The 72,089-nt window shown below is 36.7% G+C and overlaps 1 protein-coding gene across 1 annotated transcript; it reads left to right on the top strand.

Annotated features, from left to right (window-relative positions):
* The first annotated feature begins 33,345 nt into the window (after positions 1-33,345).
* LOC137925230 (uncharacterized) lies at positions 33,346-66,021 on the top strand. Its single transcript, XM_068768645.1, has 13 exons — positions 33,346-33,699; positions 45,607-47,022; positions 47,183-49,154; positions 50,657-50,855; positions 51,395-51,516; positions 52,806-52,927; positions 54,980-55,068; positions 55,961-56,016; positions 57,013-57,353; positions 59,238-59,309; positions 60,335-60,414; positions 60,955-61,064; positions 61,454-66,021. The coding sequence occupies exons 1-13, from the start codon at positions 33,409-33,411 to the stop codon at positions 65,680-65,682; spliced, it is 9,099 nt and encodes a 3,032-aa protein (XP_068624746.1). The 5' UTR covers positions 33,346-33,408; the 3' UTR covers positions 65,683-66,021.
* The last annotated feature ends 6,068 nt before the right edge of the window (positions 66,022-72,089 follow it).

Here is a 72,089-nt window from a genome sequence, read left to right as displayed (position 1 = left end):
AGCCGCATCGCCCTTCAAATGTCAGCGAGCGTTAGCTATATGTTATATAAGTAATCGAATACACACGTGCAGTTAATGTATGAAACGTATCTTTAAATATTCACATATTAAATATTCGTCTTATGTTTGTGGATATTAAACAGAAGAACCAAGATCACTGGCGTAGCTAGAAGAATTGCACGTCTTAAGTGGCAGTGGGCGGGATTCAACGCTCGTGAAACAGATGACAGTTGGAGCAGAGAAGTTCTCGAGTGGCGATCGCGTGCCGGTATACGTGGCGTGTGTAACATGACGGAAAGTGGCTGTATGCTGGCAGGGCAGGAACAGTTGTCGTAGTGTTCTTTGAAGGTTGCCCTATGCCCTACAGTGGGCGACGTCCATTGGCTGATAAGAAAGAAAGGTGTTTAAAAAAAAACTTTTTAATTAAAATAAGTTGTATCTCCTATGTATGACGACAGACGATACGATTAGATTAGATAAGAAATCTGGTATCAACCAATTCTATTAAATCGACGTAGTTGGTAATTACGTCTAATTCTGCATCCCAGTAATAATACTCTGACGTTAAATATTGTCTACTATGTTATTATCAATATATTTATATAATACTAGCTGATCCTGCAAACGTTGTTTCGCCATGTATGTTTTTTTCTAGGAAACATTAAAAAACAAATAAAAATAATGGTTGCTCGTAGAGGGATGAAAATTTAGTGTTGCGTGTATCTTTGTATGCTGTATGATAAAAAAATAAAATCAAAATATGTTGTCAAAAAAAATTTAGGGTTGGACCACCCTTAACATTTAGGGGGATGAAAAATAGATGTTGTCCTATTCTCCAGCGTGACCGATATGCGCGCTAAGATTCCCGAAAATCGGTCGATCCGTTTCGGAGCAGTTCAATCACGCACACCGTGACACGAGAATTTTATATATTAGGTATATTCTATTTAGGAAGGTTAAAATTTGTTTTGTAAAACCTGCAATTAATTTTATAAAATTGTGTCCGAAAAGTGCCTATTTATACTGACATCCTTAAACTTAAAATGAAGCTGATACCTTTCCAAAAGCATCCTAGTCTATCAAGTGTCCACAACAAAGTCAGATATTACGTATTCATTCATTTTATCTATATTGAATTATTAAATTTGATTGCTTGCGCTTCATGAGACAGGTATAGTTGGATAGAAAGTGTTAAATTTATTCCACACGAGGGTACCCAACCCGCGTGTTGAAAAAATGTTTTCAGTGTAAATAGAGCCAATTACAAACTTATTCATGTTCTAGTATCTTTATTATTTACTGACAAAAACAAAAGTTGGTACCACACAGCATTATGAACTAGCACGACATTAATTGAATAAGTAAGAAAAGGACCAATATTTAGCCACTTCCACACATGCAGTGGTAGTCGTGCAACAAAGTGCACCGCCCGCCAGCCCGCTGATAAATGCGTATGCAGCAAACAATGCGAATTACACAACTGCCACCACCAAATCACTCAACACGTGTTTCACCCCTCCACGGGGCATCTTCAGGAGTTATGTTACACCGATTAGTGCAAAACACGGAGTGAGCTCAATTAAATATTAAATGAATACATAATTGACTTTGATTTTTAACATAGTGTAACGAAGTTAAATCAGAAACGAAAACGCCCGTAGAAGAACAAAGATTACCGACGTAACAAAAATTGCTCGCCTGAAGTGGCAATGGGCGGGACAATGGCAGTTGGGTCCGAAAGGTTCTATTTTAATTAGTCCTGTTTTCCTATTTATCTAGATTTTTATCTATATATCCAGATATGTCTATTCTCTTATATGTGATTTTTATGTCGTATTTGCTTAGTAACGTGTTTAAAAATGAACGCATGAGTTTTTAAATAAAATCAAACAGAAATGTTTAATGGAATCAGGCGTTACCTCGCGAAAGTCCATCCTAAGTAAGAAAAGGTCTAATATTTAGCCACTTCCGCACATGCAGTGGCAGTCGTGCAATACAATGCACCGCCCGCCAGCCCAGTCTCTGTGTTTGGCACTAATCGGTGTAACATGACTCCTGAAGATGCCTCCGTGGAGGGGTGAAACAGTGAGAGTAATTTGGCGGTGGCGGTTGTGTGCTTCGCATTGTTTGCCGCATACGCATTTATTAGCGGGCTGGCGGGCGGTGCACTTTATTCCACGATTACCACTGTATGTGCGGAAGTGGCTAAAATATTGGTCCTTTTCTTACCAAATAGAAATGATAAAGACAATTGACAACAATATACCTATTATTTATATTACATAAGCCAAAGGTTGTAAGGAACTGTCATACTGTGTTTAATTTTCTTCTACATAACATTCGCGAGTACAATAGCTTTCTTTTTTATACAGACAGAAAGCCATAACGAAAGTAAGTATTGTGTCTCGTTTTACAGGCACCTTAGCTGTAATTGGTTCACGTTAATAAAATAATGACTCATATCGGTCACGACTGTTATCAATTAGATTCCAGTAATTAGAAAGCTGTGTTCACATAGTCACAAGATGGACATACCACCTTGTTAAGGTCGTCGGAAAACACTGATGCAGACCAGCTTCCAACCAGTCCAGTATTGGAAACTCATATTATTTTTATGTGTTGTTGTGGTGTTTCTTTAGGCTTTTTCTATACAGCTATAACACCTTGCGAAGCAGGATAGAATAGTTCCAGTATTGAATAAACTTATTTTATCTATTTTATGGGGAAGAACCATGTCTAGTTAAAGTAAATCTCCTTGGTGTTTAACTTGGTCATATTATATACCAGTGTAAGAAATTCCACACATTGCAGTTTATGCTTTATATAGTGTATAAGAGATAAGAGGGGTGAACTAATGTCCTGTGAATATCACTACTATTACCCCTGCGGTACAGGCCTTGCCTACTGTGTGGAGCAACAGTACTCATGTTGGCACTGATAGATTATTATGACTGTAATTTTATTTTATAATGTGATTTATCTAATATATAAAATTCTCGTGTCACGGTGTTCGAACTTGAACTCCTCCGAAACGGCTTGACCGATTTTTACCAAATTTTACATGCGTATTCAGTATGTCTGAGAATCGGCTACTATCTATTTTCCATACCCCTAAGTGATAAGGGTGGTCCACCCCTAAATTTTATTTTTAATTTTTTAGACAATTTTTTTGGTTTTTATTTTATTATGATATAGCATACAAAAATACACACAAACCTAAATTTTCACCCCTCTACGATCAACCCTTATCTTACATTTGTTAATTAAAAACTTTAATTTTTTTTGCAAAACGTTTGCGGGATCAGCTAGTAAATAAATAAAAAAGTTGTAAGCAAAACTCTTAAGTTATTGGATGAACTCACAAGTTTTGTGTACATATTTGAAGCTGCCTCATTGTCGAACTACCCGTTCTTAGGGCCGCCCGCTTCTTAACCGCGAACGGCGTGGGCGAACCAAGGTTGGATCCGGATCCATCTTTGGCTCGCCTGTGGTCCACGATGCCGTTCCAAGCCGCAAACACAACATCAACACCACACAGCTCTACTTGGGTAGAGCGGTTTACTACGTGCGAACGTCATCGTACAACTGGAATGCGTCTGTCCAACTTCTGCTTTATTTTTAAGTTCACGGACCCTTCTTCTCCGTAAACTGAGTTCCAATGAAGCTGTAAAAGCCTCCGAGCTAACAGCATCAACTTCAACCGAAGCCAAGTAGCGGTAGTCATTGTCAGAACTAGAACTCGGAGCTGAACATGTTGAATCGGTTTTAAAATGTTCAATAACGAACTCCTTTTCCGCTATCGGTTTCTATTCTGCAAAAATAATAATGTTGAATATAGAAATTGACTTAAAAACTAAGGAAACTTGATTTTTTGGCCCATGAAACCAATTGTAAGTATAAGGTTTATACTTAATTTTTTTTCTTTAAAACATACATATTGTCTTGTACATGTTTATTTACTTTATTGGAGATAGACAGTAACCAAAGGCAGTAAGAAAGTACAAACTTAGAAGCTCAGAAATATAAAATTAGTTACAGTTGTTACTTTATAACTATCTCACTGAGAACATATAATGATTTATAGTCAAACAATGAAAAAAACATAAAGGAAGACCTTCGTAAGCGTATAGAAGCTTTCGAAATGTGGACATATAGACGCATGCTGTCCATAAGCTGGACTCAGAAGGTGACCAACGTCGAAGTTCTGAAACGAATCGGCCAGATACGCGCACTAATACTCACAGTAAAACGAAGGAAAATCGCTTACTTGGGACACGTTCTTCGACACCAACGATACAATCTCCTTCAACTTATCATGATGGGAAAGGTCGCTGGTAAAAGGAAGGTTGGTAGGAGAAAGAAGTCGTGGCTTCGTAACATTAGAGAGTGGACCGGAATCGCCAGCGCTGCTGAGCTATTACGCAAAACCAAAAATAAGGAAGAGAGCAGGAATCTGATAGCCAACTTCCACTAGTTGGAGAAGCACTTTAAGAAGAAGAATGAAAAAACAAAACTTATGTACAAGCTTATCTATAACTTAACTTCGCTCTACAAAAGAAATTGTGTGAGTTATACTCTGAGGTTGCGTAAGACGGCGCTATGAGTCAGCCGGCGCTCGGACCGGTCCATCCCGCTGCATTTGGCGAACGCAGCCTCCGCTTCGTATCTACCACGACACCGATCCCCGGCTGCATTTAATTGTGCAACATGCATCATTTAATTCCATTTGCAATGTTGTTAATAGAATTTAGTTGCGAAATTAAACTATTGATCTATCGTTTGGTGATGAAACAATCAAAGAAAGTTATTGTAAAACGGTCTAGGATAAGCATCTCGACATTTCTCTACGAGATCGCGTGAGGTATAGACGAATGTACAGACGGTAGTCGAATGAATGTACGGACGGTAGTCGAATGAATGTACGGACGGTAGTCGAATGAATGTACGGACGGTAGTCGAATGAATGTACGGACGGTAGTCGAATAAATGTACGGACGGTAGTCGAATGAATGTACGGACGGTAGTTGAATGAATGTACGGACGGTAGATGAATGTACGGACAGTAGACGTATACGTAAGTAACATAGGCCAAGGGATTCGTAAGATGAAATGGCAGTGGCAGTTCAGTAACATGCAAACGAGATCAGCAGAGCCATGTGCATTTTAACGACCATAGATCATAAAAATAAATACTTTTGTGTGGAAATAAAACTTTAATGTTGTTAATGTACTTTCCATTACATTATGTGTAGAGAGTGGATGGTACAAAATATCTATTGAATAATTTGGACATAAAATTCACGTATGAACGTGATGGGTAGTTCTGTGATGACAACATTACGGGTGATATTTAATAAACAGTCCAACTGATGTCACGAATTTTCAAGTTAATTACTGCATTAATTTTACGATTTGAATCGCAGATGTATTTTTTGTTTAATCTTTTGAGTATCGTTTTTTTATCTAATTATTTATTTAAAGAGAAGTCGACTATCTCTTTTTGAAATGATAGAAATAATTCATTAAAACTATATCACTTTCACAAATCGAGTAGTTCGTTGCTTTAACAGTAAAAGTAAATGTAATAATCGATATCCATCGGAATCAGTTCGAAATGTTTGCTTTCGAAGCAATGTTTGGAGCAAGAACGTTCACTTCTATGAATTTTGAAATATACAATACTATATCACAGCTTTGGATTTACAAGTTGTAATGTCATTAGGCAGACAGATTACATAGCGCGCAGAAAATGGCTGGTTGAGTGCAACGAAGACTTCAGCCCACACTGTGGCCATATGATCTTGTTCAAGTCCTTGGAGGACCATGGATACAGGCCGCTTTCAATTGTTCTTTTTATATGAAGAAGGAGTATGTATGTCCAGCTGTGAACAACTGACTTGAAATAAAAGTCCTGTTTTATTAAATAAAAATATTGTTAAAATGGTTTTGTGAATATACAGATGGCTCCAGAAAGTAGCTATTAGCTGCTAGGTAGACTGTTTTTTACCTAGGCACAGTTCTGACGAATGTTCTAAGGCTTTTTGAAATATACCAAATCAGTTCATTGACTTGCACTGTCACTTTTTAAAATATTTTATTGCATACTAGTAGAAGCTGAAGCATCTACCACACAATTATTTAACAGACACCAATCACTAAGGCAAACCACTACTCAGAAAAACCTCATAAACAACAACCTGTATAAGTGTTACTGAAATATAACGTCGTATTGTCACCAGTTGAGTTGTTTTATTTTTAAGTGAATATGAACAATAGTATAAACAAGCAAGTTTATAAAAAAGGATAAATATTTTTTCCATGAAATAAATTATTTATTTATTAGATTTGTTTATAGTAAATAGATACATTAAAAAGTGCAAAAGAGTTTTTATATAGACAAATGAATAAATTTATTACTGTATGTATAAATGTGTCTGTGTGTGTATGGGTGGGTGTGTATGTATGCCTGGTTGTGCGCTGGCTAATGTGTTTTCTGTTTACTGAGATAATATTATTTAAAAATTTCAACTTTTTGCAAAATTGTGACCACTTCAATCTTCTCGTACAGTGTTATATTGTATTTTATGGCAATTGCTTTACTTCATTTTTACATGGTAGGTTCCTGAAATAGTATATATTTGAAGTTTTATTGTATATATCTTACTAAGGTTAATAAGGATTTTATATATTAAAGAGATAATGGGTCAAAAAACTTTACCTTGCGTTATACCGAATGATAGAATTATATGATGCAATACCTACAAAAAACTATTGTTTTGTGGTCAATAAAAGAAAGACGCACGAGCGTCTCAAAATTAAAGCTCTATTAGTAAGAAAACATTACAATTTGTTTCGAAGTACCTAACTGCAAATAGACCGAAATGAATTAGAATCTTAAAACTAAATCAAACCATGTGTCAAATCCGAACATTCACTTTTATCCAAAAGTGTTTTAGAAAATTTTCTGATTACATATTTTTTCCTATTACTAAACGTAATAAAGTTGCGAATTTCTATTATTCCTTTCACTGTCTCAATGCTCCGTGATTGTGTTTATCATTCTCTAATATCTCCTCTATTCATCATAATTAATTTTTTTTAACAAAAAAGGTTTTATGTTATTAAATTTTTAATAGCAAACGTTGCTTTCGCGCGTTACGCAACCAGATTTAATCTACGCAAACAAAACCTATCGGCGAAATTAATGAATAAGCCTGAATAATCAGAAATGAGAAATTATCTTTGATTGCTTTCACAAAAATGATTAAATGGTTGATGTATCCTTCTATGAACATTTGGGTTTTGAACAGTTTCATTGTTATTAGAATTATTTATACCTACATTGCCTTATTTACACATTCCCTAGGCTTGATGGGAAGACGACACTTGAATGCGCTAAGCCTGAATCTTACAGAAATTACCTCGGTATTTCCTTCGGCAATTCGGCTTCAGCTTTTTCTATGGTCATGTTTTTTGGGACCTCACGTTCAACACCTATCATGGATGAATAGGGTCTTTATTTAAGTTATAATTTTTCATCTAATTTATTCACTTTATGTACTCATCTTTCATCCTTCATAGCCTCACTTCATTCGCCTTCCGTCCAAAGTTCTACAGTTTTTACGTTTATTATTTTTATAATTCTATTATGGCTCATGCTGTTATACATCATGCAATATTAGGGAATTAATTTCTAGAAAGATCGTAGACAGTAATTTTGATTTCTGTAGAAGTGCCATCTAGAGACAACTATCAAAACTAATTTTGGCAGTTTTGATAAGAGAACCTCGTGGAACACTTAATTTTGATTGAATTTACTCCACAGTGTCTAATGTCTTAGAGCTACAAGTATATATACATGACCAGGGTGACAAAAATACTCTTCACTTAGAAGCAGTCATATATTTTATGGTTGCTTCGGCTTAATTAGCAAACATTTAAAGATAAAACAAAAATTAAAAAGACCCCTGTTGATAGGGAACGTTTTGTAACTCTATTTTTGACTGTTTCGCAAGGTTTTATAGTTGTGGAAAAAAAGCAAGAAGAAACTAATCAACAACACGTCTTTTAAAATAAAGTACAAGAATATATATTTATATGTTAACATTTTCTTTCAGATATGACATCATTGCCAAGGATTCTATTAATTTAAATATACGTATATCAATAGTATGCTTTTCTTGTCAATTTATTTTTGTCGTGTGTAGTGGCGCCATAGTTACAGGACGTAACCTCGCAAATTTAGTCATAAGAATACATTTTAAATAACTTATTTACGAAGTCAATTATTAAATAAACCTGCATGTGAGGTGCGATGTTGCATAACTTTTTGCCAGTTCACCCTGGCCAATAATCGCAATGCCAAAACAAAGTATACTTGTACTGTTTGGGAAAGTTTTAAATATCAGATTATACTTTGAAATATTGTCAATGATGGAATACATTTCTTATAGAATCCTACTGGTTTATACTAGTTGATTATAACTGGTGTAAAAACTGAAAGGGGTGAATGTATTGAATGAGTTCTAATTTGTATGGTAAACTATATGCAAAAATTAATGTTTTCAAAAATAATAAATAATGTGGTAATAATTGAGTAGGATAAAGCGTTTCCGAAAATTATTATTTTTTGAAATTAATTATTGTTTTATATCTATCCCAACAGACTGTCTTTTGGTAGAAGTAACATTACAAGAATGCTGGATATAATAAAAAAAGATAGCATATTTGTTTACGTATCACAGTTCACTGTATAAAGGATGATAGGTAACAGATGTAAAACCTTAAATTATTGAATATATTCAGTCTGCACATTTGCTGTGAAATATGGTACATAGGATCTAAAAATCAATGGGCACCAAAAATTTTTTCAAAATAGATTGTGAATATGATGGGCAGTTCTGTGGTGCCAACAATGGGGGTGACATAAAAAGTCAAACTGATATGACGACGGCTAGAGACGAAAGGTGCCCCCCCCCCTTCTTCGTCGAATAACAGACTCCTCCCTCAAGCTGTATAACAGTATCCATCATGCTATGGTAGCAATATCACGTCACACACGTGCGTGTATTGCACGGACGAGACTCAAGATGCGATAGCAAGGTTCATCGATGTGGCGAATACGGCAACCGTTGCACAGATACTGACGCACAACTAAAGCATTGTTTGTTAGAACGTCGTTAAAAACAAACAATAGACCAATGATTATAAAATTCTTTATAATTACTTCACTTCTACTTAGTTTTAACCCTTAATAACCTAGAGTTTCAATTTTGATACCAATCTTTTAAACCGAATGTTCATATTACTATTAGTTTTTTTTATAGGTTGGCTGTACGAATTTTACCGTTGTATAATATTGTTTCCAAAGAAATAAAAAATAATCTATTTTTCTCTTCATCTAGACCCTCAAGCAAACACAGTAATATTTTAAAAAAATCACTTTCGTAAATCAGGCTACTAAGGGTTAAATACTTTTAGGTTACAAAATAGTTTAAGAGACTCAATAACTGTTGTAACATGCAAAACGTTAGGAAAAATAAATAATTTTGTATATATAAAACTTAATTGTGAAAACAAACGTACAGATGCTAATGTTTGTAAAATACATATCTTAATAAAAAAAGGTTTCCCTCTAGGTGGACTGATATAGTCAAGGTGAAGGGAAATAGTTGTATGCAGTGTAAGACTGACCATTGTGGCTTTGTTTGGTCAATGCCTTCCAGTAGGTGTCTATCCGTTGACATGGTGATGATGATATTGAATTGAAATAAACTTAGAAACTGAACTTGATGCTCATTGTACATAATAATCTAAAAGGTTTTATTTAAGCTGAACGGACTTCTATGTGACCTTTATCATTATACCGATTAATGCAGCAGACGACGCCGCATCGCCCACGTCGTCTCTCACAGCTGTTTGTTAGTGCAACACCTACTTGAACACCATCTAACATGTCCTCTAAACCGAACACTAAACCCACGCGTAGTGATGTTAGAGAGACGCTAGATTAATTCGTTATCGATAGATAAGATTGTGTCTAATAACGATTAAATCCAACCCAGAATTTGAAACTATGTTTTTTATTAACACTTTCCTTACCACTGCGCCATACATGTGCTCACTGTGCACATTGCATAGCGGTAAGCTGATGTTCGAATTTTCTTATTTATTTTACATATTTAAAGATTTTACTGGTATATTAATTAACAATACGAAGATAGGATAATTCTTAGTAATTTGACTGTGATAAATCTTAAAACAGGGATTTACACATAAGTCTACATTACAAAGTGGATGCCGGCTAACTTAGGCACTAGTAAGCACGGGGCTTTCAGATATAGCTGTACAGTATCATAAAATCGATCTTTTATGTTGGTAAAATGGTCGATTTTATAGTGCAACCACCCGCAATTGACTACCACCATCTATGACGTGACAAAAGTTTCATCAACGCATCGCAAAAGTGTTGTTGTATTTTGTCGCGCTTTTGCGCTGTGAGTTTTAGTGTCCTTGTTGAGCTAGATATGCTCCTCTCTTGATGCTACACCCATAGCATATTATATTTCATTTTGTACCAATTGCTTTAAACCATCGTAAAGGAGAATCTTACGAAAAGAATTATAAAAGATATATTTGTCTAATTGAGAGTGATTTATTCGACAACATCAACTCAAAATAAGTCCCGCATTTTTCTTGCAACAATTGATTAGCAGTCCAACAGTTAATATATGTTCAATATCGAAAAATAAATAGCATTACATCACTAGTGATTAGTATGCACCGTCCAAACCTTCTCCGGCCGTATTTGGCGACGATGACTTATCACTAATTATTATTGCAAATGCGTTGGATTAAAGAGAATCGCGGTTATTGTTAAAGAGAAGCGCGCTTACTGCAAAGGAATAACACGCACGATTGTTTTCATTCCGCGAAACGCTCCTGACGCGGAGCTCGGCAGGTAAACGTAACGTGACTATGGATTTTGTAAAGATAGATAAGAACGTGATAAAAATCACGGGGATATTTAGAAGAATTACTCGTACCAAGTGGCAGTGGACTTTTTGTGAAGAAAAATAGAGAAATCCATGACTGTGATTGTTACGGATAAAAGGACGGTAAAAAAATAAATAGAGAAGTGAAAAAAAAAATTGTAATAAATCCTGTCCTTATCCAGATAGGGATGAACGAGAGGTACCATATAGGGGACAGTAAATAAAAAAAAATTACAATAGCCCGTGGTTTTCCATAGACCTCAATTTTTGTATTCTCTTCATTAGTTAAAACTAAGTTGAAACAAAGTGCTCTCAAGGCGCTATTTCCAAATGAAAGGTATAGTTTAAAAGACATTTTAAAGGAAGGAAGAAGAGAGAATGCAAGATTGTGAAACATGGAACAAGAAAATTTAAGAACAGAATGCATAGAAAAATATTTCGAAAGCCAATTTCTTGTTGTAGATAAAGAAGGAACGAGAGGCTACCAAAAAAGCGGGCCATTTAAAAAAAAATCGCTGCTCCCGTTTCAATTGTGCCATAAAAAGAAGTAATAATATCAATCTAATGTCCTAGATGACGTCTTAGCGAAAACATTACTTTAACCTTTATCTATGGAAGTAATCGATCATTAACGAAGCTTGTGTCTTCGGCGGACTGTTAACTAGGTTGCCACTTCCACCTTCACGCTTCACACCGTAATTCCGCAGGTTCATTGTGTGTGCCTTCTCACTTGACCCCGTCCGGTCCGGATGTCGCCCGCATTTCCGGTGACACGAGCAATGGTAGCCTACCATGTTTACGTTGTAAATGTTTATTCTATTAGTACAGTCATCCAAATGTAAGCATTCTTATAGGTGACAAATAGCTAACAAATCATGGCGAATCTCGTTAGTTTGGATTTGCGCTGTTGCCTTATTGGCATTGATAGATTCCTTAGGCTTAGGCAGAGCGCGGAAGAAGCTAAAACCTCGTTTACGAAAGCCTCATTTTGACATAGTGAGGCACCATAAAAGACGATGTTAGTCACTGCAAATATGTAGAATACAAATATATTTCAGATTTTATTTACGTATTTGTTAGTAGCGTCTTTCCAAAAACGACATTTCATAACATTATAAACTTTTTTGTTTTGTGGGGGGGGGGGGGTCTTCGAATGTTAAATACCCAGCGTCTTGGAAGAGGGTAAAAGGTGGAATTACTACCCATTAACCCCAATGCGCGATGTGAGGTACCGCTGATGATGTGAGGTACCGCCGGCTACGGATCACCATCAATCATGAATAAAAATAAGAAGATAAGTACCTTCTAGGGATTTCTTATTTCTTCGAAAAATAATAAAATATGTACGTTCAACTGTGATCATAACGAAAAAGATCGCTATTACCAAACAAGGTACCAGATTATTAAAAAAAAAAAACCACGTTACTTCCACAGTAAGAATTAACGCAACTTGCCCGCAGCGAACTTCCGTCGACCCGAACAAAGGAAGCCGTGAGAAGAACAGCTCTCACTTTTACCCGTCATTCGTTCGTTGTTATGGGTTTAATGCGTTCCGAGTTGTACTCAACCTGCGTACGATTGTGATAATATCGTCTTAGATTCAGTTTCACTTTCGATGGGATCGTATTAAAATCTGCCTGATGTACCTAATGGTGTCAAATCAATTCAGTTAATATGGACATGACATGTCAATTTTCTTTATACATTATTTTCCATGTTGGCATTCCTTATAATGACACCCCTCGACTTAAAATAAAAAGAATTGTATGTGATGTGATTATGTGAGACCACAGACCAGGAAGCAAGGACGTTCACCCGCAAGGTGGAAAGATGACGTCTTATTGGAAATATATGGGACGAGGATGTCCAACAGTGGACATCATATGGCTGAAGTAGAAATAAGAGAGAAGAGTAGAATAATAGAAAGCGTTATCAAATTGCGTGATTGTTAAAAATATTTTTGAAGGTAGACGGATATTTGTAAGTATGAGGTCATGAATGTAAAGGAAGTGGTCGCTTGAGCTGCCGTAGGATTCTGATCTCTGAAGATTTTGTTACGTTGTGAACTAAAAATGAAAGATTTTCCTAAATTACGCTGTATTTAAAATCTGTTGAAATCAACATAATTTTATTGTTGTCAACAAAACAGACATCCCTCTTTCAAAACATCACTACTGGTGTTATATCTACATTATCTTTTTAAATATACAATAATCTATGTCATACTAATATGACATAGATTATTGTATTTGTAATGTAATAGTATGTTTGTATAATAATGTACGTATTTATATGTACATCCTAACCTGAAGGGGAGGTTTAACTTAACTCCTTAACCTTCCCTTCATGTCTCATCTCAATCTAGAACAGAGAAAAGCTGTCTGGTAGAGATTTCCTCGAGCGATAAAACCGCCTTTTATACCCGTATATGAATTATTTCTTTTTTTAGTTATTATCTATGGTATGCAAAAATGTGTAAATAAATAAAATAAAGCTAAAAATGAATAAAATAAAGTTGAAAAAAGCCAAATGCATCCTGATCTAAAAAGAATTTACAAGCATTTGTTTAATCCGTGCGGACTTTGACATTTATTGCGATCACATCTAGTTAAACATAAATAAATAACAAAGATCTGTTCTAGGAAACATTTATGGAAAATCTTTCCTATGTATGTTAATCAAGATTTCAATTTCTTCGCATTACACATCACAGTTCTTTGAGATCATCAGAGAATCTGAAATTAAAAATGCCGGCGCATTCTTCTTCGTCTATGACCCAATCTTTTAGGTTCGGCCGTTCGATTGTGGAATGATTTACCGCTGAATATAATACGTGCTAACTCACTACCTATTTTTAAGAATAGAGTTTAGAAATATTTACTATACCGATGATTATTATATATAACTTTCTTTCTCTATTTCTTTATTCTTTCTGAGACAAATGCGACCAAGTCAGTTTGATGTTTTGGTTTATTATTGTATTTATAAAGTGTATTATACCGTATTTATTGTAAGTATATATGTATGTTTGTATATGTATGTTTTGTACACGTTATTTATACTTCCACTGTTTCCACACTGTGGTTGTCTGGAAGAAATTGCCTCGTGTGATAAGACCGCCCATTGTAGTTTTGTCATGAACCTATGTATATATTTTCTGGCGTTTGCAATAAAGAATAGAATCTAAAGTTCAATAACAAGATCTTTACCGTATTGATTTAAAAAGACAAATGTTTTTGATTCTGAAAGTTAATACAGTTATTATTAATTAATGTACCGTAAAAAAGTCAGATATTGACTGTAAGTGGCAAAAATGGCAACGTAACTGCTTCATGTAGTACCAATTGTAAAAACATCAAAGCCTCCAACTTATTACATGAAGCCATTGTTTCTGTTTTTCGATACTGTTACATTCGCCGTTGTGTGACATGCTATAAAACATCTGATTGTTATGCAACATCGTTTCTTGCTTCTTCGTTGTTATTCGGTTCCTCGTGTAACATGATCTGCACGTCCGTCTATAGTTTCTAGAGCGTAATTTATTTCAATTAATGTTTATATCTGTGAACTATATGTGACTCGACGTCTTCATCTTCGTTCTACTTTACTATATTTGACAATTACATCACTGTACCCTACTGACATTATGACAATATCAAATGAAATAGATTGACCCATATTGGTACAGTAGATGGCAGGTTCTCTTGAACAGATCTTAGATAGACGATGTCAGAATAAGTGAATGTAAGCATTCAAATTTATGCTATATGTAAGCCATACAATTTTCTTAAAGTTCTTCACTTTCTTCCCACATATCTTCCGTGTTCCATTATAACAATGTCGCTTAAGATGAAAGCAACGTATTTATAATAACATTATAATGTACACTGACACTTTCATCGGCGAACAACTTGAATTCCAACTTGGACTGGATTACCTCGAAGGAAAAATTGATCTGGGTTATGAATCTCAATCTGGAACCGAACATTTAGCGTCACAGATTTATATTATGCAGAATTTGTACGGATCTTATCAAACAAAATGATTCTAATTTTTGACCTGAGGCCTTGTTATTCTACTTTGCTAGTAAACCAGTAATGAGCGCAGTTAGTGGAAAGCGCAAGTCATCGTCATCATAATTTCAGCTTTAAGATATCCGCTGCTGGTCAAATCCTTCCCCCCCGATTTCCTATAGGATCGGATCTTGAACAAGATCGTCTGCGCACCTTGTGAACGGACGTCCTGTGTTGCGCTTGCCAATCCTTGGTCTCTCCAGAACCTTAAAGCCCCGGCAGCCATCAGTTCTGCGCGCTGTGGCCTTCCATTTGCCACTTCATCTTCTCAATCCGCTAGGAGGTACCTCGGTTACTTTCAATCGCCTACGAAACCTTCATCCCTGATACGTAACGATTCCTCCGATTAACCTTTACTCCTATCAATCGCTTCCGCAACGCAGATATCCGAACTGTTACTCGGTGTCAACCATTGGGTCGTTTTTAGCGTGGCCTGCTCACGTGCAGTTCAATTTGCCTTTCAACTGAACTGTATAGATCACTTTTGTTCGTGTACAGATTTTTTATTCCTGATTATCCTGGAAATCCTGAGCATAATTCCTTCGTGGATTGCTGAACAACTTTGAGCTTGTAAATGAGTTATAGAGAGCGAATATGTATAAATAATACTCTGGATTTTGAAATTAAAATGATTTCGACTTGATTTATTGTCCAAATCGATAATATTTTCTTATTTATTTTAAACATATTGCGTCAATTGGATATCGCATCCTGTATGCGCCAATGCGTATTTATCGTAAAGACGATTAATGCCGGCAGATTTAACATCCGCTGTCGCTGGTTACATCCCGCTCGAGAAGACCTTGGGCGCTGGCTAATTCTGTCTCAGTTTTACTGTCTTACAGTGCTATCCGTTTTTCATTAATCCAATTAATTGTTCATTGTATTGAATTAATCCGATAGTGTCTTGAGTAAAAAGCGATCTTTGGTCTCTTTCACTTGTGACACAATAAATAGTAGAATAACGATTACTGTACAGCAGAGTTCCCCAAACTTTTTTGTATCGTAGACCCCTTGCCATGTTTTTCCGTGTTGGGTAGACCCCCTACTTACCTGATATTGATTTCCTGTAAATTTCTAACTGTAGTGAAGTTTAGTGTTAAAAACTTAAATTAAAAATACATGTTAATTTATACATTTATTAATTAAAAACTACTCAAAATAAAATTTTGTATCTGTTATGTAAAATATACGTAACATATTAATAATTTTTTCCTTCATAGGTACTATTAGAAATAATGTAAATGTTTTGATATTATAAGATAGTATGATGTAAGTAAATTGGTACTATCAGTGTATGTGTTGAGATCCTCTATCGTGGACCCCCATTTTCATTTCATGGATCCCCAAATTTTTTTTCGCTGACGTAGACCCCTTGCAGGTTGTCATAGACCCCTAGGGGTCGATACCGCGGGTCCACTTTGGGAATCACTGCTCTGCAGCAATATTTATTATATGATTATTTAACAATAAATATCTGCCTAACTTATATATTTAGATAATTGGTTTATCTCAATCAGTTATTCATCTGTGAATATGAGACCGCTAGGTTTTTGTGTGGTGACTATATACCGGGAAGCGCAGAGCAGTATATCCATCTAGAACATGGTTGCACAGACTTATTAAGACTAGGTGCCACTCGGGCAAATCATAAACTAATGGCGGGCCGGCCGCCAGAAGTATAGGCAATTAAATTTTTTTGGTTTTATTCTGGAATAGAATTCAATATTTTTCGAATGTACGAGAGTATTATTTTTGCTGTCGGCGGGCCACCAGTATTAGACCGGCGGGCCGCGGTCTGTACATCCATGATCTAGAAGATGAACAGATGATATTGTTGGGGTCATCGGAAAACGTTAGATGCAGACCCCTTCTAACCGATGTTATGGAAAACATTAAAATAAAACTGCTTCGGAGAAAAAGGTTTTGTATGTATATAGGTGTGTCAAAAGCGTTTCTGTTAGCTTGGATGACTTGTTTGCATAGGCACAATTCTGCCTTATCTCCCAAGGTTTTTTTTCAAAAGGGTCATCGTAAATCTTATTAAAAATTTAATTAATAAACAGTTCTAGGAAAATTTCCAAAAAAAATTGCAGAGTAAACCAGCCGAGTGTTTATTAGAAACCTTAGTATGTAATCAAACGCGTGCTGCATGTGAAAATGCATCAGCATTTGAAAAGCATCAATTTGTTTGTATAGTTTAATTTCTCTAAATAAATCATTTTTTAAAACAAAGGTTTCTTTAAATAGATCCACTGACTTGAGGTGATTTGCGATGATTACTATATAAATAGATAAAATCAAAACAACTGTGTCTATACTGCCAAACTTAGACATCAACAAAAACTAAAAAAGGCGTGTATGTGATGTTACATAAAATCTTGTAATGTAATAATAGACTGACATTTTTTCTAGGGCCAAAAGTTCTTAGAGGCAATGACAATACGAAGTCCAAAGTGCTAGTGTGTATATTAATTGTCTATTTGTTGTAATTGATGTGCTGCTAGCCGGTCTAGGCTTTGGACAGCTTCATCGAAATTGAGCCCGTGGAAACAGAGGTCCACGGACTAAATATTTTACGTTGGGGATCGTACCCCAATTACGACGAAGACGTCTACACGCGAAAGACTACAACCGTATAGGTATATAGTGTAATGAGTGGGGTGTTGAGTATATAGCACGAAGAGAGGACAACTCAGTGATTGGGAGAGACACGGGCCTCTCCGGTGTATATTGATCAAACTTAGCCCATATTTGTACCGATTCTTAAAACTATGAAAACTATATTCAACCAATAACAACCGTCGGCCAATAAAGCGAGAAGAATAGAGCGCTCTCTTTCGCTCGACGTAAATGTAAAAAACGCTCTGGCGAGGGATTCCCCTGCTTACGATGTCGTATTGGCTCCTACATATTTAAACATTAAGTTAAATCATCTCTTAGACTGCGACAGGCAGATTTGAAATTACGTAGTTAGTCTGTGATAGCTAGTTATAAAAAAGTAACTTTTTGTACACAAAATGTTAGAAGAGTAGTAAGTTAGTCAGCATTGAGTTCAGAAATGATCATAGTAAATCATTAATCATGATTAAAATAAAACTTAGATTAAGCTAACGTGTTGTTATTAAGAAAGTGACGCATGCCGCAATGCAGCTGCGGTTTATTGACCCGTTGCGTTTTCTAGAATTTTATTCAGGTTAGCCAGCGACCGACATGTCCATCGCGCCACATATGACCGATAATCGCGCTTCATAAATTTAGAATGCAGAGGTATTAGTTTCAGGTTTATAAGCTTTAGTGTTTGGCCTAGCTATCAATGGTTTCATAACAAATAACGTAATAGTAAATGAAAAAGCAATATCAAAATTTATTGTTTACCTGCAGACATACGTAGTGCCTTAAGTGATCGCTCTGTAGCATTCCCGTAAAAAAAATAAACTGATGTAACATATCAAAGAGTGATCGCTTTATGAAGGATGATTATAAATAGATGTAAAATCATTTAAGTCTTTGGGTGACAAATCAGCTATACCAATATTAATAGCTTTTACACCTATGTAAGAAAAGGACCAATATTTAGCCACTTCCGCACATGCAGAGGTAGTCGTGCAACAAAGTGCACCGCCCGCCAGCCCAGTCTCTGTGTTTGGCACTAATCGGTGTAACATAACTCCTGAAGATGCCCCGTGGAGGAGTGAAACTAGTGTTAAGTGATTTGACTGTGGCAGTTGTGTAATTCGCATTGTTTGCCGCATACGCATTTATCAGCGGGCTGGCGGGCGGTGCACTTTATTGCACGACTACAACTGCATGTGCGGAAGTGGCTAAATATTGGTCCTTTTCTTACTTAGGATGGACTTCCATAAGGTAACGCCTGATTCCATTAAATATTTTACATCTATAACCAATGAACATGTATTAATTATTAATGTTGCTTTGATGTCTATATCACAAACAGTCGAAGTAATATTTATTTACTTTATATAAGATTCCAAAGAAGTTATTGGTTTTAATATTTTTTGTCGTTATACATCGAGTTTTTCTGTTATCCAAAATTGTATGAAAAATCTTTAGTGGCTACCACTAGCCTGGAGAAACAACGTGATTAGGTCCGCCACTAGGTGAACTGACGACATAGTCTTTGAAGTAGACCTATACCTTGCAGAAAGCATTTTTCAATTATATTATATTAATTTAATCAGCCAATACTTTTATCTGGTCAACCGTAAAAAGATAGGTCATAACACTTCCTTATTTTAGTATCATTATATTATCTGTATTCATTTCGGTATAAATTTGTAATCCTTGTAGATTTAAATTTAAGTCACGCCCCATTACTGAAGATTACATTTATGTATATATTTTATGTTAGAAATATAACCGATCATATATTTGTACAAGTTGCTTATCAATTATGTATTAAACCACCGGGTTGAACGGTCGCACGAGTAGATCTATTAGATTTCTAGGAAGTTATCACTGCAGATAATTGCGCGGAGGCCGACGTAGTGGTCACTTGTTTTCATCAACAGTGCATTATCATTTTTACGGACCGCTCGAAATATCTCTTTTGGCAAAAGAGATCACACGTTGTTTCCCAATACTATCTAATTTGTAAACATTTTTGGACTCTATTTTTTTTACCGTTGTCTTCTGTATTGTTATGAAACCACGACAAGACAGTAGAAGTTTTTTTTTATGGCCCCCGCTATTGGGGGCCTCTCGTACCCCTATCTTTGGTGGGACAGGGATTTTATTGGCAATTAAATTTTTTCACATAATTTTTTATTTTCTCTCTCTTCTTTCATACTTTACTTTCTCTTTCGGTCTATTATCTATCTTTCATGCTACATTTCTGCTTTCTTTCCCTTTTGCTCTGTTCATGTATCATTCTTTCCTTTTTTCTTTTTACATTTTCAATTTACATTTTTATTTAACATTTTTATTACTTATATCCTATAATTATTTTCTCTCACAATTTTATGTATCATTTTGGTTCTATTTTGTCTTTTTTTATCTATTTATTTACTGTGCTTTTTGTTTATTTCTATCGCACTTTTTGCGATTTTTTTGCAGAGGGATACGAATGACTGTTTATCTTTTCCGCCTATCAGGGAGGCTATTGACTCCTCCCTGATTTTAACCCTAGGACAGTAGATGATGACTTGTGTAATGCTATAGCATATAAGTTACATAGATCCACAAGAAAATTTAACGGATCCATGTTTCCAAGGCGAGTCGAATGTCTTTAAGAAAAGCACGTGTAAGAGTAGCGTCAGGGACTCTACGATCGTCGCGTTTAGTGCAGCGTTCGGAAACGTTCAATATTAAGAGAGCGAGAAAGTCGCCACAAACTACCTAAGTGGCATTTGCAGATTCCGCGGTTTGTATTGAAACAGCGCACTCTGCACTTAGCTTAAAAAGTCTTTCAAAGTAGAGTTTCAACGGCTCCCTGAAGTCTTTACAATTGCGCCCATAAATGCTACAATTTATGGATTTTAGGGGTCGAACTCTACGACCAACTTTTACAAGCCAGCACGGCGCCGGCATTGCGAAGTAACATGCTAACATGACTGCACTGCGTATTTTTTTATTTCAATTGTCTTATGTATACAAATGGTACTTAACAAAAAAAAATTACAATAAAAAAGAAAGTTGGCTTCTGACTTACTCTCCCTTCTTGAAGACTCAGGCGGTGCAGTTGTTAAGCGGATGATGTTTGCTAATTCTAATTCGCCGACTGCTATATATGTCTTATAAAGGCTCTTCCAGTATTGCCCGGATTTTTTTTGTTAAAAAAATTAAAATCATAAGGAAAGTATTTTGGTAAGCCAAGAGTCTGTAAATTTGTCACATTAACATGTCCAAATATGCGGAAAATAAAAAAAATCATTCAAATTTTCGAGTAAATATTTGTGGTTTTTCTAAATACGTTTTATTACTTCCAGTTTAGTGCCAAACACAGATTCTGTGTTTATACAGAGAAGGCACTGTTCGACTTGCTGAAATATTTACATGTGACGCAATATGGTTGTCGTACAACATAATTTTGTGCTTTCTTCCGACCCCTTACTTCATAATTGGCGATTACGTTACAATTTATACTTACCCATCTCATTCGCGTCACGTTATTCAAAATGTCAGACACTTTCACTGTATATGCTTTCTTAGACGAGATCTATGTTGCGCGCCGCTGGCTGCGGCAGTTACGTTTATCGCATGTTACATATGTTTATTACTATGATTATTACACCAACTATATTTCACTGAGATCCGGCCTCGGTTGAAAGGGAACCTTCGTCTACATTTTCATCTTATGTAAGTAAAACAATCGTCGAAATAAAACATAACGAAATCAACGTTCTAAATTCAAAAAGTTTTCACTAATATTTTTTTTAATAAAAATATAGTTGGCGCTACACCGAAGAGGTTAACAATTTCATCAAGGAGGTCGCTACTGTATTTCAACTAAAAATTCGGCAAAGTTTCAGTTTTCCAGATGACGTATTGATATAACATTCTTATATAATATTCTTAATTACATGCAAAAGGCGTAGACGCGTCGTAAACAATATTATATATAACTTGACTCTGACAATAAATTGCTATCTGGGGTTTATTATTCAAAACAATATTAACACATTCCATGCCTTGTGGGGCGTATACGACCCCTGCTGCACTTTCCGTTCAGGATATTTGCAGTTCTCATTGAAAAATGAAGGATACAAATGAATTGTAGGGTCCAATATAGATAACTTCACATCACGCATGCGCGTACGTAATGCTCAATAAAATTTAATAATTTTTCCAGGTAATTATAGTTTCGCAGTATTGAAAAAGTGTAAAGCGTACATCTTAAACGACTTTTTTATTTTTAAACTGCGAGTCGTATATGCCCCACGTGGCCTGAATGGAAAATCTTTAAAAATTAACTTGACACGGAACGTTTTATTAACTCCCTTCACGTTGAACACCTTGAAGATGTTATTTCAAACAGTTACAGTATAGTTCCTGACCAGCGCTTCTCAACCTTTTGAACATATTTTCTATATACTTCTATCACTAGCATATGTATTCGATTAGTTTAATTTTTACAAGGTTGACTGGCATGTGCATTCACAGTGATATCTCCGACAGGTAAACTCTACGAATCTACGTTTAAATATGTGCGGAAATCTATTGTAAGTAGTCGCCTAGTGGATCAAAGAACTCTTGTTGTCACCTGAATGCGGGTGACGAGGAATTATGGGAACCTTTACTGTCACCCCAACATAAGTGACATGGCAGTCAATTTGTGAATTTCTGACTTAAGATAATTAAGGATAGAACCTAAATATATAAGTAACGGATGATTGCACAGAGTACAATAGAGTACATGCGGTAATAAGAGACAATGAATAAAACGATACTAGTACTTGCGTTTGTGATACTTCCGTCGTTCTGTTACCTTCCGTTGTGCGATACTGAACGACCACCAATTGTACTCGACCGTAACACTGATCATAATGCAGTAGACATATATTTTATATCTACTAGCTGTCTTCCGCCCGTTTCGCGTGGCCTGAACTGCCTTTTGTGGTTTTAATTATTTGTCATAAATAATGCTGTTTTTCCGTATTACAATGCTCCATTTGTAAAACATACTGTGATATATTATTGATAATTATTGTGTCTATATATATATACTTATCATTTAATAGTTATGGCTTACGTCGTGTGTTTTAGATCCAGTTTTGGATAAAGACCATATTGTACGCAATAAATAGCTGTTCCGTATAAGGAACGATTAGAAAGTAGCACCATCACTTCCCTTCTTCTTTTATGACGGTGGATGTCGACTGCAAGGTCTAGACCTTCCCCAATCGCCACGATGACAGGTGGGAAGTCCTGGATGCGCTGCCCGTAACCAGCGATTACCCACGACCTTAATTATGTCGTCGGTCCAACTAGTCCATTTCAGACGAGCAATTCTTCGAGTTACGTCGGTGATCTTTTTTGATTCGATCACCCACCAAAACTTCGAGCACACTCCACTCCATTATTTTTTTTTTTGATGACATTAGTCTTCTTAATGACTGATAAAAAACGCCGCCGCAAATTCCTAGATTATTGCTGGAAAGTTGTTAAGTATAGGTTATAAACTAAAATAAAGATTAGATCAAAAAAAAACGACAGGTAACGTAAAATAAATTAGAAATTAGGAATTTGAAAGTTAGGTCTAATAGATCAATTCAAAATCACTTACGAATTGCCAATCAGCATAAAATATTGGCATTGTTATCCCTATATGAATTTATCACAGGCTCGGAAGGCAGTTCTGCTGAGTAGAGCCAGCGAGAAACTCAACACTTGCTCTTTATAAATATAGTTTTATAAACAGTGCTTGCATAACGTGGTTTATTCGCATAGTGGTCGCTAATATAACCACTGTACATGGTTTATAAATTTAAGCTAATTCGCTTATCTATTTTTATTTCACGGCATGACGTGTAGTTAGACTTTGAAGCCAAAAATGATGTTAGATAAAGTTCTGAAAGACGAGAGCTCGCGCCGAAGCGGTCTCACTCCAGTTGCAGCTAAATTCCGAGCACTTTCACTGGCGACTAATGCATACTTTCTTGTTTAATGACCGGCGCTCGGTGCGATACCGGCGTTCGACTCGTTATTTTTTTAATAGTTATTAATATTCATTACATACAAAAAAAAAGCATAGTATAAATAAATATAACTCACTAACTGCCTCGATATACTACGTACTGTCAAAAGTTACTTATTGCTGTTCGATTGGAAATATAAAACATGTATTGGATTAGTAAACAAAGATAACATACAAAATGAGTGTGTTACTCGGTGCACTTGACCTTGTTAACGTCGTCGGAACGCTGCTGTCAATTCAATACCGAACTTTATATCCTTTCACTGTGGAATTATTTTACAAATTTGTTATGTGTATAACTATACATATGCAAGGGCTTACTAGATGCTTATAAACTTGCATCGTCTTCATGTTATTAGATGTCAACTGCCCTCTCTCGTATATTTAAAAAAGAACCAGTTGGAAATGATCTGTATCCATCGTATCAAAACGACTTTAAAAAGGTCGTATATCCTCCTTGCTTGACGACAGCCTCCGTGGTCTTCACTCCAGAACCTTAAGACCTCGACAGTCATCAGTTCTGCACGCTGCGGCCTGTTCACTGCCACTTGCCAATCCCCTGGATTATGCTGATCACCTTCGTTCATCTACGGATCTCTTCACTTTTGATTTATAACCTTCACTCCGACCAAACTTCTGAAACTCCCTAACTCTAACATTTAACTGTACGTTTATAAAAACGAACGTTCTATTTTTAACCGCTTCCTGCGCCTCGTGTTATGTCAAAGCTCTCCCGAACTGTCACCCGATGTCACGCATAGGGTCGTCTCATGCGAGCCAATCCATCACCTCTAGCGTTAGCATAGAGACCATTATTGGATGTATAACAATATTATTTTTGTTAAGAGGGGTTCCTACTGGAATAGATATATTTATTTTGGTATATTAATACCGTCTTCATGGCAGTTGCTTATTAAGAACACTTACTATCCAACGTATATTAAATTATTAAAGTTATATTTACATTGATGATAACAATTGCGAAAATAAGTTTCATAAGTGTATTTCAAATACAACGAATATACTAATTATTACAGGTAATTGTCATAATATCTGATGAGCGCAGCGTTAAATTATTTCATATCTTCCGTCAAATGAAATTGATGAAACAAAAGAGATTAAATAATAAAAATAAAAAACGTAAACAAATCAATTAGAATTATCATTCACACGTGGTTTTTGATTGATATATGAATTCGATTATTCTCTCCTAGGCTGTTATGTAGCATCGATAAAATTTAATTGAATTATAGTATCTTGCGATTCTAGAATATGTTTCATTCATTCGTGATTCAAACATTTTAGTAACAAAAATCTTTCCCGTTTAAAAATTTTCCGCAAAAAGAAGTATTACACCATGTCGAGTATCACTCGACAGTGGAGCTTGTGGAACAAAATCAGTGTCGAGTGACACTCGACATTGGAGTGGAAAGGGTTAAAATAATTATATTCATTACTTGAATTGTAAATCGTACGGAGGTGCATATCGTCTCCTCCCCCTCCGCTCATTATTTTACAATAGGAGCCGATTAATCTATTCGTAATAGCAAAGTTGCCATAAACGAAAGCTTTGATTGTGATTCGTGATGAAAAGTAATTAGTCACTATTTTCAAATAGCGGGCGCTTCACTTAACGCACGTTGAAGTTGGGCTCGCGTTTGGCAGCGCATCGACCTCGGCGTGCGCTTTGGTTTATGTAATGCGGTTCATTGACTGCCCACTATATGGATATTTGGCTATTGTCTATAGGCACGTTTTGTGAGCTTGCGTGTGAGCTTTTGTCCTTATTCTTTACGATGTTTTGTAGCATAACTGTGTTATATATTTTGTATTAGTTACATAGCTATGGTCTTTTGCTTATTAATGGGAAAACAATTATTTTTTTTTCTTAATATTGACCATATAGAACTAACACTGATCTATAGTGGATTATAATATGTCTGGAGATGCACATAAAATAACTAGTCAATTAATAATAGGAAAAATAGAATAAGAAAAGTGTTGTAATTTATTAAGAAAGCACAACCCAAAGAAAACTGTGATAAAAAAATAGAATATGTATATAAGAGTAATAAGATGATGGAAGGAAGGCGATGAAAGCAAGAAGGAATGAAAGATATTGTGATGGAAATAAGGTAAGAATAAAAGAAATTGAGAAGTATGACAGTGAGTGAAAACTAAAGATGAAAAATCTGAAAAACTTATTTGTAAACAAAAGACCCTGATCCCAACAAATTAGGGGTACGAGAGGCCTCCAATAGCGGGGGCCAAAAAAAATATATGTCTGGAGAAGAATGCTAGAAGATTCCATTAGAATCTAGAATAAAAGAAGCTTCTATAAGAGCATCCTTCAGTTTAAAGCTGCAGGGGTTTTGGTACGCTGATTTGAAAAGAGCCTACTTTTTTCTGATTTTTTTTTTGTGTACGTCGTAGAGAAATTTATTCTGTAATTAGTCTAGTTTAAACTTTGATAGAATTTATATAGTATTTGTTTTAATAAACTGTTTAAAATTAACCACTTCGGTATTAGCGTCGACTATATTCAACGACCACAGGCGAATGCGCGCAGCTGACTCTCACACAGTGATTTGTGATGTGAATGTTTTACATTACAAGCGGATATTACTTGCAATACCAGAAGACAGTGTTTGTTTAAATTTCAGTGTTTCAGTATGTTAAGTTTTATTATTATAAATGAAAAATTTATTGAACGGCTGCAGTATCTTTTCACCTAGCGTAGACGTGATATAGTAGCAATAAACAGTTTCAGGCTCCTGGCCAGTTGCAATTTCCAGAAATTTGTACTTGTAATAGTACCTGCCCGGCATGCTCGAGTGTATCTATAGCTGCAAGTAATTTGTGCATGCTTTGGTAATTTTATTATAAAAACTGCCGAAGAATAATCGTGGAGCGTACTTGGAAATCTGACCAAATAAGTTTTTTTTTTTCCTTTAGATAAAGAGAGTGCCGTTCGCGCCGAGACTATAGCACTATTGCTGTATAAATCTAATATATAAAATTCTCGTGTCACGGTGTTCGAACTTGAACTCCTCCGAAACGGCTTGACCGATTTTTACCAAATTTTATATGCGTATTGAGTATGTCTGAGAATCGGCTACTATCTATTTTCTATACCTCTAAGTGATAAGGGTGGTCCACCCCTAAATTTTATTTTTAATTTTTTAGACAATTTTTTTGGTTTTTATTTTATTATGATACAGCATACAAAAATACATACAAACCTAAATTTTCACCCCTCTACGATCAACCCTTATCTTACATTTGCGGGATCAGCTAGTATATTATATATACAATAACATACTGATACAACGCATTACGTTGTACTGTTGTAATTATACGAGTAACAAAGTGTAATTAAGTTAATAGTTAAAATTTTTTGGTTGACGACTAAAGTCCACGCTAGGCTGGTACGGCTTGGTGCTTGGTTTTAGTTGAAGTTGGTGATGTTAGCCCGGGGACTTTTACAGCTTCATCGGAACTGACATGCTTTAAGATGAGTGTAGTATTCTTGTATAGAATAATATATACTTTTCCAATTATATGTTTTTAATATTGGTTTTAAATTTCTTCAATGGTACATCTGAAATTGTAAAAATTTATTGTACGTACGTATATAATTTTGTGGTGCACCATAAATGATTTATTTAATCTTTGAAGACGAAAACTAGGTGTGAAACCTTTTTAAATGAGTATGAATGTTTTGGCGGACGAACGAAACATATTTAGATATATTTTAATAAGTATAATAAAATTTATCAGACAATAACTAGGCAAGAAACTCCAACAAGACTTACAAATATTTGTCTAACCCCAATAAATATATTTTTTTACAATTATGCGAATTTACAATTAAAAAAAATGTATTAAAGGTATTTTGTTATATAAATAATCAAATGGAGTGTCATAAAGAAATCTCCGGCGAAATGAGAGGAGAGGTACTCGGAAATCTTAGAGGGCTGTACGGAAGGCCACTGAGTCGGCGAAACTCGGTCAATGGCTCTCAAAGCCGAGCACATTGCGACCGGGATTGCTGTCTATACTATGGCACGTGGATACGACAATCCTTGCAAGGATATTCTTTATCTTTTTTTTTTGCCAGTATTTTCCTTTCTATCATGACACATATTGCAGATTCTAAGGGATGCAGGAGCGTCGAAACTATTTTTTATTCAGTTTTAAGGTTTTGTTTTAAAGCTTTTCGGGGCAGTTTTGTGCTAGATTATTTCTGACCGAAATAGATGTCGACATAAGCTAGGAACAATTATTTATTTTTATTGTTATCTCTTGTATGATATATCTCTTTGTCTATCTATAAGACTGTGATTGTCTGTGAGGGTAATAGAGTGTTTTTTCTCGTTAAAAGGATGGACAGAGACTTTATTATTCATAGAGTTAATAATATCTTAGTTTTAGTATTTATTCCGTCTTTCATACTACACATTTCCTTTCACACTTTTCTTTATTCCTCCTTCACAATTTCTTGTACACGTTTGTACACGCAAACTACCCATTATTAGTATTTTTTCCTTTTCCATACTATGGTTGTCTGTAAGAGATTGCCTTGTGTGATAAGACCGCCCATTGTACTTTTTTTGAATATTATTGTAAAACTTATTAAATGTATCTTAACGTGTACAATAAAGAATAATAAATAAAAAATATATCATTCTTTATCTTTTTCCGCACACCTTTTAAATGTCGCCTCTCATTCACAATACCCGTAATATTACAAATACAGTACAATTTACTCATTTTAGTTTTCTTTGGTTAACTTATGTGTCACATTTTGACAGTCATTTTTATGATTTTACGCTCTAATTTTATACATATGTTTTACTTTTCTTAGACTATAAGGTAATAGTATGTTACAAAGTGTTAAATTTAATGAAATAGTGACTCATTCTGACCAATCCGAAAAGTTACTATTTACAGTATTTTCTGAAAAGCTTATTTGAATTTATATGGGGTCGAAAGTTAGTGGAAATATTTAGAATAAAATTAAAACGAAATCTCCTCTGTACTCGACTGTACCGTCGTTACAAATTATCATTTCACAGTTCATTTCGTAAACAACGTAATCTCGGCACTGTGTAGCCTGCATCACTTCATTGAGTACAATCGTCAAGAAAAAATCCTTTAAAGAATCCGCGTCACGCTCCGGGCACTCTGCCAGCTTTCAAGGAATAGGAATAGAAATCTCAGAGCCATATTAATACCACATCCATAAATACAGCCGTAACTTTGCCTTGGAAAAAATAAACTGTTTTGAGAAAAGAACACTCATTTGTTTATGTGAGTTATGCTTCCGGTGGACTTGGAATGATAATTATTTATTAAATACTTTTTTAAACGTTTCTTTGGGAATTAGAAACATCAACGATTTTTTTTAAATATCGAACGCTTTGTTCTTTCGTATTTTGCGTACTTCCACATTAATATGTATATAGTATTTTGTACAGTTTTTTTTTTAAATACTCGTGCAGCTTGATTCAACTTTAACAAAGAGATCACACGTTCGAATGCTCGAAAGTTCTGGAAGCTCCGAAATTTTTTTGCCTAGAATACAGCAATGTTTGAAGCGGAAAGTGAAAAGTAGTATATAGTTTTGTTTTTAAAATCCAATATGGCCGATACTTGCTTTTGAAGGAACAATTTTTAAAATACGAGATGACCGTTGTTTCCTATATTATCTATGGTATGAATGAAATACCTTATTTAATTTATTTAACATGTTGGTTAATTAAAAAATTAATTATGGATTAAAAATAAATTTAATTTAGAAGTAGAAATTAATCTCGCTTACAAAGAGCGATTTAAATAAAGTTCTATTCTAATCTAATGGACATAACCTTCTGCCATTAACCCGAATGTTATCTCACTAGAATCTTATATAACTGAGATGATATTTCTTGTTTAGATATATTCTGTTACCGACTATACAAATATTTGTATTAATACGAAGAACTGGATCGCTTCCAATTTGGAAACCGTAGACATTTGAGTTCAAAACTACCAATTTACGGGATGGTTTTGTTATGGCCCCGTTTTTGGTGCCTCTTTTCACGTAATCTTTCATTTAGATTCTCATTCTATATCCGTAATGTGAAGTTTTCGTTCTTCTTTCATTACTTCATTCATTCGTTCCTTTTCACTCTTTTTCGTACATTTACGAGATGGTCTTATTATCTATAGTATAAATGTTAGACTGGCAAAATGTATTTCTTAAATAAACTACTCTCGAATCTTCAGGCGCCGCCGTTTAAATTTGAATAATATAAATAGCAAAGTAAAAATAGTATAACATAAATAGATAATATATTAGTATATAAGATATAAAGCTAAGATAGAAAGGGTAAAATCGATTAGAAGTAAATTAATTAGATATAAATAAGTGAAACAAATAAAACTTATGCCAGTAATTTTGAAAGAACACGCGTTCGTTGCGAAGCCCCGGTGTTAAAAATCACTCGTTTCCATTTGGTATTTAAAATGTATTATTTCTTTTATTACATGATAAATAATATTACATAAGCTAACTTAGAAAATGATAATATAAAAGTGATATTAAAGTATTGACATCCTATTGTCCTATTGTTTCTGAAGATGTTAATGCTATTAGCCTGTTAGTTCACGGAGCGGAAGGTTCCGTAAACTAGAATTATTGACACCTTTTGTAACCCAATAAAAAATTATTTTCATCTTATATCGTTACTATATAAAAATCTACAAATATGATGTTGTTGGGCGTACATTAGTTCGACAAAACGGCAACCAAAAAACATTTTCTATTCGTTAACTTGAACTTCTATTTTAACAAGACTTCAATAATAACGTGATATTATAGAGATACTAGCTGATCCCGCAAACGTTGTTTTGCAAAAAAAAAAAGTTTTTTATTAACAAATGTAAGATAAGGGTTGATCGTAGAGAAATGAAAATTTAGGTTTGTATGTATTTTTGTATGCTGTATCATAATAAAATAAAAACCAAAAAAATTGTCTAAAAAAATTAAAAATTAAATTTAGGGGTGGACCACCCTTATCACTTAGGGGTATGGAAAATAGATAGTAGCCGATTCTCAGACATACTGAATACGCATGTAAAATTTGGTAAAAATCGGTCGAGCCGTTTCGGAGGAGTTCAAGTTGAAACAACGTGACACGAGAATTTTATATATTAGATATTTTCATTTTAATAACTTATGTTATGCAACATTTTTCGTTTGATCACACCTAACACGCCTTTTTTTGGTTTTGATTGACGTCTAGTGTTTGCCAGTTACAGACAGATGTTTTAATTTACTCTATTGTATGTATGAGAAGTCGACGGATGTGGGTAACACGGGACCGTGGCCATCTGTAGGAGACATAAGCCCTGCTGTGGGATTCCATCGGTGATGATGATGATTGTATTGAACTTTTTTAATTTTTTCATCGTTTACGAGTTTCATTTGTGATATAATACAACAAGTTTTGGAGAAATATCATAACTAGGTATATTGATAAAACTTTATTATCGATCTAGAGCAGTTTCAAACCAAAAATATGTTTCACCGCCCTCGCTTTGTTCGATGAGTGCTCTTGTCGAATCTAATTCCGTTGTTATGAATATTCCTGACCCACTTTTCCCGGCTTTGTTTATTCCTCTCATACAGAGCAACGGTCGGTTTACGATCGGATTTTAGCTCCCGCATTCATAAAGTGCTTACTATATGGCTAAACGGACTTCGATTGTGACCATGGGATCTATACGTTACGCTTGTTTGCTACTGCAAATAAGTTTACAATACCCAGCGATAGATATTGCACATCGACCTTTGGAAAGAGATAATCGACTAATTTCGGCTTCGTAGAGCATTATACCTGTTCCACACTGCTGCCTATGATGCATGCTGCCGATGACGTTTTGTCAGTCGTTGTATTTCGTGCGACAGAGATAACGCTCTACGAAGCCGAAACTAGCGATTGTCTCTTTCCAAAAGTCGATGTGCAATATCTATCGCCGGGTATTGTAATATATTTTAAAGTTTGATTAGTTATAGGTGTAAAAGCTTTAAAGGGATGAGTGTATTATCAAGCAAGCTTATTTATTTATTTACTTATTAATACTTTCTCGTACACCATACACAATAAATACAGGAAAAAAAAGAAGTAATTCATATGGTACAAGAGGCGATCTCTACCAGACAACCTTTAATTGGAGATGAGAGACATGAAGGAGAGGGCAGTTTAGGATGTACGAACATACAAATACTTACATAATCACATATACACAGCGATATGTATATGTGTGTGTATTTATATTTATATATAAATATATATATGTATATATATATATATATATATATATATATATATATATATATATATATATATGCGTGGGAAAGATACAAATTAAATACGAATATCTAAGAGATGCTTTACAATATCCTATTATAAAGGTGGAGGACGTACTCTTTTACCATTTTTTTTAAATGCTGACAAGGATTTAGTGCATCTAATTGGTTCTGGTAGCTCATTCCATAACCTCATTTATTAGCTTAATGCCTATTTTCAATCACACCTATATAAAGTGATTACTTTAAACTCGGCAGTACAAATTACCTGATGTAGATATTAAACAATAATTAATTTTTATATGTAGAAAAAAAAATTTAAACTCAACTTACTGTATTACCATTATTAATTATTTCTGAAAACAGATTTTGGGATAGGTTGTATAATTCCTTGATTGTACAACCTATCCCTACATTAACCGTCTTTAAGGCTTTTCACAATAATTACTAATGGCTTAATCGATAGTATAAATGGACGACATAAAATTTTAAATTTGTATGGCGAACTTAAGAACTTTAGAAAGGTTCAGATGGGATATGGCAGATAAAAGGTTGAAAAACACTGGTCTAAAATGACTAGGTAAAGTTCCTAGTGTTTATCACTCCAGTGGAAATGTACCTAAAGATTTCGAATCTTGTCTCCGCCAATTCTTGAAGTCTGTTCTGGTTCAAGTTAACGAGTAGAAAATGTTTAATGGAATCAGGCGTTACCTTGCGGAAATCCATACTAAGTAAGTAAAGGACGAAGATGCCCCGTGAAGGGGTGAAACACGTGTTGAGTGATTTAACGGTGGCAGTTGTGTAATTAGCATTGTTTACCGCATACGCATTTATCAGCGGGCTGGCGGGCGGTGCACTTTGTTGTATGACTACCACTGCATGTGCGGAAGTGGCTAAATATTGGTCCTTTACTTACTTGCAATCTAGGAAGTTTATTGCTTCCTACTGGTCTTTTTGGGACCCTATAGGAGAGACTTATGTCCACAAGTGGACATCTTATCATCGAAATTATCATGGCGTATTAGTAGATAAGATATTATGAGTAATTATATATCAATTTAAATTTATCATTTTCGTGGGAAAATAGGGTGGTACATGATAAATTCACAAATATATACATTTTTCGAATAGATCATTCTAGTATATGTTAAAAAAGACAGCCTCTCATATTGTCTATCTACAGTCACAGATATTAACCAACACGACTCTAGTACCTGTAACTTTTCTCGCGTCAGCCAAAAACGATAATTAAAATTTAAGTGTTCAAACCAATGTACAATGTCATTAGTGTAACCAATAAAAAAAAGTTCGGTAGTGCAAGCATAAACAATGAGTGGCCGCGATTTCTACAAAGTGATGTACAAAAATAAATCGTCAAATAGAAAGACCGTGCATCACGTCACCAGCGGGGACATACTCGACAACGAAACAGAGTTCAACGCGAACCAGTTTAAACTCTTCGACGACTTCAGCACGGACCTCCGTATCAACTTCAGTGCTATTAGGAATTTCCACGAGGCTACGAGGTGCAGGAGGCGCGTGGATCCAGACGACTCCGGAATCGACGTCGAGAACGGGAACACGCTCGATGACATACCTTCTAGTAACGATAGAGACTTGGTAAGTTCTGTACGTCGTACTGATGTCTCAAGCGCCAACAAAACTGCAGATCAGGGGTGTCAAATTCGCGGCCCGATACGAACATTTTTACCGCCCTGTCAATATATCGAAGAAAATATCATGTACAATGCGATTAAAATAAGAATAGGACCGGCCTAGTGCCATGTTGTGACGTCACAACGGGAACTTGATATAGTGTGCAAAAAAAGCAATGTTAAAAAATAATACCAGTGGCTAAAGTCACTCGCTCGGTTACCTTCGAAGAAGTTTCCAAATGCTTAATGAAACTTCCAAATACATCACGCGATATATGAATATTGCCATCTGGCCATGGTACAATTCTTGCTTGTTTTAACTGGTCCAACATAATGGCACGTTTTTTCTCTTCCTCGAAGTACTTATCAACATTGCTGATAATCTCTCGAGCTCGCCGATGTAAAATACTACCTCTTTTGCTCATTGTAGAACAAATTAAACAATCAACAAAAACAATTATTATTATTTTTTTTATTTTATATATTTAATGCTGACCGTACTTATATGAGTGAAGTTAGCCGAGAGCCCGTCCTATTCTTATTTTAATCGCAATGTACGAGTTAAAATAAAAATATTTGTTTCTGTAAATCGATTTTTTGCGGCCCATCTAAAGTTAAGCATTAGCATTTAGCTTACGATAACTTTTGAGTTTGACACCCTTGCCTTTCACCATCCAGGATAGTATTACTCTTTGAACGTATCTTCTGGTAGGGCCTCTCCAATTGCAGATTGGCAGTGAAGACTTATAAATAATTTTTGTTCATGTATCTGTTTTGCATTATCGTTGTAATGTAATGTCCATTAATTTACAAATGTTTTGCAATAAATGCCAAGTTTTCCTGTAAATTTCAGAATACGACTAGATCACCGATTGTAATTCTTTGTTTCTATTGCGTTGCTTATATTTTATGCTAATACTAGAAATAAACAGAAATATATACAAAATTTTTCCGAACGATAATATTTTCAACATGTAAATAAAAATTGTTACATATTTTGACTACAGACCAGTAGTCGCTTTGTATATCTCTATCTATTAACAATTGTTATAATCAATAATTAAGATTAATCACCATTTACTGTTTAATAGTACATAGCCTTAACTATTAAACTAAAAACAGTGTATTTCACATTCTACCTAAACCTTCTAAGTAGGTAGATCCTACTTGTTGTCGTCGTATCAGCCTCTCTTAAAGATATTTATGGGTGGATATACCACTTCGCGGATTTCAATGTGGCATTACGGTACGTATAGGATGCTCCTGAGCATCTTCTTGAAACTTGTTTGCGATCACTCCTGTATAATTAATGCACAGAGTGTTAATTATATAAGATCCCGGAATCGAACTCGCGACCTACGTTCGCAAGTCTCAGTCCTCTACGCCGGACTACCACTGTTACATTCATCTTAAATAAGTGTGTGAAAGTGTTAACAAATAAAACAATGAAATATTGTATTTTATTGAAGTCATTATTTAACTTAATGCAATTCAAAAAGGTATTACACCATTACCTCACTTTGCGTCGTGGTTACGTTACAAAAAAAACACGACGCAAATTGAAACGCCGCAAAGTGAATTAAGATTTTCTATAGCAAACCATGTAAAGATCGAAGATAGGTTCCACGGTTACTAAAATACTACTTTTAAAAAAGAAAATTGAACAAAGTAAACATTTAAAAAACAAAAATAATGTAACTCTGCTAATAAATAAATTGGAATAATATTTAAAATTTTTGTAACCAGAAACAACACGTAAAAATTTATATAAATTTATTATTCTCTTTTAAAAAAATCACAACACACTACGTAATTGAAACTGAGCTCCAAAATTAGCAAAACAAAGTGAAAATAAAACTGTATTAAAATTGCGTTGATTTTTGTGGCAAAAAAAATGTTTTGATGGCATGGCGCAATTAGAAACAAAAGTGTTGCCATCTTTTTAAAAAAAAAGAAAATTTTATAAAAAATTAAAGACTCGAACTCGAAATAACGCAACTTCGAAAATCTTTCGACGCACAGTAAAAATTAGTACTAATTAAGCAGCGACGCAACTTCGAAAAAAATGCAAAACGAAACGACGCAAATCGAGGTATTGGTGTAATTATTTATTTTCTACAAAAATAGTAGCAATAGTATATACGACAGTTAACTGTCGAGGACAATAACTGAATCAGCTATGCTCGCGTTATGCCAGAACTTTCGACGTAGATCACGAATTCCTTGTTTAGATATCTATATAGAGCTATATGCTGTTATAAGCGTAGAAAATTTCTACAAATAAAATTTAAATAATATTATTGATGAATTGGCCTCAGGAATGTTCCAGAAATACTACTTTACTTCTAAACGTCTAGAACTAATGTACGGTACATTACGTAACCATTTTCAATATTTGCATTCCATTGTTACATCCTAAAGAATTCTACCTAAACAATAATGAGAGGATAAATATTCTATGTATCTATTGACAATTCGATTCGGAAATTGATCGGAATATATGAATTATTTCTTTTGTTAATGAACAGTGAAGTCATTGCGTGCCTATAGGTTTATCGTTATTTATTTTAATTGTATTAGAAACAATATTCAGAATGCGGTAATGTTAACAGATGAGTGTTTTATTTGATTTTAAATGGGAGTAAAATTACAATTGACTATTCTTTATAATTTATTTTCAAATGTCTCCTCGACAGACATTTCATTCATTTTTAAGCCAATTTATACCAAAACATATCTCGAAAAGTTGTCTATAAGAAATAGCATATAAGAATAGAATAGAAATATAATATAAGATAGAATAGAATATAATATAAGACCGCCAAAAGTACTTCTTTGATGATATGTGCTATATGTTATGTTTGATATCTAGATTAATATATATATATATATATATATATATATGTGTGTGTGTATGTATTAATCTAGATATCATATTTATAATATCACACATAACATACAAACATTACAAAAGCATCAGAGAAGTACCATTGGCGGTCTTATATTATTTCAAGATTTCTTTTATATTTATATATATAAACTATATACTTTTTTATATTTATATGTATATGTATGTGTTTCTTTTATATTTATATGTATAAACTATTTACTTTATTATTAATTTTGCAATTTAAATGTGTCGTTTTAAAGGATAAGTCGATTTTGGGAATCTTAACATACACGTCTTTGCTTGGTTTCGGTTGAAGATAATGCTGTTAGCCCGGAGACTTTTACAGCTTCATTGGAACTGAGTTCACGGAGCGGAAGGGTCCGTGAACTTAGCATATACGTATATTTGCGAGTCTAACGTAGAACTCTGGTGAACAACGATTCTTTCGAAGCCTAAGTAACTAAAACCTTGTCCGATTTCCCTAAAGTTATCTTGTTATTCTCAATAGAACGTTCGGATGTTCATGTGATGCTTCATACAGCTTACTCGATAAACTAAACATGTATGTCATTAAAAGTTTAGTTCATGCATTGATATCTAGTGTAAACCATCTGCTGCGTTTATAATTAGATCTACAATAACGTAATAAATAAATAAAAACATTAATACTATCTTGACATCAGAATTTGTTTTGATATTTCAGAATAATGTAGATTTGTCTCTTTTACATCATTTTCCATAAACCCATACTTATGAGTGAAACATTGTCGTAATGTTTAAAGTAGTGCCGGCGACTGCTATGGCCAGCCACACACTTCCTGCGGCGGCCGCTATGTTGAGTTGTACTCGGAATGCTAATGAAACCACTCATCGCAAATTGTTTTGTCTCTCTATTGTTCTTGAATTAACTAACTTCGCCTACAACCACAGTGGTAGTCTATTTTTTTTTTAGTTTATTTGTATCTAGTTTGGGACAGGGACTTTATTTACACATAATTATTTCAGAGTTTTATCTTTATTCGACACTCACTTTCATACTTCTCAATTTCTTTTATTCTTTCCTTTTATCCTTCACAATATCTTGCAATTTTTGTTCTTTCATTCCTTCTTGCTTTCATCGCCTTCCTTTCCTCATCTTTTTCACTCTTAGGTGGCTTGGTACACTTTTATTTTCCAATCTTTATCTTTATTTTTTGATATCACAGATTTGTTTGGATTAGAACTTTTTAATACATTGCTAGACTTGTCTTATAATCTATTATTATTTGATAATTTCGTTTAGATGTGCATTTATTTCATTTTTTGGTTCCAGTTTTTCTACTTGGTTTTGTTACTTTTAATAGTATTACTTACCACCCTGCGAGCTAACGATAGGAATGATGTGCGAAGGTTGTCGTCGCCCATCATTAAGGCGATGCTTTCCATATCTACTTTCAGTTTAGTCGACGTTTCCAGGGTACTGCGCATTAGTGGTATTCTATTGGATTGCGACTTGCAATCGCAGGTCAGTGGGTTTGATTTCCTGGATACAGTCTTGTATATAATTCACACTTTGTGTATTAATAAAGGATTGCCACTGTTCACAAACAAGTTTCCAGAGGATGTGCCTGCAGTTGACTGAGATAGTTTGAATATTTATTTTATCTATGGTATGCCCTTATTATATGTATGACGTGGAAGATCATAAAAAATATCTCGCGTCGGCTCCAAGTCTTCGTTAACAACTGTCTTCGATGTATTCTCTCTGTCTCTGAAAAGGCTACTGCGGTGAGATGCCGATCGACCAACAGATCAAACGCCGCAAGTGAAACTGGATAGGCCACACGCTCGGGACCCTGATCACATACCGAGGCAAGCTCTAGAATGGAATCCTCAAGTGGCCGCCCAAAGCATACCTGGCGGCGAACGATCACTGCAGAGGTGATCGCAGTTGGAATGACTTGGAGCGAAGTAAAGCGCGAGGCTCAAGACCGCTCGGGATAGCGACGTACTGTGGACGCCCTCTGCCCCATCTCGGGTATATAGGAATAAATGATGATGCTCCCATTATGCGGCGTAGGTAGACCTATGTCTTGCAGTGAGCGCTCATCGACAAATAACCATTTTACATATAAATATACCAAATCTATATTATATCTCTTAGCTTGTGATGTCAAATAGTGTCATTATTAAATTTAATAATTTAACTGTGTTTATACTGCTAATTCAAAAGTATTGTACTATTCCGTGCAATTTATATCACGGTCTCAAACAGTCCTATTCCGATTTGCCAGAGGAGACATCGGCTTTAGGGTACCATTACTACGCGTTTAAATTAAAATAATCTTACATTTTTTTTAAATTAAAGACGTCAGAAAGTTACAAAAACATGCGATGTTTCTAGAATTTTCGTTAATAATTTTTAATTTTGCATGCAATTATCCGTGATGATTTTTGGAGGAGTATTTAAACTTTCAAGTGGAAGCTGTTGACAATTGGTCTACATTCAGATCTGTACAAAAATATGTGAATTTAGAACTTAAATATGTAAACAGACAAACAACTAATAATTACTTTTCAAAATACATTGTAATACATAAAAATATCGTTGTTGATCTAAAAATAATTTTACAGTTGCAAAACAGCTAACCTTGACCTGCCATCTTTGTTTTCATAATTCGTACTAACAAATGCTTGGAAGCCATCCAAAAAGGCTTTGGTGAGATTAATCGAAGTTCATAAAGCCTTATTTCGAAGCCTTCTCTTTTATAACGCATTAACATTGTATTATAAGTAATAGATGTATGCACAAAGGGTTTTAAACTGACTAGACTATGCAGAGAAACCTGTTGCGAAAATTATAGTTTAAAATAGTAAATAAACACAACCCAATGGTAACGCATACATGTAATGGTAACCCATCTTTTTTGTCTTGACATTTGTTATCTTCTTTATAATTTTATGTATCAAGCGGTGCAAAAGTAATGTCATAATTATATAGAAGTAGTTGTCAATAATACATTGTGTAGATCTATATATCTACATCATAAATGTTGAAGCAGGGTGACAGTGCCGCCATTTATAAAAATTAAGACACGTCCACATTATTACATTATTTTTGTGCACTTACCTGTTGTAATAGAATGCAATTAGAAGCAATTACACATTTAATACTATAGAAAAACAATAATGACTAAGTATAATTTTTGTAATTTTATTTATTGTATAAAACGGTCTTATCAAAATTGATGACGTTGTTTTAGATATGTTGGTTGCCTAACAAAGTCAAAGAGCACTCAAGCGAATAAAATATATTCGTATTAAACTAATTTAAATTTTCTTGTTATTGTAGCGATGTATTTTATAAATTTAAATGTCATTTGAGTCGGTAAACGCGACGTGGGCTTGCGCCCCCTAGGTAGATATACTTGAGGTCGCAGGAAGTCGTTGAATGCAGACAGCGCAGGACCGATCCTTGGAGGAAGCTGGTTCCTTTCAGTGGCCGTCTATCAGTTAAAAAGAAGAAGAAAGCCTAGAATAATAATCCTGATTACCTCATTAATTAAAGAAAAGAAAAACCTATAGAGGTATCAACATTATAAGCAATAAGAAAGCTCGACACATGGCAGATGAAAGTCGCTCCGACGAACTGCGGTCTTAATGATGGGAGTTATATTACAGTTTTTATCGCAGCCGGGGAAAGTTTATCATCACGGTTAAACGTAAAACAGGGTAAACAGTAGCTATCATTATTCATATATAATGGAATTGTAATGACTTTGCAATAAAAAAATTTACACACGCGATACTGGCCAATTGAAAACACACAACGTTTTAAATAATAATGAGAAAAAAATTATATATAGTTTATATTTAACCCTTAATAGCCTGATGTACGAAAGTGATTTTTTTTAATATTACTGTGTTTGCTTGTGGATCTAGATGAAGGGAAAAATAGATTTTTTTTTTTAATTTCGTTCGAAAGAATATTATACAACAGTAAAATTCGTACAGCCAACCTATAAAAAAACTAATAGTAATGTGAACATTCGGTTTAAAAGATTGGTATCAAAATTGAAACTCTAGGCTATTAAGGGTTAAAAAATAAAATTAAATGTCAGTAATATGTATATATGTGCCTTGAATTAAAAATGATACATTTTTTTATTTTATTCATATTTTCATTCGTTGTAGTTATTACGTTTTTTATTAATATAAAGCAATGTTTATAATTTGCACATATGTAAACAAAGGTTCTCGCAGGCGATGTGTGTCACATAGATACCACAACTGGTACAGACTATAATACTAAAATATATGTATTGTTAACAAAATTATATAAGATTTTTGGTTTTTAATGAATACGCTTGCATGATGAAATAAGATGCCGCTTGTCGGGAATTGAACTTGCCGCGTAAGTTCATATGTCAAATTATTTAACTACTAAGTTATAAGTTATTAGGTGATAAATTATCTATGGATTTATTCAAATTATTCGCCACATAAGATAATTTACAGTAACCAAAAGTTTTAAGGAAAATGGAAGAAAATCCTTATTTAATATCAACTAGATTCTAACCGGTATATTGTTAAAAATCTACTCCTTAATCGCCTGTATTAATTATTTCCTTCCGGTGAAATGAATAATGTGACGAATTCTCGATTATAAATTAAAAAATAGGTCTAGATCTGGATGCGGGCCGCTACCAACTTGTCTTTTTATCTTTTTTTATCCTTTAGAGGCGAAGCATTTGACCTTTGTCTCGCCTGATGCGATAACGAGATCTATGATGCTACATGCTTGCCTAGAAGAAACCTATTCACCCTTGTCTTGAACACTTCTATGTTATAATTTGCCGAAGACAATGACGCCAATAGGTTGTTCCAGTCCTTGGCTGTTCGCAATATAAAAGTATTAGCAAAATGCGTAGTGCTGGTGGAAGGAATGTCAACCGTATATGGATATCTTGTTGTCCGATGGAAGAAATATGGAAATCTATTGGAGAGGTTTGTCTTCGGTTGAAAGGAGAATTATTTTTTAGCCGCTCTGCTACTCCCATTCACAACTCCTGGTTATCGACATTGATAAGTATCGTATGTTAAAACTAAGAGGTGGTCGCACAAACCGTAATGTTACTAAACTTTGAAAAACAAGACACCAATTATTTAAATATAAATAAATAATTATAATTAGTTTTCCTTAATTTTTTTAATGGAATCAGGCGTTATTTTGCGGAAGTCCATCCTAAGTAAGAAAAGGACCAATATATAGCTACTTTCGCACATGCAGTCGTAGTCGTGCAATAAAGTGCACCGCCCGCCAGCTGACCAATGCGCATGCGGCAAACAATGCGAATTACACAACTGCCACCGTTAAATCACTCAACACGTGTTTCACCCCTCCACGGGGCATCTTCAGGAGTTATGTTACACCGATTAGTGACTCTGACTCTGTGTTTGGCATGTGCGGAAGTAGCTATATATTGGTCCTTTTCTTACTTCTTTAATTTAGTTTTAAATAGTGCGAGATCGAGAAGTAGTAAATACTGTAACATGCAGAAACGTAAACAAAAATTTTTTTAACGTCGTTTGTAAAAACAAAAGTAAGGACGCTAATGTCTGAGGAATAAAGATTTTAAAAAGAAGACTAGTTATGCGAGGAGGTAGAAGGCAAATTTTTTCGTTTAGGAATCTTAAGTAATATTAAAATCCCATGTGAAGATCTCTGTTACGCACCGCAATGTTTAAAGTGACCTTTGGCTAACATTCGCGAAGTAAAGACACAATAACTAAAATATAAACTAAAAATACGTTCTATTAAGTTCTGATAAATTGTCTCCCTTGGCGGAAAATTCATAATATCGCCGCTATAAAATTTCCAGTTTACTTATTTCTGCCAACATCGATCGGTCAGGGTTGCCAAAATTTAAATGGGAAATTTAATGTAAACATGAATCTATGGCATGGATTTTTACTTCGTTCCCATGTTAAAGCCATTTTTGTATGTACAAATGATTCTATCTAATTTAAGACAATTTCCATGAGACATACGTTTGTGTTTTTTACCCTGTTTTTGAGGGCCTATCGATATTATTTTTCTTAATAAGTTTTTCCACTAAATATTTTTTTTCCTCCTCGTCTTTTGTGCTTTTCAATATCTTCAACACATTTTCTATCGCTATTTCCATAATTTATTTTCCTTTCTTACTTCGCGTTCACCTCCAGAATACTACTTTTAACATTTTTATTTACTTTTGTTTTGTTCTACATTATATATTTTCTTCACATTTTTCCTCTTATTTTACTTCTATTTTCTATAATCTGACAATTTATACCTCATTCTACTTTTATCCGACAAGGACCTATTTTTTTATTACGTCACGTACAACCTTTTCGCAGTACTCTAAGATGAGGTGTACTTTTATAGTCTTCTACCTTGTACGTGTGTATCTTTTCAAAATTCTTATAATTAAATACCAAACAAACTAAAAGTCATATGATAAGCAGGTGTAAAATTTTCACTCTACTTTGCCTATATGTTTTAAAGGTGAGTAAATTTATGAACATATACTGTCTAAAGAAATTCTACCTCGTAAAAACAGACACATCTCAACGGCCTCTAGATTGAACAGATGTCTAGATTAAACACTGCTCTAATGTTATAGTGTAGCCAAAAGTATGTATTGAATTATTAAAATAAATATCGATGAAATTAAGAATTTTCCTATACATAAATATATTTTTTAATATTTTTTAACAATAAAAATGATTTGAATTTGAAATAGACGAAATATTACTTTAACTTTGACAACCAGCACTAAAAGTAATTATAAGTGAATGTTCGAAGTAACTGCAATTCCATCAAATTTAGTTGCATGACATTGTAGTGTATCTATGCAATCATTAAAATTACGTCGTTAAGTGAGGGTAGTCTTACATGTGATTTTTAGAAATGTAGGGTACTCTTGGAAAATGAAGGCATCGGCAATTGTGTCGAAGATACAGGGTTGAACCAGTGCTGTGAGGCGCGCGCTGTTAGTGTTATTCTGTAGAAAAGCTGTATAATTGTATTGTGAGGTTTGATCAGCGAACATAAATATTTCGTTTTTTATATATATTTATAACGTTTATTAAATACTATGAGATTTGACCCCTGTTCGGGAGACCGACGACAAAATCAAGGTTGCGGCAAGTCGCCAGATGGGCGGTCCGATCACTTCGGTGATCTTTGAGTGAGGCACATGCCTCCTAGTGGGGGTCGATCTGGTGATATAATGATGATGGTTATGGCTAAAAACTACTTTAAATAAAAATTTTGTATTCAAAAATCTCATTCCATTTTGCGATGTCCTGTAGAGTCCACGATGTACTTTCTATAATTATAGAATCAATTTAAAATTGCGTAGTGTATTATATTAATTGCTCTTAGGTGATCAACAGATGCTGACTGCGCCTATATATATAGATGTAAAAATTTTAAAAGGGTGAATATACAGCTAATTTATATTTTCTATTGGAAAACAGGCCAATAACTTCTGACTACAAAGTATAAAAAGACAGATGGTAAACAATGAATAATTTTAATATGTTCTTTATATTATTTTTATAATTTTTGAAACCATTTATATTTGGATAGGGTGTACCATATTTTAATTGATGGCATATGAGCTTATATTCACCCCTTTGAAGATTTTACGCCTATTAAAAATCACCTGTATAATATTTGTCGCAAAACATTTTCGTGACAGCTGCATCGAGACATTTAAGAATGAAATCGTCTGTAACAACACGTTCTTATGAACCAGATCTACACGCCAGACCGTTGCCATGGCAAGCCTTTTTGGTTAAAACAAACAAAATGTTATCTGACGCAATTACCTCGATGCTGTAACGTATATTTTGATTGATCCATAAATAACCACGGGAAAGAGATACCGGTACGCTGGCTGCGTCCACATTTAAACTCCCCTCCATTTCCCCCCACGTCCCTCCTCCCTGCCCACGTGTGGCCTTGACCACGCCGGTTAGCCGTTTAAAATCGATCCGTTTTATCCGAAACGATTTTCAGTTTATCGATTTGATACATCGAATTAAATGCGAGATAACTAGTATACAGGGTGATTGTAAATAGCTCGTATGCTGTCAATTATATTACCTTATACAGAAATCTAAGGTTTAAGAGTTGTCAAAAGGTTTTATTTTGAATATTTCGTATAGTCTAATAAACTGCTTTTCTGTTTACCGTTTAACAAGGCTATTCGATATTGCTACGTACTGTGGGTTCTGACTCTAAATAAAACACCACTGATACACAAGGAGTCTTTTATTCATAAATCAGATGGTCATCCTATTTTAACACAAAGTATACTTTCGCCTAGTCCAAATTACGCTTCCAAATCGCTCAAGAAACCACTGTTAAAATAACGTACCAAATAGTCACTTTGTATCACTGATCGTAGATCTTAATCTTATTACTCGAAAAACAACACTGAACTGTCGTCATTTATTTATACTACGGATAAGGTTGTAGTAAGTTCGAAATAGTACTCCGTTAGAAATTCCGAGAATCGTACACAAAAATCTATAAATAAAGTCAAGATCACGTGTGTTCTTGATCCTAGGGTTCAGTGTTTATTGTTTAGAGGGTTCTGTAACTCGTGCTTTTTAACATTATCTTAGTGGAGTTCCTAATGGCGTTTAACAATTCCAGACATAACTTGTTTATAAACACAGACATTGCCATAGAAACGGTTAGCGGTTAAACAGATTAAACCGTGGAGTTTTCTTCACAGGCCTAAATAATCAATTATTTATGTTGCGCACAATGAGTCATGATTTGAAGTAATCATACTTTCAATGTGCGGTTGTTTTACTTACGTTTACGTAATTCTTATCTCTGACCTTTAAATATTTTTCTTGTCAAGTCGTTTGCCTTTGCGACCGTAACCTTGAACTACATTGCTTTCGCAAGCGTGCGAATAATATTTTTTTTTATTGTTTCAGTTGGAGAACGAAGTGATGGTAGATCCTTGGAGCAGCATGGACTCCTCTAACTCTCCATTGACTGATTCCGGACCATCCGCCAGCGACGACTGCACCCCCTCAACGTCGAGTGAAACCCCTCGGGCTCCGTTAGACACTTCCAGCCCAATCTTCCCCGAGACGCGTCGCTTACCCGACCCAAATGACAGTAAACACCGTAACGTACAAAAATATACCTCCAAAGCAACAGACAAGACACGTCCCCGGGATCTCACGTTGGAGTTGGAGACTTTGGAGCCCGATCCCCTCCCGCGCCGTCCACATTTTCTAGACGACGACTATCAACCACCATCTCGATCGAATATTGAATGTCGTATCCCAAAACCACATTTCCTAGATCATTCCCCTTCACCCGATGAATTTGATGAACGCAGTGATATAACTAACCCGAATTTCTTGGACGATGAAATTGACGGCGATGATGGTCAAGCACAAAAGAAAGCTGGGGCGTTACCCAAACGCACCACAAAACCACAGTCTTCCACGTATACCACTCCTGAGGATCGACCTCACAGAACTAATTACAGGAGCACATTGCATTACGGGTTGGAGAGCGCGGCCAGATCCAGCGAACGTGACAAACGGGCTTCCCAACTGTACAGGGGCACCTGGCCTGGTGAACGGGATGTGTGGACTGGTCACGATTCTTCCAGCGTCAGAAGCTTCTCTAGCAATGGCTCCAACAACTGCCCAAGACCTTCCTCAAATCTAGAAAATAAAATGGAATGTGTATGTTCATTAATATCTCTTCTTAGCTTATCGCCAGAAAATAATGCTGATCTGAGTGGTCCGCTCTTAGACATGAGCAGGTCAGTTGAGAGTTGCATAGCGATGCGTCAAGCCGGGTGCATACCTTTATTAGTCCAGCTCATTCACTCTAAAGTACCGAGGGAGACCCGCGACCGTGCCGCTAAAGCTCTCCGCAACATCATCCACACCCAAACAGACGACAAAGCTGGTCGCCGAGAAGGGAGGGTGTGGAGATTACTAGAACAAGTGCGCGAATATTGTTACGTGTTAGAAGACTTAGTTGAAGCGAGAAAGGAAGGAAAAGAAGTTATCGAAGACGACGCCACCAAACATCCGAGTCAAAGCGTCGCAGCACTGATGAAACTGTCGTTCGACGAGGAACACAGGCATGTTGTTTGCCAGCTGGGAGGACTGCAGGCTCTAGCAGCTCTGGTGAGCGGAGATCAGGCAGCGCACGGGAGCAGAACTGATGACAACACGTGCCTGACGATGAGGAAGTACGCGGGAATGACCCTTACTAACTTAACATTCGGAGATGGCAACAACAAATCCTTGCTGTGTTCCTTCAAAGATTTCATGTTAGCGTTGGTCGAGCAACTGGAATCTCCTAACGACGACATGCGACAAGTAAGCTCATTTCTTTAAATCTTAAGTTTCAATTTTTAATTCCTTTATAAATGGTACAGATATTAGTGATTGGTATGAGAATTTAGTTGTTTATTTTGAATTTAGTTGTAGTGAAATTTTCTTTCTTTATGTAATCAATATCTTTTTCAAATAATTCCAGGTAACAGCTGCAGTGTTGAGAAATTTGTCTTGGAGAGCAGACACCAACAGTAAACAAGTTTTGCGAGAAGTCGGAGCTGTAAAGGGTCTGACCAAAGCTGCGATGACCTGCCAAAAAGAGGCCACTCTAAAGTCGGTTCTGTCGGCGCTTTGGAATCTGACTGCGCACTGCTCCATGAACAAAGTAGCCTTGTGCTCTGTCGACGGCGCCCTGGGCTTTCTCGTGGACATGCTCAGCTACAATTCCCCGACTAAAACATTGGCCATTGTGGAGAACGCAGGTGGTATAATGCGGAATGTGTCCAGTCACATTGCCGTCCGGGAAGATTACAGACAAATTCTCCGGGAGAGAAATTGTTTAAGTGTCTTGCTGCAACACCTGAAGTCTCCTAGTCTAACCGTGGTCAGCAACTCCTGTGGCACGCTCTGGAACTTATCCGCAAGATGCCAACAGGACCAACAGTTTCTATGGGACCACGGAGCCGTTCCTATGCTCAGAAGTCTCATTCATTCCAAACACAAGATGATTGCAATGGGTTCTAGTGCGGCTCTTAAGAACCTTCTCAATTCGAAACCAGGTAAGACGCACATAATCGCACTAGACACAACCGCCAGGAACATGAATCTACCTGCCCTACCCACTCTAGGGGCGCGAAAACAGAAGGCATTGGAGCAAGAGCTCGACCAAAACTTGGCTGAGACTTGCGATAATATTGAACCAGCCACATCTCCCACCACCAGCAACAGGGAAGAAAAGAACCTTTTCACCGCAACGGAAAGACAAATTGCGATGAATCTAGAAAGACACAGAATGACATCCAGTTCCCCTCTTATGGGGAACTTGGCGTCTCAAATATCACTCAGCCACAGCGCACACTTGGCGAGCTATCTCAGCTGCAGTAACACTCTTTTAAAAGGAGCTCTGGTCACTCGATCCGCCACGGGGAGTGCGGGCAACGTGAACAGATCAGACAGTAAAGACTCCGTGACCAGCACACACTCTGACTCCGTGTTTGAGCGGGTCATGCGCACGGGCAAGGTCCCAGTGCCGACTCCGCGTAACAAAGACCTGATGAAAATGGAAACATCAGGTGGAGCGTTTAAGGCGACCTCGTCAACCCTGCCCAAAGACAATGCCTACCTCCGCTACAACCAACCGCCCATACCGCCGCCCAGAAGTTCAACTGACATGAGAACAAACTACACGGAATCTGGTTATGACGTCGACCAGGATTCCTGCGACCAGCCCATAGACTACAGCAGAAAATACTCTGAAACTAAAACAACAGAAACAGAGACCCCTCTGGCGCAAGAGAAACCTAAGAACTCCGAATCAAAGAAGTACAAGAAAGAAAACCCTAACAGCTTTGGCGATTACCAAGAAACCGATTTAGACCAACCTACAGACTATTCACTCCGCTACGCCGAACTCCAATCGGAGACGGGATCAGACATCTCTGAACCTCCAGGACCTTCCGTTCACGAGGATACCATTAAACACTTCGCCACAGAAGGCACACCATACGAGACTCCCATAATTTTCTCCACGGCAACTTCCATGTCAGATTTACGTGTGATTGGAAAAGAAGGAAAACCAAAAACCACTCCAAACATGAAAGAACACCCCGAAGCAATGACACATTCGGACGAAAAAGATACGTGTTCCATCGAAGACCCACCAGGACACGACAACGACAGAGCGATATCAGCACCACAGCAACAGACCGATCCAATACCAGAGAAACGGAGCGTGTTTGATACCAAATTCAGTTCAGGAATGATCAGTCCAGAGAAACCTGTTAATTACTGCGACGAAGGAACTCCCGGGTATTTCTCTAGGGTGAGCTCGCTGAGCAGTCTCGGAGAGCCGACCGAGGAGGATAGTTTGGCGAAGAAGAACGCTCGGGCAACCATCAACGTGGAACCGAGTCCTCAGGAGCAGAGCACTAGCAGTTCTGGTAAAGACAAGGAAGGTAGGATCTTGTTCATATAACTATTTATTTCTGAAAAAATCAAACATGTACACTTTCTAGAGCAGCTATTCAAGATGTCTCAGTTTAGTAAGAGAAATATTTAAAGATTCATAAGTTTGGCTCCGGAAATAGACCCATCGCTTAAAAGTTTTTTGTTCAACATATAAATACAGCAATCGTTATAAATCTCAGATTCGAATGTAGATGACCATACCGCAATACTAGTTTTAACTCTATTTACTATCTTTCTACGTGTGTTTTATTGGTGTTAAAAACTTAAAGTAAAAACACATGTTAATTTATACATTTATTTATTGAATTTAAATTAAAACTACTTAAAATAAAATTTTGTATCTGTTATGTAAAATATACGTACTTAAATATATGTACTTTTATAAATAATGTAAATATTTTGATATTATAAGATAGTATGATGTAAGTAAATATGTACTATCAGTGTATGTGTTGAGATCCACTATCGTGGACCCCCATTTTCATTTCATAGACCCCCAAGTTTTTTTTCGCTGACGTAGACCCTTTGCAAGTTGTCATAGACCCCTAGAGGTCGATATAGACCACTTTGGGAATCACTGCCTAGTGTGATATATACGATTGTATCCCGGGAATCAAACCTGCGACATACTATCGCGAGTTTCAGACTGATAAAAGTCCTCGATTATTACATCTGTAATACATTCTCTGATAAAGAAGTATTTTACGTTCAACCCTCATGTACCGATGGCCGTCCTTGACTTCTGTACAGTCAAGTAATGCAGATATAACCGTCGCATGTCAACGAGAAGTGTAAGAAAGAGACAGAATGTAAACTGAATTGAATATTGACTTAATACCATTTCTATCACAAAGAAGTAATGAAGTTTCGAAATACGCTTTGTACGAAAATAATTTTTTTTTCAAAGATATTCAGTGTTTTTGTTGAAGTAGGTTTTTATTTAAAATCAATACAATGATTTCAATATTTAATTGTTAGATTAATTACAGTTTTTCTTGTTAAATATTACGTACGATACAAGAACTTTGGTGTATATTATAATTACTAATGATTTACACCAGTGTTTCCCAACATGGGGCTCACGCTCCCAAACGAGCGCAATTTGAAAGTGGACTCTGTGGATACCGTAGGCATATATTAAACGACAAAAGCCCAAATTAATAACACATATATATATATATATATATATATATATATATATATATATATATATATATGTGTGTGTGTGTGTGTTACATAGTAGGCGCAAGAATTATGGAAAGGCATGGTATATGTATTAATAGACCGCTTCCAAATGGTTCTATTGTAAATCTATTGGGTCTGTGTCAAGCACTAGACGGCGATTGACTGGAATGATGATGTACAGAATACCATCATCTCATCATCGTCGTCATCATTTCAGCTGCAAGACGTTCACTGCTGGACATAGACCTACGATAGATTCAATGAACAACTATATCTTGCTAATTAACTTGCATTTTCTCACCAGGTTCGAAAGCAGTGACCTTTGCAACGGAACCCCTGGTCTCGCAACCGGAGACTCCAGGCATAGCTTCAGCGCGAACCGGTTCTCCTTCTCAGCGTTTCGTAGAGGACACGCCCCTGATGTTCTCTAGGTCGAGCTCCCTCGGTTCCTTGCCTGAGTGTTCCCAGCAGGATGACCAGGGTTCCGTCGTGTCGGAAGTCAGGTGAGCCCACGACTCATATTCTTGGTAGGGTCCTTTGGCCAAACATGTAAATGAGAGATATACTAAGAGACATATATTTGTTAAGGATTTATAAAACATTAAATCATAAACAGTGAAAATATGGCACGATATTTCAGACGGTAAAACTGTAAAACTATTTTTAGATTGAAGTCTCTCGGTGATAAAAATTGCCTGCGTGTATTTACGTAAGTGCTTTATTTGAAAGATTCTTGATTTTAAATATTTTATCAATTGAATATTCATTTTACATTTTTATCAAAAAGTTTTCATTGTATTTGTTCATTTATTTTTTTATAGATATTTTTTATTTATCAGCTGGCTGGCGGGCGGTGCACTTTGTTGCACGACTGCCACTGCATGTGCGGAAGTGGCTAAATATTGGTCCTTTTCTTACTTGTCATGAGAACTTCTTGCTGTCAGCCTTGTGGCTTTTACAGCTTCATTGGAAACGAGTTGACGGAAAGGAGAAGTCCGTCAGTCGTTGGATGATAGCTTACTTACTTACGTATTCTGCACAGCCGTCTGACTTCGGGCTGCATCTCGCCGAGCGAGATCCCGGACTCGCCGGGGCAGAGCGCCCCGCTGTCCCCGCCCGCAGCGCCGCCGGCGCCCCACGCACACATGCTCGCGCCAGAAACAGGCACGTATTCACTGATAGACAGCTCTTGCACATAAAGATTAACTTTCAACTATAGTATCTACATCGTCAGCATATATAGGTGGTTGGTTAAAAAGATATGTGTTAAATAATTTTCATCATCACTATCATCACTGCTGGACATGGACGCCTCTTATGGATACAATAAGACCGGTTGGAAGCGATTTGCATGCAGTTCCGACCCTTAATAATGTCGTCTCTCTGTCTTGTGGGTGGACTTTAGGAGCGCTTGCGGATCAGTGATTTCCACTCCAAAACAGATTAGATTTAGACATAGTTTTAGTGGATTAGCAAGTTAATATGCACATTGGCGCAGGCGATATAGCACATAGAACATATAGCCGCTGGTACTTTGAAGTTCTGGAGTGGTACAAGTGAACAGACAACTTTTTTAAGTTTTTCGGAAGACACTGGATGCAGGCCAGTTCCTAAAGTTCTTAAATTGTAAATCAATGGGAATACCTGTGTTCACTAGGGAACTTCCTACGGCTAATGACGAGCACGATAATCTTTTTACATTGACTACTTTCATGAACTTGTAACGCCAAAGCCCTACACAATTTCAAATAGATTGATAACATGTAAAAGTTTGTAATACAAAGTTTGTAAAAAAATGAAACCGAAAGTGATTTTAAAAAAGTTATCTAAATTTATTGTCAGCTTTTAATAGATCAGGATACGTTTGAACTTAACAAGTTGAAGGATGTCTTTATAGATTTGCTCATTTCTAAATTGTATCTAATTTTATTCTTATGGCATTTTTCTCATGACTGTACAAGTGATTTTTTTTTGTTTTTAATGGCCCCTGCTATTGGAGGCCTCTCGTACCCCTAATTAGTTGGGATCAGGGTCTTTGTTTACAAATAAAATTTTCCGATTTTTCATCTTTATTCCACTGTCATACTTCTCAATTTCTATTATTCTTACCTTGTTTTCAATCACAGTATCTTTAATTCCTTCTTGCTTTCGTCGCCTTCCTTCCATCATCTTATTACTCTTAGGTGGCTAGGTACATTTTTTTTTATTTATTTTATTATTTACATATTCTATTTATTTTTTTATAACAGTTCTCTTTGGGTTGTGCTTTTTTAATACATTACTGCACTTTTCTTAGTATATTTTTCCTATTATTAATTGTCTAGTTATTTTGTGTGCAGTTTATTTGGTACCTACTTATCTATATTGTTTTGTTTCTATTACGTACAAGTGATTACAGTGCACGAGCTAAAGTGTAATGAACAGTACTAATGGAATGTGTACTTTACAAACAGAGTCGTGTCGCGTGGCGTCGGTGTTCGAGGAGCGAGTGTCACGCTTCGTGGTGGAGCACACGCCGGCGCAGTTCTCTGCCAACACCAGCCTCAGCAGTCTGACCATCGACGACGAGCCGAAGGTCATAATACACTACCAATATCCTTAAAAAGAATATCCATTTTTATTCCTATCAGAGCATGGTTTGGTCACTTGGAGCGAATGGGATCGGATCGGAGCGTGAAGGTAGCGTACCTGGAAAAACCGAGGGGTCGAAGACCAGTGGGTAGACCCAGGTATCGCTGGATCGATCGCGTTGAGGCAGACTTGCGCGAATTGAATGTCAGACAATGGCAGACGATGGCGCAAGATAGAGGAAAGTGGAAGTCTCTCGCTTTGGAGGCCAAGACCCACTTTGGGTCACTGAGCTAGCGGAGTAGTAGTAGAGCATGGTTGCACAGACTTAAGACTAGGGGCCACTCGGGTAAATCATGAATTGATAGCGGGCCGGCCGCCAGAAGTAAGTAGAAAAAACGTAAAAGACGTAACGTAAAACGTAAGTAGAAAATTCTTGATTTCTCTACTATTTTGAACTTTATATAAAGGCGGGAAGCGATGTTACTTGACTTAGCATTTTTGATTGATTCAAATTACTTTTCGAAAATATTTTTTTGGTTTTATTCTGGAAAAGAATTAAAATTTTTCGAATGTACGAGAGTATTATTTTTGCTGTCGGCGGGCCACCAGTATTCGACCGGCGGGCCGCGGAATGTGCATCCATGAATCAGAGTATAAGTCTCATAGAGTTCTGTCCAGAACACAACTTCATGCACGTTTTTAACATTACAAAAAGTTCAGTATAATCTGTCAGCGAATCAGCTACCGCCGGTTCGGTATACTGATCTGCCGAGAAGAGCGGGATAGAAACTCAACAGATGTTGTTTTTAAATTAAATTCAACAATGTTAGATGTGGACCCTGCAAATGAGTCAACTAGTGAAGTTCCACGTATTTAGATCAAATAAAAATTCTTCACTGATATATTAAATAACAAAATTTTAATTTTAGATGTAAAACTAGAAAAAAGAAGGTCTAAGACATATTGTGAAACTTTGTTATATACACCAATACCTGCCTTTGTCGTGGTTACGTTCAAAGAAACACGACGTAAAATAAACTATGATTTTATATGTTATATGCAAATCAAGTAAAGATCGAAGATAGGTTCCAGTATTACGAAAATACTACTTTTTAAAAAGAATATTGGACAATATAAACATTTAAAATAATGTAGCTCTGTCAATAAATAAATTGGAAAAATATTTACCTCATTCGTAACCAGAAACATCACGTAAAAATCTAGATAAATATATCATTGTCTTTTTAATAAAGCACAACACACTACGTAATTGAAACTGAACACTAAAAATTAGTAAAATGACGGTGAAAATATAGCTATATTAAAATTGCGTTGATTTTTAGTTGGGGAATTTGTTTTGAAAGTTTTGATAGTATGGCGCAATAAGAAACAAAAATGTTGCCATCTTTAAGAAAAAAGAGTTCCAATAAAATTTAAAAACTCGAACCCAAAACAATGAAACTTATTGGTGTACAGTGTCATAATAGGAGTGGGCTGAACTTCGCTAAAAACTCGCTGTCATAGTGGGGTTTGTTTGTGGGTTTTGATTATGCAAGAAGTCTTGGAGCAAAGGTATATATTTGTATGTGTGTGTTGGTATATATATATATCGTACATATATACCTTGCAGATAGAAAGAGAGAGAGAGAGAAAATAGAACTCATGGAAGTTAGATAAGGTTTACACCACGCTCTCCTTTAATCCTTGACCGGTCCCCCAGCCAAAAAGGCCGTTATCGCCTAATGCGTACATGCGTACCTAACAACATTAACCTATGTTTATAACACATATAAAATCACAGAAAAATATTAAACTACTAATATAGATAGGTTTTAGAAGATTTTTATTAATAATATAAGTACTGGCAATTTAATTTCCGTAAGAAATATAGGCTTTATTATCTTATTAAAAAAAGAAAAAATTCAAAGAATAGTCCTTCGGGCGTGAATTAACGCCCGCGGGCGGTGGATGGTTAACATCTACGCAGACCAACACGTGACGCTTTACCCTAAGTCATCATGGCTATAGGTTAAACTTTCTGGTTTCAATTCTACAGCAGTCGCTGCTGATGATGAAGCCGTCGGGAACGGAGTCCACGCAGTCGCCGCCAGTGAACAACTCTGGACTCATGACGAACGACACCAGGTAATAATTCTATACTAGCTTGTGTTATGTGCATCCTTGTATACATATGCGTGAAGTGCGAAGGAAATGTTCTCTCTTACCTTGGTACTGCATTGAACGTAAGTCGGATCGACCTGATGTTCGACAGCCTTCTCGGTTAGATCTTGTAACAGACCAAACTGAGTTACGAAGTCTCGGAGCTTCATTTCTGTGAAGTGTTTAAAATATCAAAACCAATATAAGCTGTACATAAAACCTGTACATGCAACCATTCAACAAGACAATATAAAAAAACACAATGCTATCTATGTAGACAGAACAATATTACAGTGTTTAAGTTTAAGGTATCGCAGGTATTATACACGGAAATACTTCAACTGAAGTTATAAATAAAACAATATTAGATTTTATGTTATTATCACCGTATTTGATTTTTTGTATAATACTGTATTGTTATGTTTATATTATTTAACAAAACTTATGTTTCTGATACATCATTAATTATAAATATTATTAAAAATAAATGTTTTTAATGAATACATGAATATATGAATGAATTAAGTTTTCATTATTTTAATTCACAGGGTCTAATAATCTAATAATTCAGAACACAATCGAATGCGGGTCACCGGTGGCCCGCGCAGGCGTGAACGTGAAACTATAAAAACAATATTATACCAATAAAAATCGTCAGCCAATCAGAAACCGAGAAGTATTGTAGAACGTGATCTTTCGATTTATAAAAAGAGTTACATTTCTGTGGGATTCCCCTTTTTGATTGCGATGCTGACGATGATGTAATGTTGTTCCTACAAATTCATCACTGCTTTATAACTTCAAAAATAATGTATTTTATCAGTTTATTTCTTAAATTTATTCCCATTAACTAATGATGAATTCTTTTTATTTTTAGACAACTGGCACCTTGTTCAATATCTGCCTCTGGGATGCACAATGATTCCGTCAAAGGTGAGTTTTAAAATAAATCATAATGATTTGGAATTTTAATAGTAATTGATTAAAGTCTGAATTAAATATTATTTATTTTTTAAAATAAATCGTGCAATATAAAAATTTTTCGAGTAGGGTTATTAGCTGTGGTGCTTGTATATAAAAACATAGTAATGCTAAAGACTGATCTGAAATATACACGCCAAAACTAATACTTGACTGAAAATCTAATATCCGCTAATAGTCTCAGAAAAATAGATTAAAATATATATGTTATAAGATATTGTGATCAATAAGTAAAGTGAATTTAATGAAATGTAAATTCTTTATTTATTCTTCCAAATCAATATCATCCATTTCAAAGTAATCTCCGTCCGATACAAGGCACTTTTGTCAACGCTGCTTTCAGTCCTCGAAACAGCCTTTTTCCGGTATAGCCTTCAAAACCTTCGATTCAATTTTTATCTCCTCAATCGTGTCAGTCTCAGAAGTTGATATGTGTCTAGTTTTTGGCAAAAAAAAAGTATACTACTACTACTAATACTACTCTTCTACAACTTCTGACAAACAGACGTTTGGCAAATGTTATAAACAGTCCTACCTAGGAAATAAAATTACCTTACCTTTCCTAATGCCCGGAAGTTTTAAACGACAATTTCAACTTTCTTTTTGATCACAATAGTATGTATACTTCAACGCAAAATACCGTATGTTATATTCTTAAAATGTGTGATGATATCTTTATAGTCATCACCTCAAATCTTCGTTTGTTCGACCGACAGCTTGACGACTTTCTGAAGAGGTTACTTGGTTGGACTAATGATAATCTCCAGCGCTCAGAGCGTTCGTATTTATAACAACTTTTATGGTTGCCAGAATACCATCGAACATGTTCGAACATGAATTGTCAAGCATCGACAGCGCTATCTGTACTTGCACTTGTAACATTTGCGCCAATAAATGCCCATTCTGCTTATATATTTGTATACTCATTACTTAATTTTAACGTCACAGGCACACAAACGCCAGGCGACACTTGCAAAGTGTACTTCACGGAGGACACACCAGCTATATTGTCGAAGGCAGGCAGCAACTCCAACCTCTCAGTCCTCTCTATAGATTCCTCACCACCGGCTCCCTCCGGCAACTTGAAACCACATTCACCTCTACCGTCCCACGAAACACCTCCCAGATATCAATCGCCCCCTAGTAACCTACCCCATCGACACGCAATGGCACCCGACGAGCAAGACGAGAAGCCAGCTGAGCTGCATCACCACGACACTTCTGACAGTTCAAACCTCAGCGACGCGGGTGATCTGCTGGAGGAATGCATACAGAAGGGCATAGCACAGGTAAAGATCGTATTAATTTTAAAGTCGACAAAAGTTCATGAAATAAGTCACCTGCAATCTCTCTCTTAACTCTTCCACCATCATCTATACACCACATTACACTTTCTAAAACTCTACCCCCCTCCCAAACCCAGATCACGAAATATATGTCAGAAAAGCTAGACTCCACCTGAAAACTATGAATAATTATTCAAAAATTTTGATTATTTAGTAATCACGAGATGTAAATAAATTATGAAAGTTAAAAAAATAAACAAATCGTTATAGTATAACAGAAAGAATAAGAAAAACTATTAAAAAATATATTAAGCAATTCCCTACCTTAAATTAAAAAAAAAACAATGTTCGATAACTACTACAGAAAATAGACGTTATTTCACTTAATTGGCGTTGGCGTTAATAGGCGTTATTTTAGTACACTATTTACATAAATAATTAATGGAGAAGTAAATGAAAACCATTGTAACATATTTACTGTAAGAAGTTTACGTATTTCGTAACGCACATAACACTTAAAATTAATATTATTAATACATATCTACATGTAATTGTGATGATAAAATAATAAATTTCTAAACAATGATAACATTCTCAATGAGTATACCATTGCCATTACGTAAAAAAAAAATAAACCTCCCACTAAAATGAGTGTTCGAAATTTAAATTATGTACGCATCCGTATGTAATGCGTTCATTGCAAGTGCACGCATAACAGCTCATAGCTTCCGCAAGACACGCTCACTGTACCGCACGCGACCGGCACCCGATATCCGCTGATCATTGTTCCGATCCCCCAGTGCAACGGAACACATTGCGGCGCACAATGTGTTTTGAGTTTTGTAAATTCATTCACTCCATACGGGTATGAGTTTTCTTTTTTTTTTTAATTATTTAATCTACTTTAACAGCCAGTAATATTTTTATTTATTACTAGCTGTACCTGTGACTTTGCTTCCTTGGAATTAGAAATAAGTTCCATCAAAATTGCTTCAGCCATTTCAGAGATTAGCCGGAACAAAGGGACAGACAAAAATTTATAAAATTAAATTTTGCTATATTTACAGTATATATATATAAAATGCGAGTATTTTAATATTACAAACTGACATTTCGATTTTATTTATGTGTGTAGATTTAATAATTATCGCATTTTTGAAAATCAGCACTACAGTATAGTTTAAGCTGTACCTCAGTATATAGCTAAGGCTTTCCCATTCTTGGTACTTTATATAATATCTTGCCTGTTATTATTTTAAGTAAAAGTTTCTTGTTTTAATTATAAGTAAAGTAAAAAAGTGTAATTTTAATAGATCACACAGTAGTTTTTTATCTTGATATTTAATGTGTTTCCGAGTGGTTTATAGCACCTTTGGTCACATATAGGATATACGTAACAACAAAAATAATGTATATATAATTATATAATCGTTAACAAATTTAAAGGTATTACTTTCATGAGTTATTATTTTATGACAAAACTAATTTTTAATAATTCTTGTTGTTTAAAGTGGCCTAGTTTTTTTATTTCTTAATAGACAGAAATCTAGAGGTCACCACCAATCTGTTCTGTTAGCTGAGAGGCATATGTCCAGCAGTATACATCTAACACCTGAAGTAATGATGGTGTTGAAATTGTTTTGTCATATCACATGGCAAGTCAAAGTTCTTGATGATGACGGTGATGACCTTGGAGTAACTACGGATGGTGGAAGGCATCTGAAACATCGAGAATATAAAATTAAATCTAATGTAATCATTTAAAAATAATTATTTATTTTAAAACGTAATTACGTTGTAATTCTTATCGTCGATTTAAATGTTTCAAGGTTTATTCAACTGAGACAAGGTTGACTAGATAAACAGTAAATTGTTTGTTTGTTTCAGGTCGTTAAAAATAAGGGGCCTCAATCCGAAGTGGCATCGATAAACCCTTACAACGTCAGGGATGATGTTTATGTGAGTACAAGCAAAAATTTATTTATATAATTTACACAATTATATTTATTGCTGTATGAGATGAGAGCTATATGCAAAAAACAAAACTTTTAATTTCACTCTATTGATTTTCAGCAACTGTTTCTTTGTTTCTGTTGAGCCAATGTGCAAGCTAAATATACATGGAAGCATTTTATTAGTGTTTTTCTACGTTTACATTTAAAAATAAAATGTCAATTGGTGTCTTAATAAAGTAATAATATGATGAAATTATGTATAAAACAAATATAGCAATTCAGTATGCTGTAAAGACTGGTAATAATTCATGAAATAGTGTTTCTAAATCTCTAAATAGTCACAGCACAAAGACAAACACCCGACACGGGCATAGTCTAGTTATAATGTCATATCTTACCTATATAATACTGTGATCAAAAAGTTAGGTAAATTTGTAAATAAAATATAATTTCTATGTTTATTCTTACAAATCAATTCTCCCCCCCCCTCTCCTTTTTAAGTGATCGTCCGATAAAACGCCTTTGTCCCTGTAACACTTGGAATAGTCTTCCGGTACAGCCTTCAAAACCTTCAATTTGGTTTTTATCTCCTCAATCGTGTCAAAACGACGTCCCTTCGTTGGCTTTTGAGTTTACTGAATAGCTAGAAGTTGCACAGAGTCAAAATTTTGACGATTTTTTTAATAGTAAAACATTTGACAAAAACACGTGTAACTCGGAGATAATTAAATATTTGCATAAACAGACGCTTAGCAAATGTTACAGACAGTCCTACCAATATATGAAATAAAATTTACCTGCCTTCCTAACGCTTGGGAGTTTTTAATGACGATTTCAACTTACTTTTTGATGACAGTAGTGCATTATAATCTATCAAATTTAACTCCCTTACGTATTTACATGATAACTGGCAATATAGTCGTACAGAAATATAGATTTACAATTCTTAAAGGTCTTCTATATTTTTGGTATAAAGATAGTTGTCTTTGACGACTATATGGTTTAATGGTTAATATTTCGCGTCAACAGAGGTCGCTGCCGCCATACCTGCGTTCTTCCACCGAAACAGTCAAGATGTCGCACGACTTCGCACGTAACGTAAGGGACAGGTTCGTATCAAACTGTTGCTACGTGGTTTAAATAACAAACGTATGTATCATCATCATTATCATCATTTCAACAGACACCAGGGCATAGGCCTCCCCCAGAGCCTCTCATCTGCCCTCATCCAGCAAGTAAGACCATACAGTCAAGGGAGTCCCTTGACTGTATGGTCACCTGTGGGATCTACCGTCCAGAAATCAGTCCACGAGCGTTATACTCTGATCCTTGCCAATTCAGACGAGCAATCCAAGTTCTGTCACTGATCTTGGTTCTATTGTGGATCTCCTTATTTCCGATTAGATGTCTCTGGGTGACCTTGAGCTTTTTTATAAGGCCCAATGTAAACGATCACGTCTTAAACACATGTCATCACCAGCAACATATACTTGTCTAAATACTTTCGTTTTTAGACTTGAACTGATATATAATGGTACATATCAGTGTGCTATCGGAAGCTCTATGACATGGACAGGCATCTGGGATTCTAGAATTACAAAATAGTATTACAGAATCTTTGAGATACTATATGAATATGATTTTGGCAGCCAAAGTCGCAGTCCGAGCGGAAGCGAGAGCCGGGGCAGCAGCGGCTGCCTGGCACCGCCACTGCCGCCCAAGCCAGGACCACCCCGACCGCCCTCCGACCACGTGCAAGGTGACTAACAAACATATGACACTTTCACTATCACACTAAATCACCGCATACCATCCACAAATATACATCATATAAGTAAAATACTAACAATATAGTACAGATATACTCTGGTATATATACATCATCACTGCCATAGAACACTATAAAAGGATCTCTAATCTATCTAAGGATTTCTAGTAAGATATATTGGAAGCAGCCGGCACGTATTAGCGGTTACCTAAAAATTTTTCGCTCCAAATATTATCTTAAAATACACTACAAGTTTAATTATTCGTCGCTCTGAGTTTTTTGGATACAAATGTTTTTCATAGTAAGCATTTTAGATACATATCACCAGAATGTAAGATTCAATGATTTTTTAAATGTTTAAAATAGTAACTTTATTTCAGGTCGCAAACATCAAAGTCGCTTGCAAGTTAAAAGCCCTACAAGCAGAGACAAACCAAAACTACCGATTACGAGCGACTTGGCAAGGAACGACTCATTGAGCTCTCTCAGTCTGGACTCCTTTGGCTCCACGGACAGAGAAATCTTCGAGGAGACAGTAAAAGCTGGTCTTTCCAGCGTCAACCCTCGAGCCAAGTTTACACTGGAAAGTAACAAAGGCAAAGCTCATTCTGTAGAGAGACCGGCGGAGTCGAAAGGACACAGCAGGCACCACAAATCCCTGGATAGAAGCGACAAGATCACGCAGCACCGCTCCAAAACCAAAGATCCAGAGTTCGAAAGGAACTTAGCCTCCGGTGCTTACAGCATCAAACCTACCAACAAGGTGAAGAAGTTGGAGCAGGACTTCGCTGCACTGAACCTGACTCGATCTCCATACTCTTATCACGGGGAAACCTCTGGATACTCGTTAGCACTGCATGCGAGGTACAGAGGTCATTCCTCGCGCTACTACGACGACGGCCCGCCTAGCTTGCCCGCTCGCATAGAAGACCCGCGGCGCCAGCTCGAGAGGAGCAACTCCCTCAGCTCGCTCAGCAACGAGTCCTTCGGCTCCACCGACAAGGAGGTGTTCGAACGCTGCGTACGTATGGGCATGTCCAAAGCCCAGCCCAAGAAACGCGACGATGGAAAACTCAGAGTGAGAAGTGACGACCGCCTCGAAATACGAGAATCTCACAGGAGAAGACGAAAAGAGAACAAAGCTCAGGGAGCCTTAGACAAGATGGTCGGAGAGGAATATTCGAAGGACAGAGCAATCTTAGAGGAGGTCATTGCCCGGGGCGCCGGCGAGAGTAAAACTCAGACGAAGAGCGAGAATAAGACTCAGTCAAAAAACGTCCCGGCGCCGTCTGCGGACCGCGCAACCGCAGACGAGCTCGCCGACACCGCGCTACCAACTGGCTCTGACTCGCAGCATGGCAGCCACTGCGATACCGGGCCTGACACGGCGTCCGACACCGCGCTGGACACCACGCAGGACTCCCTCGACCCCGACACGGTGTTTGAAAGGAGCAACGAAATGGCCACCGTCGACTCCGGTAACACCACCCACGAGTCCGCTGAGAACGATATCGACGGCTCCAACGAGTGCCTGGCTCCCAAGTCCGCAAACACCACCATCGAGTCGGAGATAAAGGACGAACTCAACAGGTCCAACGAGTCCTACGCAGAGGTTTTGGACGGCACCTGGAGCGACGACGAGTCCCACGACTGCCCGGTTACCTTGACGACGAAGACTAAACTAGATTGGACCGACATCAAAGCCGAGAAAACAGCAGCGGAGGACCATTCCAAGAAAACGGACACGTGGAACGACAACACTTGCCCCGATGACGTCACTTTTCCAACAATAAGCGGCTCCGTTCACATGGTCTCATCGATCAGAAGTGAGATCGTGGAAGCAAACATGGCGCTGCCAGATCTATTGGAGAAAAGCGAAGCGAACAATTTATTCTCCAGACCCGATTTGACTAATAAATTAGAAAGTCAAGAATTGCACATACACGAAGACGAGAAACTAGAGGACGGGTTAATTGATATACCAACATTCACATTGGACGATGGCGACCACAAATTCGACTCCATAATATCATCAGCCATAGAGAAAGAAGCAGCCAGACTGGCGGCGCAGTTGAAGAACGCTCAGTACACAATGGAGGCCAGCGCTACATCGCTAGCTTCTTTAGACTTGGACCACATCAAACCGCCATCCAATTTGGGCAGCCTTCTCTCTTTAAGCGCTTCGGGACACTGGGACGAATCAGCGGCACAAACATCCAAGAGAACCAAAAGCCGAAAGAAGTCTTTGCCAGTCGCCCTGATGGTCAAAAGAGCACTGAGCAACTCCTTACATCAAGGCAGCTCAGAGCACTTGGACAGCATACCCGTTAGCCTGCTTGACAACATCAAGCCGCCCTCGGAAATGGAGCACATCGACATGGAGGGCAGTATGATCTCCGTTTCAAGCATCGTCTCGGAGGTGGCCGACGTCAAAGACAAACCAGCGATCATTTTCGACTTCAAGCAGCCTGTCCAAGATTTTCCCTTGTGCAGCACTTTCACAAACGTTTTCCACGACCTAGACAAGGTGAACCCACCGTCGCTTTTCGACGAAATAGCGGAATCGACACTGGAGATGGAGCAGACCACCGCCCACCAAGTCTACGACGATTGCATATCCAACACTTTAAATGTCGTCACCGACCTGCCCTCGGGCTCTGAGAACTGCACGCCTCTCCCCTCCGACATCAGTAGCGTGGAGTCCACACCGAAAAGACAACGCGACTCTAAATATCTAACACCTAAAGAGAAGAGGAAAACGAACAATAGGTACCAGACGTACACGATCACGGACACCGTGTCCGAGAGCGACGTCGTACTAGAAGTGGCAGAAACCGAAGAGTTTGTCACCTGGACCAAGTCGGAGAGCGATAGGTCCGACGAGTACGTGACCGCGACCTTCGAACCCAAAACGAAAAGAAGGCTGAGCGCAAAACAAAGGAGGCTAGAGGACAGGGCCCGCTATCAAACGCAAACCGTCAGCATTCACAATATTTTGACACACGAGCCGCCCGCCCAAGCCGTCGCTCCGGACCCTCACATTGAGAGCTTGAAACAGCGTCTAGCGGCGAAGAAAACAATAAAACAGAAACGCATGGAGGACGCAGAAAGATTCAGGACGAGGACCTTGAGCGAGGACATACCGCCGTCCCCCACCTTTGTTACCAAAGACGCTAACTTCGAAAACGTCGAAACCACCACGGGGTATGACAGCCTGTCGTCGAACGAACCTAACCACCAGCAGTTGCACGACGACGTCTTCGTCAGAGAGGTGGACAGCGGCAACAACGAAGACGACTTCGAGCTGAACTCCACACAAATGCAGACATACACGAAGAGCTTCAGAAACTATCTGCCCGTGATCGAGAGCCCGGCCGCCGTGGACATGTGCGTCGTCAACAACCTCAAGAACATTGAGATGACCGCCTCCTACCGGCAAAGAGACAGGAGCCAGCACGCGAGCAGTAGCGACTTCGCCGGTTACGAGGCCGATTGCAACTCCGAGGAGCGCGCGCACTCCGAGTCCGATACGGAGACGCCCGCACCGCGCCCCAAGCCCAAGATCATCAAACCGGAAGCCCGCAGAGACGGCAGTGTCGATTCGAACGAATCCGGCGAACTGGAGCAGGATTCGCCCAAAGCAATCAGAGGGAGGAAAAAAGCCATGTACGTCTCACCGTACCGACGTACAGCGCCGCCTGCCAGAAAGCAAACCGCGCCGCCGGTCAAAGTAGCGGCAAAACCCAGCGGCTTGACTAAACCTACGTCCAGCGTTCCCAAGACAACGCTCAAGTCTACCATCAAACCTCCCTCGACCAAAACTCAAAATCCCAGCACCTCGCCGAAAAAACTACCGAACAAGTCACCGACAAAAACAGCACAGAAGAATGTAACGACGCCACCCGTGACTAAACCGCTGCCGCTGACGAGGCAGGGGACCTTCACGAAAGAGGACAGCACCGTGCCACCCAAGGACTTGCCCGAGCCGGACGTGCGCGCCACGCCCAGGCTGGCGAAGCCCAGCTCGCCGACGAAAGTGAACACGTCTCCGTCCCGCCTGCCGCAGTACTCGCGCTATGCCCGCCCGCCGCTGGCCAAATCCAGTGTCAACACCAGCAGACAAACCAAGCCGACCGCCAAAAAACCCGCCGAACCCGTCATGAAGAACTCGCCATCGAACCACAGCTTGCAGAGCAACGATAGCGGGAAAACCATTGTCCTGGCCCGGGGATCGCGCCAAGGGAGTACCTCCAGCGTCAACTCCATCCCGTCCACGAAGTCGAACACGAGGGATGTCGAGAGTAAAATAGCGAATTTGTGGCGCAGAAACGAGAAGAAAACCACCAAAGTCGAGAAAAAGGTGTCGATTGGCAGCGACCAAACTGAACCGCCCAAACTGATACGGAGTTCCACATTCGAGGGGCAGCCCAAGCTGAGCCAGATCTCCGCGCCCAAGCAGAAGACCGCTATCGGCATGAGGGTCTCGCAGATACCCAGCCTGCGGCCAAAAGCCGCGCCGGCTAAACCCACCGCCTCCGCCACCACCGCCAAGAAACCTGCTACCCGGACATTTTTGAAGAAACAGATTAGCGGACAGTTAACCTCTTGAGTGACCAATTGTGACCTAAAAATATTGACAAACATTGATTTCTATGGAGTTCGTAACGAACAATACGTCGTTACGTAATCGTGTTACCTTATATTTTTGTAAGAAACTATCTTAAGTTTTATTTTTATACTGCGATGATTTATAATTGTTTATTCGTTTTTGGACATTTGACATCGCTTCAAACGTTTGGACTTATCACGTCAATTATTACACGTAAAGTTAAAGAAAGATGGGACAACAGAAATTCTTTTTCGATAATCTATTTGCAAAGACAAATGTTTGTTCTAGAGAAATTGCGTTGATTGTAGATTTTGATTTTTTTATCGAAATTTTTCTTATTGAGTTTATATATATATACATTATTTATATATTTGTTGCATTTATTCAACTATTTATAAATGTACTCGCAGCGCTTTCGGCTGCAGATTTAGCTCGTAAGCTGGCATCTTATGGGGTACAGGCGTCTGTGCATTCACTGCGCGTATTGTATCACTCGATATGAAATTTCCACGTGCTACAAGACCGAGACGAAAGCAACTATTCATGTAAATTATTATATATATTCAAATGAAATAACACCAATTTTAAATCCATCGCAGAGAAACGTGGGATTTCTTCGCCTGGATTGCAGAATGGTACAGCGTCCGCATTGTAAATATTCCACAATTCGTCTAGCTTCTAAGGTTACCATTTCGCGTATTTTGTATATTTTCATAAAACATTCACTAGATTCGAAGGGGCCGCATCGTATCGGAGTAAAAAATTACGGCATAATACACAATGTTCTAATTTTTTACGTCTAGTCAGTTTTAAATAGGTAAGAGTGAGTGTAGGGGCAAGATGGCGGCGAATTTGCGCGGGAAAATAGGGCTTCTTCGATGTATCAAGCGAAACCGGCTTCCTATAGTTAGTAAACGGTGAACTGTATCCGATAGAGCTATAATTAATTTTATATTCGCTTATCGTTAGGTTTTATTTCCTCTCGTTAGTGATAGATGGATGGATATACAAGCGCGTCACCGGCCGAAAATTGCTTTGTTTATTTACCTCCGGGCTTCGTGAGCCGAGCTTACCTTGTGAACTTCCAAAAGCGATTTTATACTGATTCCTATACGTACAGAGTAGATGCAGTGTAAGCGGACAAGCCAGATTTGCTAAATAAATATATGAGTAGTCGTAAGGCGCGTAATGAGACGGTAATAAACTATGTTTACCTCACCGCACGCGTTTCATTTATCACCTGGATCCAACTGAAACCTTGTATATACCCTGAGTCACCCCCACAGGATAATGGATCAAGTTGAATTCATCCTACGAAGAAAGAGAAGAATACTTCAAACCTACGAAGATATTCTTTATATACGGGATCTCTTCTCGTACCACTCCAAGGGATGGACAACGGCCAAGAGAATTTTTGTACATTATTGTTCGTTATTTTAATTTACATAATAATATTTATCTAATGTCTTCAACTCATGTCTCTCCGGGCGTAATAAGAAGATTCATAAACAAAGTAAACCAGCGGACCGATAAATTGAAGTGGCAATGTGCAGGTTGTTTAGTAGGATATTTTTACTACTGGTCTTTTTTCATGAACTTTAAAGTTTATTGTACAATCGTACACAGTTCACAATAGATCCACTTACTTTCTTATTTGTTGCTTCCTCATGATCGAGGAATTCTTTCCAGGCTTTTCTATATTCTTAAATTCTTATGGAGCCGTTAACTGTAGTGTTGCACGCTTTTAAAATTTCTTCAATCTAGCCAGCAAGTGATAGTCACCGACATAAACAAACTGCGAAAACTCATCAAGACATCTTTCCATCTCACGCAACAACTAAGCGGGCACGGGTACCGCAAGCAGTACCTGCACCGTTTTAAAATAATCGATAATTAGATTTGCCCATGTGACGACTCCACAGTACAGACTTTTGATCACTTACTCAGATACTGCTCCCGATTCGCATCCAAAAGACGTAACCACGTGGCCTTGTGTGAAAACCTTAATATACTTCCGTTCAACTTACCGGACCATCTCAAGAAAAAATCTACAGCAGAATCTTTTGATGAGTTGACCCGGTAAATTTTCCTAAATCTCAAGGCATTTAACGGTCTAGCGCTTGGGCAGCGACTTGAAACAAAATAATATACCAACTAATATATAATTGAGTATTCCAAATTGTATCGTTAATATGTATAAATGTTAGCTGTATTTATCCATAAGAGAAAATTGTGTAAGTAAAATTGTAAAAAATTATAAAACGCCGTCGTGCCTAGCAACTGGGAGAAGAAAGATCCGTATCAAATAGCGACAACCCTCTCCCAACTATCTGCGTTTAGTTTAAGCGAAAAATAAATATTGTAAAAAAAAACCACGAGCGATACAAATTAGAATTAATATAAAAAAGTCTTCTGGCCCTTTTGCCGACAGCCGTCAGCATCGTCGGATTATTCGAATAAGACAAAGAAGTACTAATCATGCATGCTAAAGACCAGTGCTCCGCGGTAAAAATTGATATATTGAAATTTTATAATTTTTCATTATACATATTTTGTATTTGAGACAGTGGCACGTCACGTTCACTCGTCTCTCTAATTTAGCTTTCGCTCTATGGTTCACCATGAAGTTATTCAACCTGTACTTTGAAAGAACGCTGAACTGAGCTGTCATACTACAACATACATACTATGTTTCAAAGATGATTTTTGATATGGTATTGAAACATTTTTCGTACATGCCAAATCAAATGCCGGGTACCATGTTTAATTTGGTGCAACATTTCACTGATTTTCGCTGTGCAGCGAAATACTAGGAAAGATTTTAGTGTGCCGTAGTAGAGAAAATTTTGCGGAATTTTTTATACAATGTTAATACTAATTTAACGTTTGCAATATGAGGACATAAGAAGTCTACAATACTCTAACTACTCTACAAGTATAACATTGAATATTTAGAACAAATAAATACACATGGTTTTTGCTTATACTATAGTTAACCTAAGAGTAATATTCGTGTACTTACGTAGTCGAAGCAGATACAGTACAGAACACCGAAGAAATTTGGAGGCATCATCTGCAATGAAGTTCTCCGTCTGTTTGCACCTTCTGCTGTTTATTACTAGTCCTAAAATCTATCTAGCGATGAAGTTGTATGATTCTTCTTTCTAAGGCGATCTCCAATATAGAATTGTGTATATTGGTCAAGTTTACCATATACTGATTCTTAAAACTATGACAATTATATTCAACCAATGAAACAACACAAAATCATCAGCCAATCACAAGACGAAAAATATTGTATTGCGCTCTCTTTCGCCCGACGTGAATACAGAGCGCTATGGTGTGGGATTCCCCTGCTTACGATGATGTGTAGTAATTCCTTTAAAGTAATACACCTGGTAGCACTTTAGTTTTTTGTATACCCTCAGTCTAAATTGACATAATTTAGTGAAAAACAGTACAAATGATTGTTCTTAAAAACGATTGAGACAGCAATCAAATTTCAAATCTTCGAATTGTAGTCTACAGTTTCTCTGCTACCCTCGTTTGGGAGTTTCAAAGTAAAAACGAATCTGGCTAACATATTCACATCTTCATACCGTTGTAACTTAGCTCGCGAATCCGGAATCTCCGTGCTAAATGGATCAACAGTTCATACAGTAACATTTTTTGTTTATAAATAAATTACAAAAAATAAGTAGGAATTTTAAGCCAATCTAGGAGTTGATATTGCCTTCTATTGCTATTGAAACTTCTGTGCAGCACCTTAGGAAAGCGTGGCAGCGATCTCTTCGCCGGCAAACATTCTATTACAAAAAGTGAGATACAATGAGTTAAAATAAATCAGAATGTAATCCTCATAGTGTGAACCGAAGTGATAAGGCAGTTGAATTATTCACTTATTGTTATTATTCTAAATTTAAAATATATTTTATGTACTCTAACGTTCTTTCTATTACAATGACTGCAAATCTTTACTTATATTTTTTTTCACTTTCACGATACCATGCGTAAAGTACAAATAAATCATACTGCGATGGATTATTTCCAAAGGAAACATTATTATTAAACTATGTACGACAGATTTTTTAATTAATGTCTTGGATTTAGCCACTGCCATCTATCACTTTCACTTCGCATTAACGTTGATTTATGGGACATCTGTATATCACTAAACTGAGTGGGTAAGTTCTTTCGTTTTTTAATCTAATACAGCACCAAATGCTATTACATAACTATGTAACATTAATATATATATATATATACGTTCTCTCTTTTTACTACTTACCGTGAGGTTATTCAACCTGTACTTTGAAATAACGCTGAACTGAACTGTCATACTACTACATACATACTATGTCTCAAAGATGATTTTTGATATGCTATTGCATTTCAAATATAGTACCCTACAATGGATTTTGCACGGACACATTTTTCGTACATGCCAAATCAAATGCCGGTTACCATGTTTAATTTGGTGCAACATTTCACTGACTTGGACATACCGTAACTAATTAAAAATATGCTTATTTATTTTTACATTAGGAAGCACTTTTGAATTGTTAAATATTTTCAACATTATAAATAGATAGGGGTAGCGAGTAAGACACAATTTATAGATTACATTTACTCACCCAGCATGTAAGAGAAATGAGGGTAGAAAGCAAACAACATGTCGAACTAGTCAGATTGTTTATTATGACAATGTGGTCCAATACATTGAATTCTGATTTCGAGTGTGTCTACATTAAACCGAAAAACATGCGTACACATAAACAGGCAAAATCGTCATGATAGCACATCAACTATGTAAAACCTATGTCCCTTACAGTTACCGTTCTCATATATGTAACATACAAAATATTAACAAAAACTATAATTACTGTATTCATGGAGGCATGCGGAGGTAGATCGGTGAAGCGCCGCGCGGCGGGCCCGGGGCTCGAGGCAGTGTTCGGTTCCTTCGCTTAATTACTCTTAAAACTACATTGTAAATTGAATATATTGAACTATGGCTGAATGTGTATATTTACTATAAAAAGATATATTGGTTCGGCGCCTCCGGTCCGACCCGCGCGGCACTGTGAGTCCTTACAAGCGAAAGATCCTATCTTACAGAAAGAAAAAACGAAATTCCAGAGTCAATGTTACAAACAGCAATATCTATTTACAATTACAAGCTTCGCGCACAACTGCGAATACTTAATGCATAAGTTGACCGCCAGGTGGCGGGCGGACGTCCTCGTCGCCACAAACTACCCACAAACTCCTACCAACATACCAATTGTTAGCAAAGTGTACAGTTTTTTAGAAAATTCAATTACATTTCCATATTATTATTACAATGATAGATTAAATATATATTTAATCAAAGAATAATAATAATCATGTACAAACTTTTTAAATTAGATTTATGTTTGTTATGGTCGAAATGTTTAAGAATTGCGACCAAGAACGGTAGGCCCCCCCACTGGGGAAATCGCTGCATACGAGCAGTGCAGTACCGCTCATAATGACTAACTTTACAGTGGGCGTCTATCAGCTGGTATGAGGTAGGTAAATAGATTTATTGTTGATTTGATTTTTATTTTCAAAAATTCAATTATTTTGGTAACCTAGCGGATACTTTACCTGTCATTAAAATTGTATGAATTTTATGCATTAATACGTAGTTACGAATTTTGTTCGGCTATCAAAAAGCCGGCCCTTAAGATGACCCGTTAAGAGATAGATCTTTAATCTGCTTGAAATGTATGTATTATTACATTATAAATGCAATTGTCGGTAGAATGTGTTCGCAAAGGACGAGGACGTCGCCGGAGAGTATGTACAATGAGTTCACATTGAGACACATCAAACAACGAGACAATGGAACGCAAAACGCATATATAGACCTATCAATGTATTAGAAAAGCTACAAGTTCATTTTGGAACGAAATTTAGTACTACTTGCATTTAAGACCGGGTTCACATATCGTCGAGTACATCTATTACACACATCAAGTTCAATTAAATGAAAATATATTTAGCCTGTCGCTTTTGATCGTACCTCTGCTAATATTTTTTATTAATAGTGACTATTTCAAAGTCCGTTCCAGATCTCCATTAGTGGACCTATGGCTTAGTAAAGATCGAATGCTGGTGGCTGAATTCAAGCAACACAGGCATGGTCATGGCGATCTTTTGGACTGATATAATAATATTTAAACTTTGATATATTAACAAAAGGTAGTTAACATTGTAAGATCTGATTGATATTGTAAAATAAAACTTGTAAAACCTTTTAATAAAACGCAGGGTGCGAGCAAAAGCGACACGGCGCACAAAGCCAATTCATATCTACCTTAACAACACGACACAGAACAAAGCGGCGATTGAACAAGAAAATCCGGCCGGGAAAGCTTACA

This window comes from Battus philenor, unplaced genomic scaffold (genome assembly GCF_028537555.1).
Source record: "Battus philenor isolate CCGP_79_NKW_IND1 unplaced genomic scaffold, ilBatPhil1.0.hap1 SCAF_10, whole genome shotgun sequence".
In the NCBI taxonomy this organism is placed as follows: domain Eukaryota; kingdom Metazoa; phylum Arthropoda; class Insecta; order Lepidoptera; family Papilionidae; genus Battus; species Battus philenor.
The sequence above is the reverse complement of the archived record's forward strand: the minus strand, read 5'-3'. Positions and strand labels throughout refer to the sequence as shown.

Bases quoted from the DNA above. Each gene is read 5' to 3' on its own strand.
- LOC137925230 (XM_068768645.1), top strand. From the start codon at position 33,409: ATGAGTGGCCGCGATTTCTACAAAGTGATGTACAAAAATAAATCGTCA. The intron at 50,856-51,394 runs GTGAGCCCACGA...TATTCTGCACAG, and splicing joins TCCGTCGTGTCGGAAGTCAG to CCGTCTGACTTCGGGCTGCA. The intron at 55,069-55,960 runs GTAATAATTCTA...TTTTATTTTTAG, and splicing joins CTCATGACGAACGACACCAG to ACAACTGGCACCTTGTTCAA.